Raw genomic sequence first — 57,798 nt, forward strand, 5'->3', positions numbered from 1 at the left:
AACTCCTGGGTGCTTCCTCGTTATTTTAATACCTCTGCTACCAGTGCGACTAATTTTATAGGAAAGAATAAGTAACTGTAGCTTCTTTCCATTCAATATTAAGGATTTAAAGGACAAATACAAACAAAAAACAATTTGAACCTCATACTTTATTTTGACTTATTCACAGCTCAATAACATGCATTTGGAAAGTTGTACACAAATATACAATTACTCATTAAATAATTTATTTAAAATTAACAATACATCCCGGCATCGGAAAACAGCAGAACTGAAATGTTACATTTTTTATTACAACATAATTTGTAAAATAAATTTCTGTTTTAATATTTTTATACATAAAAAGAACGAGAATGAAGTCAGGTCAGATAGTCCATAATGACCAATCCAATAGGTATTAACCACTATAGTTTCATCTCCACGTTCAAGGTTGACCTGGCAATATTACATTTCTTACAATGGGGCCACTAGTTCCCATTGCTATTAGCTACCTTTACACGGACGCTCTTTCACGCACGAATCGACTTTCTGCAGTAAATGAGCATTTCACGCCTTTTTACCTATAATAATTAATTTCATTGCAAAATGACATAAGACATAATTATAGAGTTAATAGATAATTTATAAATCTTAAAGGTGTCTTTGAAAAATAAACACTCGAATAAAAAAATAAATCTTAAAAGTGAAATGACCGGAAGACGGAATTTTCATTTAATGTTATACATAGATACCTATATAGGTACAGAATGTAAATAAATTGGTTTTAAAAAACATTGAAAGTTTCTTGCCAGTTCATTTCAATTGAATCTGTGTACTGAACTGGAAGTAAAAAATATTAATAAAAAAGAACTGAATACATGACGGTCACAACCACTCAATATTATATTCATTCAGGATTCTAAGCGATTCGCCACAAAGATAGATCCGAATAAACACTAACTAAAAGCTAGTTCTAACTAGCCGCTATAATATCCTACATGAATAAATGACTATTCATTTGATTAGACTATGAGCAAACACTTGCGAAAGAGTGAACACAAAATAGTTAATTGCAATCCCTTACGATTGCGTGAAAGAACGTGTAGTGTAAAGAAAGCTATTGTCAGCAGCAACAGCGTCACATAATGAAACAACGTACATGATTACTCGTAAATGCCAACGAGATGAAAGCCAACTGCACTTCTAACCTTCATACAAATTTAGTTTCCATAAACATGTTATGTCATTTTCAGAATATCATTTAGTACTTTCAAACACATATAATACTTTCACCAAGGAAAGTATTACAATATAATCATTCTCCATAGCTTTTACGAGTAACTCTGTATACTAAATGAGAAAGGTCCGCCGGCTTTATATAATTTTATAGTTACATAGTTGTTAGCCAACTGATTTGTCTCTATTATTATATTATTGCGCGGTCATGCGTATCTCAAAATGTTCTATATAAATAATTAAAAACCTAAAACAGTTAATTAAAAGAAAATTAAAAATCGATGATAATTATCGATAGTGTGGCAACACAAAATAAATCCTATGGATTAAAATAAAAATTGATTGAAAACCCAAGATAATTATCAGCAGTATGGCAACACAAAATAATTCTGGGTTACCATATCCATAGAACGAAATAATAAAACTTCAGCCATTTATTATACATATGATGGAGATGAACTGCGTCTTCAAGTCACGTTTCCTCCGTAAATTCAATACAGCATGTATTAATTTATTTATATACCTAACCTATATTTAAAACATTATCGAATATACTTCGTGTATACTATAGTTATATACAAAATACCTTAAACAATTGCTAAGTCCTAATAGGTTTTAAACTAAAATGGACTGTATTTTAAATACATTGCATACGTACAAAATATCGTATGCGTAAAAAAATAGCCAGAGGTAGATCTTTTACGACGTCATCTGCATGGATAACTTCTTTTCGTGCTGACAAATGGTGAATATGAAAGAATAAAGAAACACTGCCATCTTGGGGCGGAATGAGATTGTTAGTAATGTGAACTAATAAGTCCATTGCTACCATGTCATGTTGACCTCAACTCCCTTCCCCTGGAAACCATCATGATAAGTTCCTGGTGAAGTCACGATGGGCTAGCTGACCTGACCTCATGTTGATCTTATCATACTGCACTGGGTGGGCCATTCCATTATAATCAATTAAAACACTGCTATGTTGCCTTCAAGAAATCATAAAGAGGCTTGTTCATAATGTGGACTCATGACCCCATTACTAGCAATGTACCATGTCAGGTTGACTTCCACGCGGTTCCCCCTGGAAACCATCGTGATAAATTTCTGGTAAATATGTTACGATGGGCTAACTGACCTGACCTCATGTTCATCTGATCATCCTCCACTGATGCCCCGCCAGCGTAAACCGTTAGCGCAGGCGGGTGCACCATTACATTGTCATCCATAAAAAAGATTCATAAAGGGGCAGCTGTAACACCAAAGTGGTGCTAAGATGCAGTGTGTAACACACTGGTGTAAAGTATAGTCAGGAACTCCGCAGCGTGCCCGCACGCTGGATAAATTACCGTCACAACCACTCATAATGGATCCTAAGCGACTCGCAACGAAATAGGTCAGAACAAAAACGGTTGTCCATTTTAATTGAAGAACCGGTTAGGGCCTAACAGAATTTCCACAGATACTATTGATGGTCCCCGCGGATAATTAAAAACATCAACTGGTCTCATTATTGAAATATCAATCACTAAGGTAATCGTAATACACAGCACTTATGTGTGCGGATAGACTTATAGAGACCGTCCTTGATAAAAAAACGAAATAAATTTCGTACATTTTTCCAATAAAATCGACTTTTGTTGTAACAATAGCAATTATTATTACACCTGTGTAATTTTATATTTAAATCTCGCACGGCACAAACATTTGTATTCATGAGTACAATTGTTTGTGTCGGTCTGAGTGTTTTCTATGTATAATATGTATATATTTAAGAAAAAAAAATCTATGTATTTGTATCAGTTGTCTAGTACTCATAACACAAGCTTTAGCTAGCTTAACTTGGGTCTAGATGGCGCTGTGTGAATTGTCTTGAGATTATTATAGATTATAGATTATTAATATTTAAATTGTGTTAAAATTTGTAAAGAATCAATCAACATTTTAATACTTCAATAGACACTTATTTTGTTTTATTTCAAATAAACACAGAAATACCCCTGGATAGATCAAACGACGCCATCTATTGGCACTCAGAGCTTGTACTATGCGGTTGCGTATAGGGTTAGCAACCCAAAATCTAAAAAACCAGGATTTGACGTTAGAAACCAGGACAATTAAGTTTAAAAACAGTACCCAGTAATAGAGTTACAATAGTTAAATTAATATAGTATGTAGTGAGAATAGGTGAAATGAAATGCAAGTAATTAAAATACATATTTTTTAATAAAATTATATGAATTTTTATTTTATTTAAAACTGGACTGCTTATAAACTGTTCAGGACATCCCAGGAAACTACAAAAACTAAGACATGTTCTGGGAAAACAGGAAGATTACCAACTCTTTACTGTGGGTACTAAATAATAGATTTTTGGTCAATACATACATAATATGTATACACCCGTGACTAATAGTTACAAAATAAGATAGTGATGCACAGCCAGACCACTCAGATCATGAATAGTATAGTGAAAACTATAATTTGTAAACAAATATTTTATGTATCTGGAAACAATCCTGTGTTACCATACTTGAATACTACACCGTACCCTAAAGCTTCGCTGCCTTATCTCACCCTACTCTCCTACTATCGTTAGTAACAGACTTCCAAATACAATACCTCGATATGAACGCTTTAAGATATTAAAAAAATACAAAATGTAACATGATGCGAAATGCGCTTGTCATAAAAGACGGTCTCTGATCAAGTGCCTTCACACTCCTCGTAACACAGACGTTATTATACAGAATACATATATGTATATATATCACTAGCTGTCCCGGCAAACGTTGTTTTGCCTTAAAATAAAAATAAAAATTTAGGGGTGGACTACCCCTAACATTTAGCGGGATGAAAAATAGATGTTGGCCGATTCTCAGACCTGCTCAATACGCTCACAAAATTTCACGAGAATCGGTCATGCCGTTTCGGAGGAGTATGGGAACGAAAACTGTGACACGAGAATTTTATATATAAAATTACGCCAGCCTTCCATCGTAGTAGGCTAAAACAAAACTTTGAAACTCCTAATACACGACCAATTCACACACACTTTTACTTACACTACATTCATCAATATTTAATTGGAATAGCAAACAAGTTGATGGCATACCTGGTGATAACAAATGAGGGTTATAACTGCTTACAAAGGCGACGCTTTGTAAGCAGTCACCTGGCAGTAACGTTGTACCCCTCATCTGACCTAACGTTATAACACTCATTTGTTGCCAATACTGACGAATGTAATATCTAACCCTAAAGACCACGAAGTAAGCTGTTTAGTGACAGATATAGGGGAGTCAGAACTACCGTCAAAAACTACTTTACCTCTACCGGACAGACTGTATAGGGACATCTGCGTATATCATGCTTGTTTTCACCAACGTCTACTTAAGTTTAGGGGCCACTTAACGTCAGTTTAGGGGTCCACTAGTATGAAATTCGTTTTCACCAACCTTTAGGTGTCTACTAAGTCCTTAAGGGTCTTATATTTTAGGACCTCGATATTTCACTCCCTAACTGTTAGGTGACAGTTATTTAGTGATATCTAACCAAATCTTGCGTGTTAATAATCTTTTACGAATGCAGAGTTCTGTGTGGGAATATTTGGAGAGTTTGGAAGCGATTGAAAGTCTCACCTATTTCACCCTTCAAGCAGCTTGCTTCTTAAGCTATGTTTTGGTTATCGGGTCAGATTAGGAAGTGAAATTACAAGACAAGATGTTTGATACCTTTGTCCTCAGGAATGACAATTAGTGGTATCACAGGTCTCACATAATAACGTGATGTCTGTGATGCTGTTCATGTATATAGGTGACTGTTACCACTTACCATCAGGTGGGCCATTAGTATGTTTACCATTCCAATTGCATAAACAAATAGAAATAGAGGAAATAGAAATAATCTTTATCCAAATAAGCTTAATATAAGCATTTTTGAATAGTCACTTTTTATTATTCTACCACTCATTCGAAAAGCTGACTCGTCACAAGAAGATAGAGCAAGAAACTTGCGTGTTGCTCTTTTAAATAAATGTTCTTCTTGTAAATACACATTAACAAGGATTAGGCATACGACAATTAACATAGAAACCGCTACGCACTCAAACTGACCTAGACAAAACCTATTCATACAAGTTCACTAATTAGAGAAGTGTATTTCTTAATTTCCTATTTTGCTATCGTCACTTAATCTGTATTATAACGGCCACGCTATGAGTGGCGAAGGCACCAAGACAGATATTGGCCAAATATTGGCCGAAATTTTGACCTAATTGCTTAACACTTATTGCTACAACTAGTGATGTAAGAGTTACGTTCATACACCCGGAATTAGGCCAGGTTTCCTGCCGGGCCACGCTTCCTTCGCGTACTTCTTCTTCTTTGGCTCGCTCGAGGGTCCCGCATCTTCTGGAGCTGTATAACAAGATAATCTTATATATACTTTCTGTCATGAATCTTGTCTGAGATGGAGTAGACAGATATTTGTTAATTGTAGACATTGATAAGCTGTGCTGAGTATATTTGATTCAATACAACATATATAGAAGGCTGCAGTAGTCTCTCAAGTTAATTTGCTTTGGTAGCAGTGTTTTCATCGCTGATGAGTATATCAGAAATATAATATTAGATATAGATTCACGAAGCTTTTTGATGCAGGCCAGATTCGAACCCACGACATTTGGCGACTCGCGTCACTCTCTCTCTCTCTTATCTTTACTTTGATTTTTAGATACCCCTTTCCGTCCTGGTTAAACAGTCAAATTTCATAAAGATCTGTTCAGCCTTTGGAATTTATATGTATTATAAATTCCAAATACTGCAAAATTCGAAGCCAAATGATGCGATAAACTTTCATATAGAAATTACCCCTTCACAAACTCTACTAATACTAGTAACGACACTAGGGGTTAGCTCTTCAGATATATAAGTGTAACAAACAAACAAAATTACTTTCACATTATTAAGGGTTATAGTTTAATCTGTCTATAATTTTAGATGTGTTTTTATAGAGACACGGCATATATACATATTTTTTTGTTATAAATCTTACCAGAGTTCGGCAGAGGTGGATGTATACTGATATGTGGCTCTGGACCTTCCAGTTCCACGTCCGGCGCGGGATTCGGCAGCAAGAGACCCAGTCTAGTATAAATAAACATATTTACATAGTATATAACGAAATCGCCGTGGTATAGACAGTGCTGTTTGTGTATATAAACGATTTATCATTAGATGAGTCGTCAATTTCTTTATCACCTATATATCTATACATATAATTATTTATAATTGGAGATTTTTTAATATTACAGACACTCCAATTTTATAATTGGAGTGTCTGTTTGTAATATTAAAATAACCGTTTTTTACTACATGCATATTAATATAAATACGGTACATACACCAAAATAATATTTTTTACAATTTTTGTCTTTCTGTCTGTCTGTTTGTTCCGGCTAATCTCTGAAATGGCTGGACCGATTTTGAAGGTAGTTGAATTAATAAGAAGTAACTTAGGCTACTTTTATTTTAGAAAAATAAAGTTAAATTCCATGCGGACGAAGTCGCAGGAACAGCTAGTTCTAAATTCATTAAGAAAATAGTATGTTACCTTGCACCAATAAGACTGAGATGCGAACTGGGCGCTGGAAGATCAGAATACAAGTTGTTCCCCCGCGATATCTCCTGCAACCGCAGTGAGTGGTGGTGCTGACCTGAAATGAAGAAAGACTCTATTATCTATGGCGGTATGGATAGAGAAGTAGTCATCATTATTTTCCTGTCTCTTTTCGTCTCTATATCTATTAGAAACCATGTATTTTTTACTATTTCATAAATCATTACGTTTTTAGCAATATAACCATTCACGTCTATATCTACGTTATTACATCTAAGAGATAAATGAAATCAAATAAAATTAATTTTAGTCGCTTATGAACATAGAACTTTTTGTATTATAACTTTTCCCCTACTCCCTACCAACATGATATCTTTTGAAAAACATCACTAACATAATAAATTCATTTTGAGCTAACAATGTTTTTTTTTTAAATTACACTATTATTTTATACTAATTCTATACCATAGAGTATGCAGAAATTCGTGTCTTTATTTTAACTTTTATACCATTCGTAGCTTATTTTATCAACCTTGAATAAATTAGTATTTTTTAAGGACAGAAGATCCTGTCTTGTCTGTTCGTTGTTAACACGTTCTCCAGTGATTACTATTGAAAATAATTTTTTAGCTGTTATTATATGGTTAATAGCTACAACTGGCCTGACTTCTAAGTCATGCTATCGTCTTCTACCCTGCCAGTGTATATTCATAAAAAACATCTCCTACTATGTGCGGGTTCTATGGTTGATTTTAGAATTTCTAGTTCTAAGGGACCGTTCAAGTATTACGTAAGCAGATTTATTACAATTATTCACCCCCCATCCCCCTTGTCAGCAATAGTAAGCAAAGCTCTTACCCCTCCCGCCATGCTTATGTAATCATTTCTTAATTAATGTATTGTTTTTTTTAGCAAAGACAATGTGAGGGTTGCCATTCGTGTAAAAAAGTAAATTACGACCGATGACGTAATCATCATACAGACTTCCCCACCCCCATGTCATCCAAAATAAGCAAAGAAAAGAGCCCCCGCCTCCCTATAGTGCTTACGTAATACTTGAACGGCCCCTAATTGATATTAGCAGGACGGTAGGGAAAAAATATAATATAAAAAAAAATACGTTCATAAGCGGCTATAATGTCTTACATGAATAAATGATTTTTTAATTCCAATTTGGTCATGTCAAGTGTTATGTCATGGCTACTTTATTTGGGAATACAGTTGTAATATTTTTTCAACTATCTTAAAAAAAAAAGAGGTTTCAAGTCAACTATTTACTACTTTTTTATGTGTACCGATTTTGGTAATTCTTTTTGTATTTGTAAATATACTGATGCTCTACATTGTGTTTTTAGAATTTCCATATAAATTTCATCAAGATCTGAGTAGTTGTATTTGAGTTATGTTTAATAATGCGTTTGTAGACCGTTTGTTTTTTAATGGCATTATTCATTTATTTATTATATTAATAAAATAGTTAACAAGCTTTTAATATGAATAAATTCATGGCAAATAATTTGGAAACCTCTCTCAACACTTCAACTAAGTTCCACTTGCCGTGGTGTGGAGCTGACTGGAGTGTTAAAACGCCTTTTAACTATATTAATAAGTGAAGTTTAAAAATAAGTATTATCATTTATAGTTTGAGAGTTTTATTATAAGTACTTACTATCATCAGCACTCTGCAACTTGAGTTTCCTAGGTGGAGTATTAGCATTTGGCACTATGGTAGATTTGACTAGGTTCCTAAACCTGCCAATGGTAGGGTCTATGTCTTCAGGATTGATGATATCCACCTCTTCGTTGAAGGAGACATTTCTTTTCATTTTCTTTGTCATCCCGGCGGGCATTGATGCTGATCTCTTGGTGCCTGTTGGTGGCTGTAATACATGGTAGTTTATTATAGAAGCAGTTGTTTCTTAACTAATGAAGAAATTTTTTTAGGTGGACATAATTTGAGTTTGATAAATTTAAATAATGAAATGTTTCCATAACACAAAAACTCAGAATAATGTAAATCATATTATTCTGAATTCATTTATGATTGGAATATCATAAAGGATATGAAGATGTTTTTTTTTAGAGGATATTAATGTAATGCGCCCCGCCGCGCCGCCCGCGCTAACGGTTTACGCTGGCGGGGTGGCACCAGTAGTGGATGATAAGATGAACATGAAGTCAGGTCGGTTAACCCATCGTGGCAAATTTACCAGGAATTAATCATGATGATTTGATATTAAGATGTTGACATTATTGTTAGAGATGGTGAATTCTTTTCAATAAAAATAGATTTTCTTATTTTATATATAATATGGGAGTAAAAACAGTATAGTTAACATTAATAGACCAGAAATATCAATAAAATTGCATGCATTGCATGAATGGGACTACAGACACCACACTATCTTTTTATATCCATGTTATGCTACATGCATTGCCATATGGCAGGATTCGGAATCATGCCTCTTTCCTGCAATCTCACTACTATTCAACTAAAACTGCTTACAAAGCAATTGGTTTCGCAGTTGAAATAGGTGAGACTGAGGTACCAAAGCAGGCGACTTCTACAAAGTATATCTTGGTAAATAATTTTCAATTATTTATTGTTCTACCTTCATAACATCCGTGCCATCATCAGTTGATATGCCCAACATAGATATTCTTCTGTTATGTGCTGTATTAAATTCTGTTAAATTCTGAAACAGAAAAAAATAATCTTTAGTATTGTTTAATTTAAACAGACTGAACTACTTCTGAACAACTTACAGAAGCAGATCAAATAGACAAAGTGAATAGAAAATGAAGTAATATATTTCATAATAAGATGACAGCACTTACATCTAATTCAGTTTGTGTTTCAGGCAATCCTAGTAAAGCACCCTCTTGTTCTGTATTTGGTAGATCCTCCATGATGCCTCGAGAATTACCTGTTGGTCTCTCTCTGAAAATTTCATTTGTATGATTATTAACAGAGTAATACATAAAAATAATAATAACAATGTAATTTTTATAGTAACAAATATGTTTTTTTTTAGAATTACTGTCATAGAAATAGTACTACTAGGTGACTCGCGAAAGTTATCATGGGCATCACATTTTGTCTGTTTTTGTATCATTTCTTACACATTTCACACAGCGCCATCAATTCCCAAACTAGCAGAGCTTGTGTTAAGGGTACTAGAGAACAGTAACACAAGCTCTGCTTGAAATAATTTTTTTTAAATTTGTTCTTGTAAATTCTTTTGGTTTTGGGCAGGTCTATAAAGAAAAGAATTTACCTTTTATCATGCTCACATCATATCACATCACACTATGAGAGAACTGAAGATGCAAAGAAGTCTGACACACACGATCTTGCAGGTCTACCTGACCTGTTTTGTATATAAGAAAAATAAACAATTACCTAATAATATAATTTCTTGTAGAGGCTCCAAAATGAAAATTTGAATCAATTGGCAATTGTGTTGGTTTGTTTGCTTCCAACCTCATTTGACCAATATAAGTGCCATGAGCTGGAAATAAAGAATACATTATGTAATTGCAATGGAAAACATTATTGAAATTTAATCCAAAGAGAAATAGACAATAGACATTGAACATGACAGGTTAAAATATAAAAGTTACAGAAATGTAAATAATTATCATACATATATGTACCATATTTATTATATTAATAATATTATGTTTGTAACAGAGTCGAAATATGGGGTGTTCATAAACAATCTTATTATCGTAAAGATCCCCTTATAACTTTTATAATGTTTAGAGTTCTTTCTTTTTGTCAATCAGTCGATTAGCTTTAATCAGATATAAAACTGAATAAATGCTAATTGGTTTGCTTTGCTTTAGTTATCTGTCACTTTTGAGTTTACCACAACCAATAATGTTTTTTGATTACAGTTGTAGACAAACATGACAACAACTAAAGATTAAAAAAAATACTTACTGCTGCCCAAATCTACCAAAAAGGCTCTATTCAAATGTTTATGGTATACAAATGCGGCATGCACTCTTGAACAACTAGCGTGATCTATACAGAAATCATTCATTTGGGGATTGCGTCCAAAGAGGTAACATTTTTTTTCGTCTATCATTAATTTTTGTATTAATTTATCGCCCTTTAGCACGTCTAAATGGAGTCCAGTCGGTGGTTTACCCGCCCTGTAATAAAAATGTAGACATTACCTAACCAAAGCAACAAAAGCCGCTGTATTATTACTATGAATAGAATAATTTGTAAAATTCGGGACTGAACCATAAACAGTAATGAGAATGTCAAAATACGTGTAATGAATAATAATTTTACAAATAATGAAGTAAATAAATTCTAAGTATTTGAATGGTAACATAGTTCTATGAAATCAACACTATGATATTTACCAATTAGGAACCTCGTAGTGATTCGCCATTGTTGTAAACGATATATAGAAGTTTTAATTCACTATTGATAGGGAGAAGGACTGACAAATCATAGTATTTATTTATGAAAAATTATAATTCGGCAAGCGTAATAAATATCAAAGAATAACCACACCACTCAGCAAAATGAGCATTCATCATAACTTGATTGACTGACTGACTGACTGACTGACTGCAACCTGTGACATTGTAGGCTTGGACTATAATAAAGTACTCTGTGGCTTCGACTCAGCAGTCGACATTCGGCAACCTGAGAAAATAAACTTAAAGCAAAGTTACAAAACACTAACAAAAAATCTGTATAGTATATGAAGTGGTGCATTTGATTTAATAATTTATTAGAACTTATCCACTGACTCATAGATTAGATTATATTCGTAAAATAAAAATATTCTCTGTGTCTGAATAATTTATCGTAACTCCACTTGCGTTTGACTGGATGCAATAATACAAATAAAATATAATTTATGTACGATTAAACAATGGTTTCCAGCGAAGAAGAGTCCGAATTAAAAGCTAACGATGTTGTGGAATGGGATGTTGAAATGGAAATACAACTATTTTACGCAATGGCAAATCATAAACCAGTCGGTATAAACAAACATTTTCATATGGCTTGTATTTGGGAAAAGCTATCCAATTCTATCACGAAAGAGGTATCGACCAAAGATATTTGGAAACATTTAGAGTCTCTTTACGAAATTTCTCTGTTAGATGACACAGAAAGAATACCGTTCCCAAATCAAGAAGTGGCATTTAGTTTGCCTGAGAATGAATTTGGAAGTTTGATTAAGCAGAAATGCAAAGAGTCTGTGTTAACTGACGATAGTGAAGGTAATATAAACAATTTTTCAATCTTCTACTTTCCAACTGACTAATAGAATTTATGTGTTCTTTTTTTTACTACACAATGTAATGTAATGTGGTATGTTATTGTTTACCATTAGATGGTCCTTTGGTTGTTTTTTATTCAGGGGTTTCATATTTAAAATTCAATATTAAACATATATTTAAAATTGCTAGCTGGCTGGCTGACTTGATAAATGTTAAAATCAGTCATAAATTATTTAACAGATTCTAGTGAAATGACATTTCAAACACAGATAGATCATATTCTAGATGGATTATATGTATATTTTATTTCTATCTATGTACTTCCATCCATTAAATAAATTATTGTAATTTAAAACATGAATTACCTGTAAATTAAAATAAATTCACCTTATCTGGCTGTTGTGTCATAAATATTTGACAGATTGTATATTTGATACTACAATGTATGTTTAGATGGCCGCAGCCCCTCTCCAAAACTATCAACACCCAGAAGCACATCCAAAGATTCTACACCAAAAGGTATTTATGTGTTTTATATTGTTGGAAGTATAATGCTGGCCATCATAGAATTAGTTGTTTGTACATTTTTATAGAATATGTCACTTTAAAATATCTCAGGAATTTTTGTAATGTCAATATGTAAACTTTATCATTTTAATATATTTTAATATTTAACTTACTGCTGCTTTCTCTTATTTCCAAAATATATAACTCTAGAAATGTTTATTTAATGGGTGACATTGGAATGTTGCACCCACCTGCTCTAATGGTTTACACTGGCAGGCACCAGTTGGGGATAATAGGATGAGAAAGAGGTTACGTCAATTATCCCATTATGACTGTTATCCCTAGAATGGGTATCCAGAGACATTGTCAACTGCAAATGTTATAAATGCACAACTTCATTTAATATCTTTATTTCTCCAGGTATGCGAAAAGACAGTATCAGTGCACTAGCAACCAAAACTCGCAAAGAAAGTGGTAGTTCTCATGCCTCAACTGACACACCTAGCATCAAATCAGAGAAGGATTATGGTTAGTCAATATCTATTTTATAGCCTTCACATGTATGCCTTTCAAGTGTAAGTGAATCGGCTTTCATACACAAAAAAGTATACCTGTAAAGGTAGAGAAAGACAGAGACAGAGCACATGAGCGTACATGTCAATGGAAATACACACTTACACACATGCAAAAAAAGTATGAGAATAAATACTTTATGTTTTAGTCATCAGTCAGGGTTGTGTGCATGTGTTTTCCCACACTGAATCACGCACGAAAAAACGTGTATATATTGCGACACTTTTTTGGCATTTGATTTCTTAATTAATTAACAAGTAATCATTCCTAGTTGCAAATACCTCAACAACTTAACTAGAAAGCTCAAACACAATACCTGCCTATGATATTTGACGATTTCCCTTGATTATTTTGGGTTCACATTATCAGATCCCGACTTCATGATATATATATGTATGGGAATATCTTAATAACCTTACCACTAGAATACACTCGAAATCAGTTTAAAAAGTATTTAATTGGTGATTATATTTTATAATATTATAGTTACTTAATTACAGACCGAAGAAGAGACTCTAGGGATTCAAATGCATCAGGCACTCGCGACAGTTCAACTAGTAGGAAATCAACATCACAGAGAGATAAAACATCCAAGTCTAAACTTAGCTCTGTTTCAGGTAAGTGTACAAAAGAAATTATTGTACAATTTAAATTCATTCTCAGTTTAAAATAACCTCTATTTCTTACTAAATTATAATAATTAAGTGAGGACATTAATAATTTTGAATTAGGAAAAGTCCAAAATAGTATTTTCGGATATTCACTTTGTTTCTTTGTGAAATTGGTTCAGTTTCATTGGTTGGCTTGGTTACATTTTATTTTTGTGCACTAAACTTTTAATGAATTAATTATATTTTAAGAAATTTTATTCTGTTTATTTGATATATGTAATTTTATTTCATCACTTTAGAATCCCTGTAAAATATATAAATTGCCGACTTTTTTATGACGGCCTTACATTTTTATAAGAAGTCTCTAACTTTCAGCCTGAGTTAAATAAAACACTAGGCCATGACATTCCATAACAAATAACAATATAATATTTTCATTACAGTTTGGGATTCGCCTCTCATAGACGAAGATGGTGGATCTCGCCGCGGTCGCCGACGAGCTAATACCTCCACCCCGCCTGCAACGACGCCGGCGAAGCGTCGGCGCACTTGACACACGCATACCCACTCGTACCATCACTTCTTCTGACATACGCGCCCCTGGTGGGGACACCGGACCCACCCGGGACGGGGGGATAGAAGAAGTCGCGCAGTTAATGTGTTCTTCACATAGTGTACCTTTTTTGTTCTGCGCATTTGCATCATACGCTGTACCAAACAAAAATGTAGCATTATATATGTCATTCCATGAACTAAGATATCATGCCTCTCATTGTAACTGCCTAATGCTTGCACCTTACAATCGAAACATTTAAATAATAGCGTCTAAAAGCCACGTCGTCTTATCTTCATTGAATAAAAAATTATGATGAGTTGTAATGTGAAGTCACTTGTAGATTTTTTATTGTAGTTTCAATATAAACAATCACTAGTTAGTTTTCTAACAATATATAACATCGTTTGTACACATGAATAACTACGAATTGCTAACTACAAGTATATCAGGACTATAATCTTAAATTTTCATGTTTGTCATTAGATGATTAGTATGAGATTATTCTAATGTGCACTAATACATATTTTTTAAATTATTCCTTTTCCAATTCAATTTGAATGAGAAATTTTATGAGTAATAGTTTTCATACAAAAAATATAATAAAAATTAACTCATAGCTACTGGTATATGTAAGTATATGTAGATGTGTAATTCTGATGCAGTTTTGTTTTGTTGTATCCTCAAAATCAGACAAATACCTCATGTATTTGTAACATGTAAGATTTATTAAAATATACTTATACTTAAAAATTCGATGTTTTGTTTTAATTAAGAAAATATTAATAAAAATTTAAATTGTAATGTACAATTTACACGTAAAGTTCGCTATTGTTTGTTATTAAAAGAACAATTTCTTGTAGACTTATGATGAACATAAAAATAGGTATATACCATCACGACACGATGTCGTGGACGTCATGGTACACGCAATAGTAAATTAATTATAGCAAGAGCACATTTGAATATCCTATATTTTTAGAATATCAGAGTCCAAAACAACTTAGTGATTATTTACCCAATCAGAATTGAAATAAAAAATATATAAGTTACTCTGTCAAATGTCAGTCAACATCAGTTAACATGAAAGTTGTTTTTGATCAGTCACTGTCATTTCATTTCATGATAAAAACAAATATAGTTAAATTAGTATTACATATTTTTTACAATTTTGTAAATTTATTATATATTACGATTAGATGTAAAATAATTACTGTATTTTAAATAAATATGGCTCGACCGGCTGCTCAACCTGCTGAAGTACTTCGAGCGTGGCAGAAGGATGATCTATATGAAAAACAATTAGCGGAGTCATTATCAAAACTTATGCCTGCACAGCATGCTCATAAAGCTGCACCATTGTCGTCGGTATTGTACAGGTCATTCACTACCCTCAAGGATCTACAAACATTGGGAGAAGAGTATTCCGGCATAATTCAAGTCGACGAAAGTTATAACAAACTGCCTACGTTCTGCGCTCGACTAATGAGCATACTCTTATCTGCTTTTGGCGAAACATTTACAAGACAACTTATTCGTAACGCTGAGAAGAGTGTCGAGCGAAATGGATCCTTACAACCTGCCGCACAGAATGCTTTTTTAGTAGTTTTAAAAGCAGTAAATACAATGGTTCCACAAATACAAAGTATAAATAGAGCATTATGTTATATCAGAGGAGGTCCTATTCAAGTAGGAAAGACAATGACTGGCATAGATTATGTTCATATAAGGCCTGCTGCGGCGGCTTCTTACGCCCACTTGCGATTATTAGGCTTTATAACGTTATTGCATGCATTTATATCATGTGCACAGAGTGTATACCAAGCTAAGAAATATATGGATCAGTTAAGTGAAATACCAAATGAGGTGGACAGTAGTAAGTCGTGTGTGGCCTGTTTGGAGGAGATTCTGCAGCCCTGTGTCTTGCCTTGTGGTCATATATTTTGTTTCCAGTGTTGTTATGGAGCATTAGAGACCTGTGCATTATGCCGATCAACATTCACAAAGAACACTGTTGTGCCACTGATGAATTATTATCCTGGTAATTAGTAAAATAGTAATAATCAGCAAGAAATATGAGTGGTTTGCATGATATAAAATAATAGTTGCGATTGTAACTTGAACTCTAAATATAGTAAATTATAGAGATGTAATTCACATAGGATGGGAGTGGTAGTTATAATGTTCTGTGCGTTAGAAGTAATAAAATTGTTCCACTAAAGATAATGTAGGTCTTTCCATCCCAAAAAATATGTCCAGTAAACTCCAGTGTTACTATTTTTATTTACATTCATTTTAATATTTGACCTGGCAAACATTGTTCTTATAAATTATAACCTACCAAATATAAATCTTCAGTCAAAACCTTTCATGGGAATTTAATGTCAAACACTGTGATACAAAATCATGTATACATATATATTTCAAAATCTCTTCTGTGTTGAGACAATTAGAATAGATGGAGTTCTTACTCTGCTTATTATCTGTGCTAGATTCTTAACTGTATAGTACTTTTTTATATTAGTGTTAAATAATTAACTGTACTGTAATTACAGTCACCTAATTAACAGTAATTGGAAAAAATCATATAACAGCATGTATATAAGCAACAGTTGTACCTGTAAGTGTTTGCCACCAAAGGTGATCCTTACACGTTGGGGTTGAAATGTGATAACTTTATGGTTTAAGTATAAATAAGTTGTAAAAAAATGGTAAAGGGTATAAATAATGTGATATTAAATTATAAAAAATTTTTACTGAAACTATTTATTATTAATATCCATATAATAATAACACATTAGCTTTGTTGAGGAAAATAAATTATGAAATGGTTAGAAATCTTTACATCTGCTGGAAAAGAATGATTGTTAATTATGTGCAAGCAAAGTAGGTCTTTTCTCCAATACTTTTATAAAGGGTTAATGTATAAAATTTATATTGTTTTTTATTGTTCTACAGTAGAAACTTGAATTTGGACTAATTATTCTAGCGAATCGAAAACTGTGGATTGTATAATCAAGTTTCAACTGTATTATCATTACATATAAATATATTTTATTTTGAGTTATATGTGTCTCTTATTACCTATTCTCACAGAGAAGAATGAATGTTAAATCACTTGGCTCCAAATAATATTTTACTTCTAACTACATATTTTTACGGCTTTGAATTTCGAATAGAACATACAGCACCATGACCATAGACAATAGTTTTTGATTCCCTTGCAATACAGTCTACGATTAATGACCTATAATATTAGGAACACAAGTTTCCTCAGTACTAGGACACATTACATTCTTATTTTATTAAAAAAGACCACCTAAAGCAATCAAAGCAATATTAATTCATTATTGAACAAAAAGAAAATAGTTAACTTTAAAATTACTTATAATAAATTATTACATTTACATTAAATTTGACAATTTTTATAATTAATTTGTGTTTTTTTTATATTAGTGAGTTAGCTTTAAAGTAAATAATATATTTTAGATGAATAATTCATTATTAAAAATGCTTTTTTATTTTTTTAAGTATTTCCGTATCTGAGATATTTTGATTATACATAGCTTGTATTTATATTTATCAGTTCCACTATTAGTTGTACTAGTCAGACTTACAACCTTTTTCAATGGATGTGGTTTAAAATATTATATTTATTTCTTCAATAATCAGCCAGTATTATCTTGTGTCTATGATCAATTTTTTAGACCTACATTCTAGTTTCTTTGAGAAATTATATGGCTTTATTTGTCTTTTATGCCTACCTGTTAGATTCTATGTAAGTACTATATTTATTAAATTAAAACAATTAAGCTATACCTGATGTAAAAAGATTTTTGAATTTGTTAATATTCCAATACTGTTTTAGATTTAAATTTGTCAATAATCAAGAAACAAACCAAACTTGAATCAAATAAGATTGACGAAAAGTTATAACAATTAATTAATTAATTAAATTAAACACTTTAACTGCTGAGAACTTGCGGTGAGTTAAGATAGTTTTCTTATTTTGCACATATTATATCACATCACAACTAGTATATACTTATGTGGATAGCTACCTGCTTGGCTGTGTTGTAAGAACATGTTAGTACAATTGTGAGTACATACATACAGTCTTAGCTATGGGCGTAGCAGGCCATGGGACCAGGGTGGGGCAACAGTTTAAAATGTTATGTAACTAGCAAACTATACCCACAGTCATACCCCGGTTAATGTTTTTATACAATATGGTTACACCCTATAGCACCCTGTATTTGTATGTTTTTTTTCTCAACTTTCGAGTACAAACTTTGTTACTGATATTTAGTATTATAGTTCTTAGATAATTTAATTTTTTAGATTTGGTTAGGTACCTTACAGGTCATAGCCAAGGTGGGGTGCATGTTCCACCCTGCCTCACCATGCTACACCCATAGTCTTAGCACAGTCAGCCTTTTTACAAAATCACTCAGCAGTTAAAGTGACCCTATGAGATTGAATGTATAATACATAAATAAAACAATACACACATGGCAAGACAATAACAATATAAACTATTCAACACGCAACAGTTCCACATCAAAAATTAAAGTAGCATTAGGTGGAATGACACCGGGATGGCCTCTGGAGCCATAAGCAAAGTCTGGTGTGCAAGTAAGTCTAGCTCTCTCTCCAACTGACATCTGCAATAGAAGAATAGTTTATTGATTACAGCTACTGTACATCAATATTTAACCACTAAGATCTTACTGTTCACAAATAAAAGCTAAAAAGAAAAAAATAGTTCATTTTTTTGTCTCTATAGACTAGACTAGAATTCTCTAACAATAAGTTAACAAGGGATGTAACATGATGAAAAAGAAAGAGCCCTTCCTTCAATGGAAGTAGGTTTTGTTAACAATTTTATACTGAGTCTCAATATAATTATCATATGAAATTCACAGATTTGTTCATATAAAAAAAAAATAGTAGACTTGTAGTATCTGACATACTAAAACTTTTAAAAATGAAATTGTTATTAAACTACTTGTGTCTTCATTCGCATGGTAATCAAAAACAATAACAATACATTTTTTATGGGTAACTTAAACTGTTTAATTTTCCCTGTTTTTGCAACATTTTCCACTTCATTGATGCTTCACTTCTATTTGTCGTAGCATAATGTTATATAGCTTAAACCCTTCGTCGAAAACTGGACAATCCAACACAAAAAGGTTTTTTCAATTCGAATCAAAAGTTCCTCAGATTAAAATATCTATTATAATTTAGATATAATATAGCTTTTTAATGACAAGAATTTTACTTACTTTCGCCAATCCCTGGTCCCATCCTTTTATAACATCACCTTTGCCTAAGGTGAATTTGAATGGTTGTCCACGATCACGGGATGAGTCAAACTTTTTACCGTTTTGTAAAGTTCCTGTATAATGGACTACTACTGTCTGGCCAGGTTTGGGGTAAGTGGAGCCTAAAAATAATTAAACATTCAATAATTTATATTCACAAGGGATATCCCAAAAGAGTCATTCAGAGGCTTTATCAATTATCGATGTCATGGTGACACTTGCTTACACTTCATTCGGTATTTTGAAATCTATCGGAGCAATTATTTGTTAACGGTGTTTACATAGCCGGTGAGTTAGTGTACTATATAAATTGTCACTAAGTTTTTTGTGTGCGCTTATGCAAATAGATTCTCGTTTGAATGATGTTTTAATCCTCGCGAATTAATTACTACTAGATTTAGTATTTTTATAACTTTTGAACATAATTAACTAGATTATATATGTCCTACAAAAAATATAAGAACAGTCCACCAAACTATTTGTAGGTTATACGAAAACGAAAAAAATAAAAGACTTACCATTTCCTGGAGAGAGCGTTTCTATATCTACACCCATGATGAAATATATAGTTTGTTGACAAAAAAAATATTTTAATTTTAATATGAATAAATAAGCAAAAATTAAATGAACTGGGTAAAAATGTTAGTAGTTGACGTCACAGCACAGATTAAAAACTATATAAATCACTGTTTTTATCTATTGACATTTACCACAGATAGCGGTTTGATACTATTACAAAACTATTGGTTTTTCATTTTTCCATATTACATAATGTTAGTATTTTGTCGATTAGCATTAAAAATATAAGTTTATTTCTTTTTTATATCGTACATATTCATTTGTACTTTAATCTCGCATGATAGCGGCAAATAAAATAAGCAGCGGGAAACCGTAACTAGGCAACAGTGTTGCTGTAACTAAATTCGTCTCTGGTCTGGAGGTTATAAAATTGACCAATCACAATACAGATTTTGATAAACAAACACGCCGAAATGTCAAATTATAAAAAAAAATAAAACCAAACCAATAACAGTTGAATTCATTTGAAACTTTTCTAGTCTGCTTTTGGATGTGACATTTTTTTGTAAATATTTTGAAGTAGAGAATTGGCACACATGATTTTAACTATATTTTTTGTAATTAATTAATAACTGTACTTTAATCAGTGAAGACTTTTAATAAATCTCTTGAAAATGGAAGTGGACGGCGCCGAATATTGCAATAGTAACTATTCGGATGCTGGAAAATTTGCAAACTTAAAGGCCTTTGTGACTGCTGCTCGTGAATTTGAAACTACTCATAGTGAATCTGCTGTGAATTTGATGACTCGATATTTGGGAGTGTGTACCCAATAATTTCTTTTATATACGTATAATTAGTAAAAATCAGGCAATCTTACCACCTTTTATTTATATTGAGTTCTCGATATTTTATAGAGTATAAAGTATAAAACTAAAGATCTGTTTCCTTCTAAAAAACATTTTTATCCAATTCTTGACTTGGATAAAAATATTTATTAGAAGTGTATTGTATGATAATAAATATTACACTACGAACTTTAGAAACCATTCTGTTTAGTTAGTGGTAAACTTGCCACAACTGACTGGACTGCTTCCTTACCCTGTCATCTTCCTGGATCCTCGCATTCATATATCATTAGCACAGGTGCGCCATTTCAGGGCATACTTAAGTTTATTCAGGCTAATTGATGTGTGATGTATAATTTCAGCTTGTAGCTTCGTCTTGTGATTTAACAATATTCTCCCCGGGCCGGTCCGAGGTTTGTGCCTTCTTCAGCTCATTATGGCGTGTGATGTGCGACGGTCGAGGTCCACACTGGGCTGGTGTTGCTGTACTGGCACGTGCTGCCATCGAACCCAGCGCAAGACATGCTCTGACACATACATATAAGTAAATATGCTATTTTGATTGTTTACTTATAAAAAACTCACATAAATATTACACTAGCTGTAAAAAAAATTGCAGGACAAATTCATTAACAAATTCTCCAGGGTGTAAGCAAGTATTTACATATTATGTGTAACTCAGAAGTTGTAGTTTTAAAACTTATAGTGTCATAGAAGAGGGGCTGTTCAAGCTAGAGCTTGTGTTAAGCAGATTTATCACAATATACCCCTCATTTTTTTTTGTAAATAGCATATTATATATAGAAAACCCCTCCCCCCATGCTTACGTAAACAATCTCTCAATTAATGTATTGTTTTTTTAACAAAGACAATGTGAGGGTTGCCATCTGTTAAATTATGACCGATGCTAATCATCATACAGACTCCCCCACCCCCAGGTCCTCCAAAATAAGCAAAGAAAAGAACTCAGAAGTTGTAGTTTTAAAACTTATAGTGTCATAGAAGAGACTACAATCTATACTAATATTAAAAAGTTGAAAAGTTTGTTTGAACATGCTAATCTCAGGAACTACAAATGGAACTGTTCGAATCGAAAAATATTATTGTGTTGGATAGTCCATTTGCCGACGAAGGCTATAAGCTATATAACATTATGCTATGATCAATAGGAGTGCAGCTGCAATGAAAAATATTGCAAAAGCTGGGGAAATGGAATGTAAATGAAATTACATGGGTCAGCTAGTATGGTGATAACGGCACCATGAACATTACTTATTGTTATATTGTCTTATACTTGTATGTTATGTATTTGTATGTTCTTTTAATTTGGAACCCTTCTGACTATTGTGTGAGGGTGAGCTGACATTATCGGTTCGGCCTCGTCAATTAGTACACTTCCAAAGAGGGTGGGGTGTGTAAAACGAGATTCCAAATTGGTGGGTTAAACCTGATAATGTTAGCCCATTTTATAATGTATTCTTTTTTAACATGATTGTATTATTATTATTTCAGATTCATGCCAATCCTTACACGATTGCTATCTGACACAATATCCAATGACAAAAAAATTAAAGTTCTTTCTGTAATGCAGGTCAGTATTGCAAAACTATAATATAGAATACTATGGTTCATCTGAACTGAACCTAAACTGAATAATGTGAACCCAATCTTAGACAGTCAGTAGAGAACAGAGTTTTGGATTTTTTATTAATTGGATTGAAGTGCAATTACCTTTCTGAACCACTGGTTTAACTCTAAATAACCATATGTTATGTTTACATGTATAATTATTTTCATACCTTTTCAGGAAATATCATATGGCATAAAAATTAGTTGGCAAGAATCATATCTCTCTGGTCTAATGAAACAGTTAACTGATTGGATCTTACAACCAATGATGGAGCCTCAATACAAGATCATAGGCCATAAGTCACTGACTGTGCTTGTGAATATGTGCTATGGAAACTTGCCGGCAATATATGCCTTGATGAGGATAGTTGACACAAAGGATTTTGTGGTGCATCTCATTAGCCTTAAGGTATATTATTAAATTTACAATTTTCAAGATGAGGTTGTTTACAATGCTGACAGATCTTAATGATTTATCCTTATCAAACATCTAAACTCACATACGTTATAATATTAGTAGAGATATCCCAGATGGGGTTAGACACTTTGTAAGCTTTGTTTTGGTTGGGTGAGATATGGCAGTTAAATTACAGGTTACAGAGGCATGGCATCTCAGTCCTATGGAATGGAAACGCATGGAGGGTAGGGGCATCATATGATGATGTCCATGGCACACGCAATTTCAAAATACATACACATAATATCTATCAGCCGGGGCGAAGGAGATTGTTATTAATGTGGATTCAAAACTAACAATGTACCATGTCAGGTTGACCTCCACGCGGTTCCCTCTGGAAACCATCGTGATAAATTTCCGGTGAATTTGTCACGATGGGCTGACTGACCTGACCTCATGCTCATCTTATCATCTTCCACTGGTGCCCCGCCAGCGTAAACCGTTAGCGCAGGCGGTGCACCATTACATTATCATCCTTAAAAAAAAAATTATCAGCCAGGGGAAGGAGATAGTTAGTAATGTGTATTCATAACCCCATAACTAACAATGTACCATGTCAGGTTGACCTCCACGCGGTTTCCTCTGGAAACCATCGTGATAAATTCCTGATGAATTTGTCAGTTGACCTGACCTCATGTTCATCTTATCTCATCTTCATCCTCCAATGAGGCCCTGCCAGCGCAGCTAGCGCAGGCGGGTGCTCCATTCCATTATCATCCATAAAAAAAAGATCTATGTGCCTCTTGTGCACATCATATTTTTCTCACTGTCCAGTTTAGTTAACTTTTTCAGTCGATAAGAACTGGTAATAAAACTAACTTTTTTATATTATTATTGCTGTTATTATACCGATAATCGATGTCGATCGAACGACGGAATGTTTGCTGAGAAATAATAAAAAATTACAGGACGGTGGTTACGGCGGCGTGGCGACGTGCCGATTGCTGCTGTGCTTGTCGGGCGCGAGTCGCGGCGCGGCTGCCGTCCGCCAGCAAGACGTCCACAGCTACCTCTGCTGCACGCTGCGCACATTCAACAAGGCCATCGCGTTAGTATCACACTACATAATTTGTAATAGTCATCATAACCTAGTTACACTTTGTACAAAGTCATCCAGCTTAGATACCGCTGTATACCATACCGCTGGATACCATATTACAGCCGTACAGCTTAGTAAGTTGTGTTTCTTTTTTTTTTTTAATAATAATATCTCAGGAAAATTTACACAATGCCATCTAGTTGCAATTTAAGCAGAGGTTGTGTTATGGGTACAAAACAAGACAATTGATTGTCTTGTTATGTATAGCACAAGCTCTGCGACTACAATTGTCTTTTTGTCTGTCAATCTGTTTGTTCCGGCTAATCTCTGAAATGGCTGAATGGGCTATGGACAGATTTTAATGGGACTTTTATTGACAGGTAGCTGATGTAATAAGGAGTAACTTAGGCTACTTTTATTTTAGAGAAAATATTTCATTTTACAAAGATAAAGTTAAATTCCACGCGTACGAATTCGCGGGTGCAACTAGTTAAGATAATATATATCGAATTATCGTTTTCAGTGAAAGAGACGCGACGCAGTTGCTCCATGCGTATACATTCATCAATGATCTATGTACGGATAGTAATCTGAAAACATACGTACTCACATATCCAAATTTCACGGCCGCACTAAAAGAAGCTTTGAAGGTATGTCATAACAATTTATTACAGGTAGAATTTTATTTAATTTCATTTCAAAAAGGATATTTCGACTTTAGATATCTATTACTTTAGATATATGTACCAAGTTTAATTATGAATACGTGCAAAAGTTTCTTTAATATGTGTACAAACATCTTATCCACATTCAAATAGTTTCTCAAACATATAAACATTTGTGTTTATATGTTTTATGTGGGTATTACCTACTCACCTAATGTTGATAAATGGCAAACGTTGCCTTTAGTTTGTGAGTATATGTTTGTTACTCTTTCACGCAAAAACTACTGAACGGATTTTAATGTACAGTAATATAGCTTATACATTGGAATAACACATAGACAGGTTATAATTTAAAAAGATATATAAATTGAGCAAAATATTAAGCAGATAGCACGTTGCACGGGTAAGCTAGTCCGATATATATAATCGAAACAGCATACAATGCAAGCTTCTTGGCGGCTGAAACAGAGTATAAATGGACAACCACAGACGACTTTTAACAAAGTCCACACCAATCATATACATCCTTTCAATATCACGTTTGTATAATAAGTACTTACTTTGTACTTGATTAATATTTTGGCCTGCTATCGTTAGATACCAATCGTATATTGACTACTAATAAATGGCTTAAGTTTGTAAATTAAAAAAAAAAAGACCGGGAAACGCCAAAGAGGGTTTCCTAAGGCTACAACAATCATAATATACATTATTATCAACTGGAATATTAGTATTTCTATGTAATATAATAACAATCCAAACCTGAAGAAATTTCACGAAGAAATTAAGTGGAGAATCTGATAAACTATTTGTCATTTCATACGAAATTGATCACGATACCGCGCTGGATGTATGTAGATTTTAAAAATTAATTCTCTCTCTACTTCTCTGATAAAATTGATCAGTTTCATTACTATTTGATTTATCACTAACTTTGTATAATATATTTTTCTTTTATTTAAACTTCAGGACCTCGATAACTTGTGCAAGGTGGCATCTGATGATAGTGAAGAACCTGAACAAGCGCATAGCTGTCTCCAAAATGCACTCAAGTTCCTTACCGTTGTAGTAAACTTAGGTAGGTAAATATTTAATAGTAACCCGCACCGCAGAGGTCCAGTTGTTGTAGCAATCTCTATTTCTTTAATATAAGATGATTATAGCATAATGTTTAGCTCCGACGGCCCTTGCCGACGACTCTTTGACTTTCCAAAGAAGGTGCAATGTATATACCACCAATATATACATTGCACCAGATACGAAGAGACGGAAGAAGAACGGCGTCGGAGTTGTTCTTTGTTAATTGAATGGCAAATAAGCAGATGGGCCACCTGACGCTAAATTGTAATTGTCGCCTATACAAATATTATGAAGAGGTAAAATTTGTAAGAATATTAGGGTAATCAGTGGATTTACTTTAAAAATTCTGATGTATGTATTATATTTTATTATTTTCTACATATGTAAGTCTTTAAGGTATATATAATATAGGCCAATATTGTTATACAATAATGTTGCCAGAAATAAATAAATAAAATTAACCCAAAAATTTTCGAATGATTGGGATTTTCAAAGTAAGTTGAAGGAAAAACGGTGGAAAAAAAAATCTGATGAACGCTATGTTAACGATGAAAGATACATATATGATTGAGTTTTAGAGAAAAAGAATATTTATACAAACTTATCTATATTTTAATTTAACTTATTAAGGGTAAAATGATTAACTTTGAATGTCATATTATTTATTTATTTATAATTAATCAACAGCATAAATATAGTTTCAAGCTTCTAGCTTCCATACAACCATTCACCTCCCCTATCAACCTCTTACAATATATGACATATAGTCATAGAGTAGACCAAGATTAACACTTACCATCAATTATATAAAAAATATTTACATTTTCCAGATCTGTATTCATTGCGGTGTCATCACATCCAGTTGGTTTGTCTGTGTATGAAAGCTAATCAAGTCTGCCTCCCGGAGTCCCTCGAGTTGTTTGCCGCTATTGTGTTACAGTACAAAGGTAAAACAAAATGTTTTATTCATCTTTTATCCCACTATTTGAGGTCGGTGGGGAGGATGACATACTGTCGTCTGTCATACTGATATCAGCCGTCAAATATAGATAATAAAACAAGTTTCTTATGTTCTTATGAAAAAGAGGTTCCTAAACGAATATGATACGGGTATTTCGTATTGTCTCCTCTCCTTTTCAAAGGAGAAGAGGACCGTACAGAATGATACGTGATATCAAACACCGTACAGAATGATACGTGATACAGATGGATAGGTGATATCAAAGTGGTGGCAGGTGGTACTTGGACCAGAACTGCTAACAATAGAGACATTTGGAGGAAGCCTATGTGTTGATGACTCGTAAATAAAATGCGTAGTGGACTGTAAATTAATATATTTAATACGAGGAGTTATAATAGTACAAGGAACATTATCTAATTAATAAGGTACGCGTGCGGTGACGTCGTAGGCGCAAGACAAAGTGATAGGTGTCCCGGCCTAGCGGCTGTCAATAACTCATGTTCGATAGCGCTCGAACACTATGCTTGTTAGCAAACAGATATAGATATATGTATAGATGTTAGGAAATGTAAAATGTAAATAATTAATATCTGAATAAATAAGATAAATGTTATTATTTATTATTTCTTATTAAAGTTATAGTTTATCATTTCGATTCGAGTTTACTTATTTTTTAAATAAATTGTTTATCTTATTTTAATTTTATATCAGTTAAAATTTATTTTATCCATAGATGAAGGTCGTTTGCCCCAAGATCTGATATCTGTTATAAGTGACGGCCTGCCCAGTCTATTAGTGCCGCCAGCGCTGGAGCCAGGCAAAGCAGGGTTGCAATGGGTAAGTACACAAATATCCACTATTTTTGTTAGGTCTATGATGCATAATTAAAAAAATCACATCCCGGTTTTGATAGAGACATTTAGTGGATTGTATACAGCAGCAAATATAATTTATTCTCGATCTGATTCAGTTGCACGTTACATATCAACTGTTACTTAGCAACTGCAATACTTATTTTAATGATATATTATACTTTTTCTTCTTAAATCAATGTGCCTAATCGGCAAGTTTGAGAGATACTGTCAGAAAAATATTTGTCTGCTTTTATATCTTCACACCAGAGGAGTGTCTGTTTATCTCTGAGACATAATTAGCTTTGCGTATGTTGCTAGTTTCTTTTACGATCCTTATATAGTGTTGTGCCACTATCGGAAATTAATGTTAAATACCGATTTTTATGGGTTACTGTCTCAGTACTGATAACAAATTAGTTTCAAATTTTGCGTTAAACTCGTAAGAACTAGTTACTATTTGTAGTCAAACTAGGAGTTATACATATAAATAAAATTGGGTTGTCTGTTTGTAATATTTAAATAACAGTTATTTACTATATGCATATTAATATAAATACGGTAGGTACATACACCAAAATAACATTTTTTATAATATTTTTCTGTCTGTCTGTCTATTTGTTCCGGCTAATCTCTGAAATGGCGGGACCGATTTTGACGGGACCTTTTTTGGCAGGTAGCTAATGTAATAGGAATAACGTAGACTCCTTTTATATATTTTAGAAAAATAAATTTAAATTCCACGCGGACGAAGTCGCGTGTAGAGTTATAAATAAAAATACTAACTTATTTGCACGTTATATCGGAAATTGTACAAACGATGCCTAAGTTATTTGACTATGAGTATATAGATAAAATACAAATAAACATTATTACACATTAGAATTGTTATCAGAAAATAACAACAGCAGAATAAATCTGGTAGGACTGAGGACATTGAAATATATGTTTAAAATTGTTAAAAAAATGATACGTTCGTTTCAGTTACAAGTAGTGGGTGCTTTGTGCGAGACGAGCGAGACACAAGAACGGGTACTCAACGAAGTGACACCAGACACATTTGAGGACACGCTGTATAGTGTACTGCAGTATACATCCGAAGTAAGCAGCAATCTTTAATTGAATAATTGTTCAGATATGTATGAAGAACATAACTGAAAAGTTAATTGTGAATATTGTTGTTTTTATGTATTTTTTAATCACTTTTCCTCTTTATGCTGGGGACTTTTATCACAGCTCAAGTAAATTTAATAAAGTAAATTGTATAATTATTCATATAGGGAATTTATATGTTGCTGTTCATAGAATATTAAGGCATATAAGCAAATATAAAGGACTACGTGTCCTCAAATTACAATTAAAATCATCATAATATAAATATGTGAAGTAAAACCTTTGTTTGTAACCCCTTTTATGAAACTTGTAACGGTGGAGTTTGAAATTTTGCATAATGTTTTTATTTTAAATTAAAAAAACATTACTACAATGTATTTGATACACACACGCGATGTACTCTTTTGTTTATTTATACTGTGGTCTGCAAACTTTTTATCGCACGGTTTTTGTTTCAATAAATTAAAGATTAAAAAAGATATTTTTCATTTTAATATATTTTTTAGATTATTTTATTTAAATCTCATAGAAATTGACAAAATAGGCAAATTAACAGCCTAACAGGTAGTAGTGTAGTGAATGATTTACAATAGAATTTCAATAATGTTCAAACTTATAATTAAACTCATTACGGTCGAATTTCCAAAACCAGGCGACTCCTAGTGAGTTTGACTATTCAAAAGTGCTTAAATTTAAGTTTATTTGAATAGAGAATGTTCTGTTCTTTTCTATTCAACCTGTCGTAGTATATTGCCGGCTATGGGGTGGGTCGTCAACATTGGTAACGTGGTTAATTCTGTTCCCGCTGTGGTGTAGACGGGTGCGCTGGGCGGCGCGGCCGGCCAGTCGGCGGTGGTGGTGTCGTGCCGCAGCGCACTCGCACTGTCGCCGCTGGCCGCACGCTGGCACGACGCACTCGGACGCCTGCTCGCCCACCACCAGGTAACACAACACAACATATATGATGACTAGGGCCCTCACAGGACACTAAGTTGAACGAGCATATGGCTTACCTAGGCCTATGCACGACAAAAATCTGCAGATTCTGCCAAACTGAAGAGGAAACGCCACTACACATAGGGTTGTAGCCCACTCATGCATAAACTTGAGAAATATCTCCCTTGGAAAGTTTACACTCTTTCCCGAGGAAATAAAAACCATCGCTCCTAAGACTATTCTTCAATTCTTATCCCTGACGGATCTAGGTAGCGAACTTAGAAAAAGGACGAGCACAATAGATCTATGTAGGTTGCATTGCTACAGGTTCAGATATCTGACAATAGCCCAAACAACCCAATAAAAAAAATAAAAAAAAAAACCACCAGGTACACCACACTCGTCATACCTAATACACTTGTCAAACCTACCACACTCGTCACACCTACCACACCACATCTAATATTTATTTATTGTCTATAACTGTTCTACGTCATTATAATTTGCTGCTTTTACACTACACACCATCAACATTGACATGAGCTTTTTCTCCAGTTAATTCGTGACCACGGCTAATGCAACCTAGTCGTCGAGAGAGGAAATACCTTTATTTACCATAAAATTATTCGTGTAACTCGTTTAACTATCATAATTATGAGTACTAAACGAGAAAGTTTTTAAAATAAGTACTTAGCATAAAATTTAACAATTGGATTCATTATTATATTAACGATTTTTATATGGTAGCTTATTTGTAAACCAAAGTTATCATTTCCGTCTTATAACAGTTCCTAAACACATACAAATAATTTTAAATAATAGATTTAATTTTTAAGATAAATAGAGTCCAAAAATTTAGGAAATAAAGTTAAGGGAAAATTTTCCCAGCTTTTACATGCTCGCTCGCTCGCATGTTTTTTAAAATAAAAAGAGTCCTTTATTCATTCTAATTCCTCCAAGAACATGTGTAGAAAATTTCATGATGTCCTGTTCATTAGTTTTTGCGTGAAAGCGTATCAAACATCCCTACTTTCACATTAATATTAATAATAATTTTTATTTTGCATCCAATATTTACAATTTAAATTGTTCCCTGGTAAGTACTGGTAAGTACTAAGTAGAAACTTGTATTTTAGGTACCAGTTCCCTCCTCTTACAATTCACAATGTTTGGAATTACAATTTATAAAAAACTTATCATTATTTACTTGCAAAGTGCAAAACATTCATCATTATTAAATTTAGTAAGGATTAGGAGAGTATTAGACATCAAATGTACATTTTTTTTATATTAAACAGTTTACAGGCCAGTGAGATACCACAACTTCATCTATCTAGGATGTCTCATCTAGATTTATCTGTTGTTTTAGGTGCGGAAACTGCTATGCGCCGGACTCACAGGCGGCAACGGCTCACGTCGTAGACAAATATTGCAATTGGTCAAGCATCATTACTTTCCTTCCGATCAGATGAATCAGGTATGAACTTGCTATATGCTGTATAACTTTTTCCTTATCTTAATGTAATCTGTATAACTTTTTTAACTTTTCTAATCTATACATATAAATAAAATTGAAGTGTCTGTTTGTGATATTGAAATAACCGCTGGTTACATGTTTATGAATACAAATACGGTACATACACTAAATAACATTTTTTACGATTTTTGTCTGTCTGTTTATCTGTTTGTTCTGGCTAATCTCTTAAATGGCTGGACCGATTTGACGGGACTTTTTTGTCAGGTAGCTGATGTAATAAGGAGTAACTTATGCTACTTTTATTTTAGAAAATTAAATTAAATTTCCACGCGGACAAAGTCGCGGGAACAGCTAGTTATAATAATAAGTTTACAAAATGAATTAAACTAAGTTTTTATATCCCGTAGGTATCTGTATAATGCAAGTAATTTTTATAAACTATTTAACGCCAAGTCCAGTACAGTCGTGTCTAAACTAGGTAAATCCTGTATCTCAAACACCATTGCCCTCCTAACTTTCTCGTAATTTAATTTCCTTGGTACTTTTTTTGTAATTGATAAGTATTTTAGATGACTAAGATATCATATTCTGTGATTTCACTGCCTAATAGCACCTTACAATTGAAACAAATCTTACAAAATTTGCTACTTGGCGACTGAAATATGTCCGACGGTCCAAGCAGACGACTTTGTACTGTCTACCTCTGGTAACTTTGTTTAGTGTACGGAAAATATATATAAAAGGTTTAAAATTGAGGTTATTGGCTATTAAACAGACGACTATTAGGAGTCGAGCATAATGAATTCAGACAATGAACGCTACGCACTAAGAGATAATAGTGCGTGCTCGCCCTTTCTTCTAAATCATAATGCAAACAAAATTACGAGGCACTACTAGTGTATAAGACTATCTTACATCCTTGTCAATATTTTATCAGATATTCGGCGAGAGTCTGCAAGGCATATCGGATATAAGCAGCGAGTGTGGAACACCTCGCGAGATGGAAGCTGCGGGCGAGTGTTGCACGCAGAGACTTGCGCCGGCGCAGGAGCACGCTATAGACGCGCTCGTCACGCAACTAGCGGACGCGTTACACGGCGGGAAGGTTACTATTAGATAGATAGATAGATAAAAGGCCTTATTTTTCCATATTTAATAATAAATAAATAATTAAATAGCCCTGGACAATTCACACAGTGCCATCTAATTCCAAGCTAAGCAGAGCCTGTGTAATGGGCACTAGACAACTGATATTAATAGATAGATTTTTTTTTTGTAAATACAAACCTAATATACATAGAAAATACCCAGATCAATACTAATAATAGTATAACTATTAATTTTTTTATAATAAGTATTCTGAATATAAAAATGTTGTATAAAGGAGATCTTGTTAATGTAAGAGAAAGTTAATGGATAAAAATCACCCCTAAAAAGTTACAACTGGTCGTAAATCTATTTCCAAAAAAAGTATTTCTATTAGTTGTCTAATATCCAGAGGTCTATTTATTTTCGGACTAGATGGCGCTGTGTGAATTGTCCCCGGTATGTAAGTAATCTAAATTCCTATCCTGACATCGTCTGGTGCCCCGCCAGCGTATAAACTTAGCATATGAGGGTGGGACAATAAATGTAAATAATGGTTCAATTTATAATAAAAAACGAACGTTTTTGATTGATATTGTTTCAATTTATAATCGAAAACGAAAGAACGAAAAAAAATTGTTCAATTTATAACCGAAACTGAACGAAACGAAAAAAAATGGTTCAATTTATAATCGAAAACCTTTGTTTAGATAACGGACATTGCTACATCCAGTGTTATGGAGCTGTACGGGTACAAGATGACATGTTTGGAGCAGAGGTTACATTCGCAATCGGTAGCGTTGCAGGTAAATCATATTATTTATAAATAACTAAAATATAGTCCTTTTATAACTTTGCGTTATTAATATACTGCATTATTAATATTGTTAATCGGAGCTTAACATTATTGAAATCTTACTGATATTATAAACGTAAAAGTTTGTGAGTACGGATGGATGTTTGTTACTCTTTCACGCAAAAACTACTGAACGGATTTTGATGAAACTTTACAGTAATAAAGATTATACAGCAGAATAACACATAGGCTATAATTTATTATGATAATATGTGAATTGCGCGAAATATAATGATACATGTCAAGTAAGTGTCATGCAGAGGAAGTGGCGCGGGTCAGCTAGTCTTTACATAAATAGTACAAAACAAAGTCCCCGCTGTTGTTTGATCCCTAAAATATATTTTAATCACACAACAGATTATAAAGCAGTCTTCAGCAAAAGATAAAGTGATTCAAAAGGAGTATATATATGTACTAGCTGTGCCGGCAAACGTTGTTTTGCCTTAAAATAAAAAAAAAAATTAGGGGTGGACTACCCCTAACATTTAGGGGGATGAAAAATAGATGTACCCCGATTCTCAGACCTACCGCTCACAAAATTTCATGAGAATCGGTCAAGCCGTTTCGGAGGAGTATGGGAACGAAAACTGTGACACGAGAATTTTATATGTAAGATTATACATGCGTGTTATACTATAGAACAAGCCGAGAAATTAAAATATTTGTAATGCACCCGTGCAAAGCTGGGATGAGTCGCTAATGTGTAATGCAATACATTTTGTATAGTATACAGTGCTATATCAAGCAAGTTAAAGAAAAAGTTGGAGTCGTGTCGTATCAACAGCTAAAAGGACTGATGGAAGATCGTGGAAGGTGGCGGGAGCTCCACCGACAAGAGCACAGCTCTTAAATTATGAATGAATGAACAGTACTAGATGGGACGCCATTAAATGATAGATTTTTGGTAGTTTATTCTCAGTCATATTGAAATACATATTTCAGCACATATATGTATAAATTTCTTAGTTAATTAATTATATAAATATTACTTAGCTTGGAACTAAATCATGCTCAGTGATCAATTTTATCTTATTTATTTACTAGCTTTTACCCACAACTTCATCTGTTTTTTTTTATATAATAGCCTTAATCCTTATAAAATCTTAACATTAAATTTCTTTACGGTTATTGCACCCGTTTAGTCATAAAAAAAAGGTAACAAACAGACAGTATTACGAACTGACGGTACCACGCGAATAGATGAAGGATATCTTTAAAACAGACGAAGTCGCGAGAAAGAGTTAGTATTGGTATGAATTTATTAAAATTGAATTTATTGATTGATTTGTGTACCAGGGCGCCAGCGAGCACATGGCGTCATTACAACACGCACTCGCTATGTTACAAGCGACGAATACCTCACAACAGGACGTGCTTTACACCACGCAGATGCAAAATGAAAAGTATGTATACAATGATAATAATAAGCAATTACGGAAATCTAGCTAAAGTAAGATTATTAATTCCAGTCAGTAAAATGACAAGTGCAACTGTCACTGATACAAAAAAGGGTGACCCGCTACAATAGTGATATCCGGCAATCAATAGACTTAAACAATATTTAGAAATACAATTGTGTAAACAAGTTATGTAAGCCCCTACATGTCATCAATAAAAATAACTATATGTTATGAAATTGTGAAATAATAATAATAGTGGAATCCAACCTACGACCATCGGACGGCTGTGTGCTAAACCGTTAGACCAGCTAGGTCATCAAATAGTCTACGACTAATATGAAGCTTAGTAATAAACTCGAAAATCATAAAAATGAATCATTTCACTAAGAAACAAAGTATATAATTTTAAAATCTATATATGAACTGTGATAGTGAGCAATACTAAATTTCTCATTATCACAGTTCATATGATGGTTATAGAAATTATATAGAATTATATACTTTGTTTCTTAGTGAAATGATTCAATTTTATTATTTGCGAGTTTATTACTAAGCCTGCAGAATATATTTTGTTGACTATTATTTGTTCATATTGGTACTCAGTATCTATACACCTACTTTTAGTAAATAAAAGTCTCCCATATGTTATAATGTACGTAATTCATATATTGTTATATAAATCTACTTTCACTTACAATGTGGTCTATAAATTCACTAATCAGTCATGAGCATCGGTGGTTCAGTGGTAGAATGCTCGCCTGCCACGCGGGCGGCCCGGGTTCGATTCCCGGCCGATGCAATCTCTTTTTGTGTTTGTATATTTTGTTTTTTTTTGTATTTTACACATCTATTTATTCAAATTAATTGTATATGTACTTTTAATGAATTTATTTTATTTTTAGTTTTGTTTTTTTTTTTTAACTTTTGGCAATGATTTCCATTAAGGTTATATAATAAATAGGAAATAAAGATAATATCATAAAAAACAAAAAATATTTTTTCCTTCTTTTTCTAACTCTGATACAAAAATTATATTTTATTTTATTTTAATTATATGTGTTCATTCTTTTTTTATCAAAATATTTTAGTTTAATTTTATTTCTGTAGATATTAAAAAGTTCCTTCCTTTCTTGTATTATTTATAATTATAATATTTCCTGGTACAATAAATGAAATTATTATATTTACTCAATCCTAAATGTAAGCATTCAACTGCTATATCTTAATCACGTGAATTGACGTCTATGCAAAACAACTGTATAAACATAATGATTACTTGCTCGCTGGCATAAACAAAAAAAGTTTTTTTTTTATTTAGACATAAAAAAACAATAGAGGAGCTACACAAACAGTTGGAGGATGCGGAAATAACGCTGCGAGGGTTCCGCGCCAAGTTAGCGGCCGAGAAGTTGGACAAAGAGAATCAAAAGGAGAATTTGCAGAAGGACTTCAAGCTGCAGCTAAGTGTTAGTGTATTTTTTATATTTATTCATATCGCTATGTCCCGTCTTACTATAGCTACTCGCCCCGGCTTCGCACGGCTGTATCTATACATATAAATAAAATTGGAGTGTCTGTTTGTAATATTGAAATAACCGTTTTTTACTACACGCATATGAATATAAATACGGTACATACACTAAAATAGATTTTTTTACAATTTTTGTCTGTCTGTCTGTTTGTTCCGGCTAATCTCTGGAATGGCTGGACCATTTTGACCTTCCTCTAGAATCACTATATCTATTATAAAAACCGCTTCAAAATCTGTTTCGTAGTTTCAAAGATTTAAGCATACATAGGGACAGACAGCGACAGCGACTTTATACTATGTAATGATATACGGACCGGAAGACGCAGCGTGGGAAGGCCTCCAGCAAGGTGGACCGACGATCTGCTCAAGATCACTGGAAGGCATTGGATGCGAGCAGCGCAGGACCGATCATCGTGGAGATTTTTGAGGGAGGCCTATGTCCAGCAGTGGACGTCTTCCGAGCTGAGATGATGATGTTTCTGAATGATATACTATAATATAATATAGTAATATTACTTTTATTAATAACAGAGATAACTTTAAAAAACTTGTCCACGTGGGTACCTCAGACTCAGTTACTTCAGCCGATAAGCATTGCTTTGTAAACTATGTTTCGGTTGTAGGGTGTAAATAAGGTAATAAAATTACAGGTTAAGAGGCATGACGTATTAGTTCTCTGGAATGACAACGCAAGAGTGATATTGCGCATGATAACGTGATGTCGGTAATGTTTTTCGTGTATATATATATGAGGGGTGCCACTTACCATCAGGTGGAATGTTAGCTTAATTGTCATTCCAAGTCGACTTTTCTCTTATATATATATTCTTTTTGGACAATTCACACAGCGCCATCTAGATCCAGCTAAGCTAGCTAAAGCTTGTGTTATGGGTACTAGATAACTGATACAAATACATAGATTTTTTTTGTATATACATACATATTATACATAGAAAACATCCAGACAGATACAATCATACATGAATCATGAATACAAATGTTTGTGCTGTGCGAGGAATCGAACCCGCGACCATCGGTTGTAAAGCAGTGTGCTAGACCGCTAGACCACCGAGGTCGTCCTATATTATTATTATTATTTATTATTATATAACATAATTGTGTTCGTGAAAATTTGTATATTTATTTAGATATTTGTTACTCAATTTACTAAACGTATTTGAATTGAATGTATGCAAAAGTATTAAAGATAAAGTTTCCTTTTTTTGTTACAGAATATAGAGAATGAGATGAAAGTTAGAGAAAGAGAGGCGGAAGACAAAGTACGGCAGGCAGACGCCGAGAATAAAGCCTTACAAAAGAAATTGGAACAACAGGTAATAAAACTATAATGAAGTTATTTTCTTCTTAAATGATTTTTTTAATATGTAGTTATTTATTTTATTCAAGCGTGTTTTGATGACTAATCCTTACACAAGAATAATATTCTGAGCTTTTGTTATTAATAAAATTGCAAAGATATTATTATGTCTGTGCTAACGAAAGGAAGATATAAGGATCATGAAGTCAGAAAATTGTGAGTAAATCACCAAGAATTAACCAGGACAAAAACTATACGTATAAATATTAGTTGACTTTGACATATACATTAATATCATTATTAAAAAATAGGGGTTGATAATAGAAGGGTGAAATTTATGGTTGCGTGTATATTTAAATTTTTAATACCAAAACATAAAAAACTTATAATTGAAGATTTCTAAAAAAAAAAAGTGTGTGGACTACCCTTATCATTTAGGGATATGAAAAATAGTTTACGTCCCATTCTCATACCTACTGAATATACACACAAAATTTTGTAAGAATCGTTTCGCAGGCGTTTTGTTACAACCATTTTATGTCTTATAATAATAGAACTCTTTATTGTGCATAAATATAATTTTAAAATCACTAGTATCCTGACGACTTAGGCGTAATGCCGGTTAGTCAGGGAGAGAAACACCTCAATGCCTACAATATTCACAATTACCTATCTCTTATTTGTTTTTATAATAATATCAACACTTTCGCTCCAAAACTCCCGCTGCCTACGTTCAATTATCCGTCATCCACTTGTCAATGTTACATAGATTACTTTGGTTCTGGCCTCTGACGTTCCGTTTCAGGTTACATGATTATTGACTTTACCATTTTTAATTAATGGTGCGTCACACGATAGTTAACAATAAGAACAAATAATTACAAAAAAAGAAAAATATGCAAACAATAGGCAGCCTCATCGCTCAAAGCAATCTCTTACAGACAACCTGGGATATAGAAGAATTGGGTAGGGGAAGGGAGGTGGTCTAGATACTGAATGACCCATAACCTTAGGGATACAGGCTGTAGTACCATTGATATAGTAGATGGTTACCAATGAGCCTGTAACTCCCCTTTACTTAGCACCCACCACCTCCGCAGATTTACCCTCATCATCATCATCTGCTTCATCCTTATCCCATTTATTTGGGGTCGGCGTAATATATTTTTCGTTTCCATTCATCCCTGTTCGCAGTCATCGCGTTATTTACTTCCTTTCTTACCATATCATCTTTCACACAGTCCATCCATCTCTTTTTTCTATACTGCCCTTATAACCATCCACATTCATTTGTAACATCTTTCTTAAAATATATTTGTCCTACGTTACAGACAAACAAAAACAGCTCTCTGACACCGGGCGTCCTCCTCTAATGTATTCATTCTTTATCTTATCCATTCTTGTCACACCACACATCCACCTCAACATTCTCATTTCAGTTGCATGCAGTCGTCTTTCATCCGTCGCCTTTACGGAGATTTACCCTATACACTAACAATTTACCCCAGGCTGTAGTAATAAGACTCATCTATACTCATTACTACAAGTACACTGTTAATATATTTGTGTACGTTACAGACAAACAAAAACAGTGAGTTAGCGGGCGTCCTGATTAAGTTCGAGGAGCGTGTCAAACAGCGCGACAAACGACTGGAAGATGCAGCCGCGGCTGAAACAGCGCTGAGACGGGACCTCGAGCATAAGGACACGGTATGTATGTTAGGGGAAAGATGTACGAGATATGGACCATATTCCGAAGATATTTAATGAAATTTCAAACGTGCTCAAATATTGAGTTACTTAAAGTTTCATCATAATATTTACCTTTTTTAAAATCTCACCTATATCACATATTATATATATCATGTTGAGGAATGCTACACATTCTATTTGGTTGTAGTCCACTCTTGCCTAAACGAAATATCTCCTTTAGAAAGAACACACTATCCTGAGGAGATAAAACCATCGCGCCTAAGAATATCTTTCAACGCTCGTCTCTGACGGGCCTAGGCAGTGGCATGTGCAGATGGCACTCCACTGTGCAGATGGCACTCCAAACCCATGGAAGGACTTATGGAGCGGTCAACTCCCGCCTGACGGATACGACTTTAGTCTGAGGGTACCGCTAGGGCTTCGAACCTCGGCTCAAGCCGTACTAATTTCGATCGCTGTTTGAATTGGACGGGGGAGCGATCGGACCTCTGCGTGGGCAAGATGATCCATATGTTATTAACAAGATGATCTCTGATAGGGTTTTGCACGTATTTTGGATTAGTTTTTATTATTCAACGATTTTTGTTAATACGAAACAAAATGTAATTGTAGTTACTTAGTAAATGGTACATTTTCACAGATGATAAAACAATTGGAGAAGACCGTAGCGGAACGCGAGAACCGTCTGTATCAAGTGACGTCACAGCTGGAGGAGATGAAACGCGTCCAGGAGATGGTGGCCAAGTTGATGAGCAAGAGTGCATCCACCACCAACAGCTAACAGTTGATACAGGTAATGTTTCTGTTTGTAATAATGAAATAACCCTTTTAATGAATGTCTGTTTGTAATGTTGAAATAACCGTTTTTTACTACATGCATATGAATATAAATACGGTACATACAGCAATATAACATTTTTCACAATTTTTGTCTGCCTGTCTGTCTGTTTGTTCAGACTAATCTCTGAAATGGCTGGACCGATTTTCACGGAACTTTTTTTGGCAGGTAGCTGATGTAATAAGGAGTAACTTAGGCTACTTTTATTTTAGAAAATAAAGTTAAATTCCGCGCGGACGAACTCGTGGGAACAGCTAGTAAATTATAAATGTGAAAGTAAGTGTCTATCTATCTGTCTGTTGTGCTTTCACGCCAAAAGTACTGAACCCATTTTATTTTATTTATTTAATTCAGGCTACATGGCCCATATTATAAATACCTTACAGACTAACATACATTAAATGTACTACTATGTTCTCAGGGTCTAGACTCTATGTACCAAATGAAATTTGGCATAGAACTACATAGAAATAAAATGAAATTATATTTATTCAGTACAAGAAAAAACTAAAATACATATTAAACAAATAAACAAACAAAAATAACAAACTGCGATAATTACAAAAAAAAAACAGTACACAAATTACGTGTTCGTGCATGTGTATGTTTGTCGAAACATCTACTGAATAGGACCTTGCTCAGCATAATGCATAGGATGCTTTTTAATGCGAAAAAAGTGTTGTACCATATCTATGGAAGTCGTTATTTTTGAAGCTAGAACGATGAATGTTTTTTCTTGGATTATTGGGTTAGATTATCGAATATTTTTTCTTTATTTGGACAAGGTCATAACACGCGGACAAAATCACAGGCACAGCTAGTATCATAGAAGACTACCATGCAAGCAATTTGGTTTGTAAGATGTGTTTCTATTAAGGATGAGATAAAGCAATGTTACAGGATTAAATGCATGATATCGTTGTCATCCGGAATGGTAATACATGAGTGGTATCACGGGCTTCACATGTATAGGTGATGGTTACCATCAATTCGTTTACATTCCAATTACATGAAAAATATTGTAAAATTCTATATTTATATTATAAAACACCTGCATATGGTACAGTTGTCGACAGATATTTATAGCAATGTGTAAGTTTGTAAGTTGTTACAACAATCTCTACTTAATATATCAATTTAAAAATGTCTGAATGTTTATTTTTATTTAACAATATTGCTCATATTGTGAATATTCTAGATTCCCAATATTGACGTACAAATAATGGCTGTTTAATTATAAGAATAATAAAGTTGACATTTCTTTTGCCTGTTCCATGTCAGAAAGGACAAAATGTGTGAAACAATAAAGATTTAAACACCACATAATAGGCACATTCACATATAAGGATAAATATTCGTTTCATTCAGTTTATTTAAAGACTGAATAAAACTAAAGACAAAAAATGAATCGAAACTTAATGCAATTTGTCGTGAAGATTATCTAAAAAATAATCAGAAAGGAATGAATGATATAGTGGTTGAAATTTTGCAACAGATGAAATCGCTTCGTTATATAAAAAATCTTTTAAACTTTTACTGTGCGACGGATTTTAATGCAGTTTTAGCAATAGATAGTGAATCAAGAGGATGTTTTATATGTATAGTACGTGTACACCCGTGCGAAGTCGGAGCGGTTAGCTAGGATATTATAAAAATATGTTTAATATTGTAATTTACAGCGATCGTGACACTTCAAATGTAGAGAAACACTGTGGATGAGAGATCTCGACAAAATTATAGCAAGTGAAGAGATTTAGTCAAATATTAATTTTATACTATAAAACAGATATCAATCATGTATTTTCATATTGTTTATAAACTTCATATTGAGTATATGAATGTGTAATGTATTACCTGAATGGAATGTGTATGGAAATTATGTCTAATGTATATTTTAACAACTTGGGACCAATAAACACGAAGATTGGAACACCTACTCGTATTTTATTTTTAAGTTAAGCTTATATTTAATAAATAAAAATAAAATATTTGTTTCAATTTATATAATCATTAAGTAGTGATATTCTTCAATAAATTATCATATTTATGTTAAATCTTTTGTCCACACACTGCTGTAACTCTTTCAAATAGGGTCTGAAGTGCTTCAATGCGCAAATGGCACACAACAGAAAAATGTAGATATATCTACAATCAGACTGCAATTGTCGCCTAGTTCTACTGGCGACAATGGACTGCTACAATTTATGACACAGTTCACTTAACAATAGAGCCGATACAGTAACTTCTAGATATAGGCAGTGAATATATATTTACAAATTGATTATATTTGGGTCGAGTTTATTTTATGAATGTAGACAAAACATAATTGGAAGGTATAATAATAGGAAAGTTAATTAAATTTAAAGAACAAGAATGAATAAGTGAGCACACAAAACACAAGACACAAAGAGAAAGACTTGACTGATAAGAACTGTTTCTTGTTATAAAGACGGTTTCTGGCTCTACGAGAACATTGTTTAACATACTGTTGTATAGCCGTTAACTAAAATAATACTTATCCACTATTATAAATAGATAAATCTAAAAACAATAAACTACAAAAATAAAATTCGCCTAAATTTGAATTGTTAGATATTCTTGTCTGCTAAATGTAGACGTGAGATGGTTCCGCACCTAATATTGGAATGCGGCCTTGAACTTTGGGGAGCTGCCGCCCGCCATATTTAGCTAGCAGAGTACACGCCTCGCTAGAATAAGCACAGGTACGTACGGTCAGCAGAATAATAAAAATCATTGTTCAATTAAAAATATAGTAATTATCAGTTCATTTTTTTTAATTAACGATGTTTAAATTGTCTATCTGCTTCTGCTGTATACGCTGGAGATACTGATATATATATATATATATTTACTTGTGATGTATGTGTGTATTGTGTGGTTTTTTCGATTCGAGAATATTAGGATATATAGATCTGCTGTATAATGTAGAACTCAAATGTAAGAAAAACAATCGCATAATTATTTTGTTTAATTATAAAAAAACATTTTCATTTTGAACAAAAGCTAATTCTATAAAATAATATAATTTCAATGTAGGACATTCTTATTATATTATTGGGTTGTTCGGAAAGTAATTTTGTTTTTTTATAACAGAGGATTTAATTGTATTTTTGCACCCAACTTCACACTTAAGCAGTACAATTTTTATCTGGTTTGCGAGCTCATGTAGCAAGGCTTTTGTGTGAAAAATTCCAATTAATTCTACGCAGTAGTTTTTGGTTGGTGCCCTTTTAAATATGTATTTTCGACATATCTTACTGTAAATTTCATATGTATATATACATACTATATAGGTAATAAGAATTTCAGATAAAATAAAAACACGTTCCGAATTTTGTATTCAAGCTAATATTTACTCAATATGAAAACGAGTATAAAAAGAAACATTCCTTTTTATAATAATAATAAATAATATATACTCGTTTTAATATTGTTCATATATCAAGATATGAACTGTAGTCATTTTCTTAAAATTCTATTTTTCTTACCGTACTCCCGCATCTTAGTGACAGGCTTTTCATACTAGTATCACATCTCCTTCGGAGGGTCAAAGTCGGTTATTCTTATCCATGTGCCATGGACGCGGGCCTCGGCGGGGTGCTGTCATTGGCCCTGGGTGAAGGGGGCTGCCACTCAGGGTTGTCAACCGTACGGAATCCTCATACAAATACGAGATCTTTGGCCTTTCTACAAGGATATTTTCACCCCAATAAAAGTTTCTACGAGATTTTTACTTTGAAACTCGGTCAAAACACTTCTTTATTTTGAGAATGATAGCTGACACGTGCCTCTCGTCGTCTGCATCACACTTATTATTATATATATCCTGTAATTTACATTTCTTTTTAAATTATATCTACGTGTTTTTCTGATGTATAAGATATGATACTGAAAAATTTCATCAAAATCAATTCCTTAGGTTTTGCGCAAGAGTAACAAACATCCTTCCATATTAATAAACTTTCGCATTTATAATATTAGTAATAGAATGGTGCATCTGTCTGCGCTAACGGTTTGTACTGGTGGGGCACCAGGTGAGAATGATAAAATTAGCATGAATTCAGTTAAGTTGACACTCTTGGCAAGTGGGTATTCATCACGATGTTTTCCAAGAAGCTCGTGGAGCTCAACCTGACATGGCACATTGCTAGCTATGGGAATGGGGTTATTTGTCCACATTATAATAATCACATATATCTACCAGTCCACATTATAACAATCCACTTACCCCCCCCCCCCCCCCCCCCCCCCCCCCCCCGGTCAAAATATTATTATGTACAAGGTTAAAGAACCAAATTGAACGAATGTACGAGATTTTTTCTTTCGGGAGCCATGTATCTTAAGAGTGACAACCCTGCTGTCACTTCAGTTTAATCCATCACCTTTCTAACAAGTCTTCAGTGTCGTAATAGACGCCGAGAATAGTTTCTCGTTCAGTAGCGCGAGTCGAAGTGCAAACGTGTCTCGTACCTATTTAGGTATCCACAACCTTATAATCGACGGCTAACACACTTTATCCGCTTTTGAGCTACTAAGCTATGAGTCATTTTTATTGGTATAGCACACACATTCAGGTTTCCATATTGTATGAATGAATGAATGAATGAAACTCTTTATTGTTTCTCTCACAGAAAATACAATTACGCACGCATTTACCTATGTATAAAATGATAAAAAAACACAATAATATTCAAGACAAAGAGGTATTGTATTGCATTGGTATAAATTTTGTGTAATGCAATATACCTACTAGGAACTTGTAATGAAACCTATATGTGTGTACTTAGATAAAAATATTTTTTTTTACTATCTTTTGTTAAAATAAAAGATATCCTTGACAGTTCTCGCGGTACAATCTATGTATATTCATGTCAAAATTCATTAGGATACGTTCAGTCGTTTATTCGTAAAAAGGTAACAAACATACAGACATAAATATTTGTATGGATTCTATAGACAGCTCTTATCCGTAAATTTCTCTGATTGTTTTGAGATAAAATTACATAGACGAGCCGTTCTTACAATACAAACATACACATTAAAATACAGTCGAGTTGAGATCCATCCATCTCTAAAGTTAGTTAAAAATGAAGGCAATTATACTGTGTTAAACTAATAACGAATTTGAAATTAGCTTAATCATTAAAAGTTCGGAATATTTTGTATAATTAACGAAAGCGAGAGTTCATTAAAAATTCTAAATGATTCTTAAGTTAATTTATATAATTAGATTGTTCAGAGCGTATTTTGTTATCCTCGGTAGTTATATATAGGCAATGTGTGAGAAAAGGCTATAACCGGCAGCGGCAGGATATTTTCATGATGGCATGATAACGTGATATATGCGATGCTGTTACAACGTACTATCAGTTGTACTGTTAGCTTGTTTGTCATTCCAATTCTCTCTCTCTCTCTCTTCCTAGCTGTATATCTCACATGATGGTGGAGTTAGCTGTCCCTGTTTTTGTCCGCCATTTTTTCCTGTCCCGGACATCGTCTTCAGAGAAGTCGTCCTTTATCAAGTCCCAACATTATTGTTTGCAATCCTAATTATAAATATATTATAAAAAGAAAGATTTGGGTTAAAAAAAAAGTCATGTATTCTTATTGTAATCTATTTATTGATCTCATAATGCAATAGATTAAGTCTCGATGAAGTGAGTGAAGTTACTATTAACTCGATAACAGTAGGTAAATAAAATTTATAGCAATAACAGCGCACTTATATAGTAAATAGATAGTAAAGGACGATGGTTCTGTTTAAGAAACTATATCTTTACTTAATAAATATATAAATAAAACATTAAAATTGTAATAAAACCTGAAAAAAGTAGAATTAAAAATAAACATTAATTTAATTCGTGAAACAAAATCGATCATTCATTCATTCAATCGAATGGGGTTATATTATTACTGGATTTAATATTTTGTTTATCCAAATTTAAAGTCTATATTTCAACAATAATGAAGATGAATATTGTATTCTAAATCACAGATTAGATACGTATATAAGGATAAGAAACGAGAATCATGCTCTCATTATTATTCAATAACGGAAATATTCTAACAAACTTTATCGTAAATCTTCTAAAACCAAACATTGACGATGCATACTAAATTCCGAGCACACTCTGTTATACACATAACAACATATTATATTTGTACATTCTTTACTTCGATTAGTAAGCCTTGAAGTTAGTGACATGTGAAATTCATGAACTTCAAGGTACGTTTCATCCTCCATCTGGACGGCGTCCGGTTGGATGTATCGTCAATGTTAGCTTCAATATTTACCACCATAACTTGTTCATGGTCTATATTAAACCATCGTCCTTTATTTCTTAAAGCTAGTGAAAGTTTGATTTGATCAAATTTGTAACAATTTTATTTTTAAATTCATGAATACTACAGCGCTAAAGTAACTTTGGCATCATTTTGTTTCGTAGAATCGTATTTACAAAGCTACTAATATTTGTACTAAACTTAATAGAGACACTTCAATTACAATCACAAATGCTTTAGTAAACTAAAAACATTTAGGACCGACCGACCCCGCTCTACGTAACGATAGAGGCATCAAAATTAGTCGATAGTCAGCAACGCGTGTCGATAATGATCGTTTTTGATAATTTCAAACAATTTAAACTTATTTTCATCTAGAACACACGTCGGGTAGTGTAGGGCGGGAGAGTGCGGTTTTACAAATTGTAGATATAGCTGTATGGCTATTTTCTTCATTATTTATTATACTCAATATAAGCGTAACTTACATCGCGAAACTAGTGAAATAAAATCAGAATATTAACTTAATCAATAATTTCACACTTAAAACTTCTATTTTCGTAGTACATGCATATATGTAAATAAATTTGATTACTGAAAGATGAAACATGAAAATGTAGGCTAACTTTTGATGGTATCAAATAGTATTTCTGTATAAAGTCAACTACACTCGTATATGTCATTTATTTGATTAAATTTCGATTTGATCCCTCTCAAAAGCCAGCAAACGGTTTTGATTTCTAGAAAATAATTTAAAAATATACGATTAAAGAAGTCTGAGCATATCTGTGTTGGTGTCAAATCAGCTATAATTAATTATATGAATAAAACTAAATTATTTATTAAAAATTGAAATATTTTTACTGAATCAAGTAAACTACGTGTTTATATTTTCTGTAAATACTAAATTCGAATTATAAAGGATTCAAAAGCTTAGCGTAAATAAACAGGTTTTTAACTCGCTTGCAAGTTGTAAGTTTGTTTTTGTGTCTTATTTTTTGCTTATTATATATATGTATTTACTTTTTTGGGCGGGTTATTCATATATCGCACTCTTAATATAATATTGGTGTAACGCATAAATATTATTTTTGCGAAATAGACTAGTAAAATTTCTTGAATTTAATGATAGTAATTAAGTCTGGTTTTAATTAAGCGTGCGATATATCGCAAATCGATTTTATAGAATATAAAAATTATTGTTCTATGTTTAAAATATACACAAGAACTCTTTAACGTGTAGGTGTAGGTGTAGGTGTAGGTGTAACTTTAGGTATGTACGTAACTTCTTTGTAAATAAAATAAATATTGTAATATACCTACTAGGTAGGTCAGTACCTACTATTAACCAAGTATAAATAAAGACGTACACAATTCAATTAACTATTGGCATTTCATTAGGTAATACATAAATATAATTCATTGAGATTTTATTTCGATATGTGGCCATCTATAAATTATGTCACACGTCAAAAGGGACTAGGCAAAGTTGGCAAAGTGTGACATTGTGATAAAGGTTCTAAAGTTCGTAACGTCCCATTTTAAAATCCATTATATCTCAGTAATAAAACATGAAATATGAACTATTAATGCAAACAATTCAACTTTCAAGATACGTGACGTAACACGAGGTAGAAGGAGCTTCAAAACGTGACCAATTGTGACAAAAAAGAGGCGTCAAAAAATCACAAAGAGCGTGTATGTAATTTATAGATGGCAACATTTTAAAAACACACAATCAACGCAATAACATCGAAACATCGATAAGGCAATAATCACAAGTCTGTGTAATTGGTGAGTTTATAGCGAGACGACGAAGCCAGAATTGTAACTTTATATTTACGACAGTTAATGTTTTTAAGTTAAATAAAACAGCAAACATTAAAAATTCAACTTACTGTTGTATTGAAATAGAAATAAACTCTATTCAAATAAACTTAATATTTGACTTTCGAATAGTGATAAGTTTTTATTCTACAACTCATTCGGAACATAGACTAGAAGAAGAATGAGTAAAATCTTAATGCTGTTTAGTATTGCATTTTAAGATTCCGTGTGAATACAAACTGTGGAAATCAAATAGCAAAGTTGCCATAAGCTGACGGCCTACCTGTTAGTAAATGGTAACAGTCGCCTATATACATATAAATATATATGAACAGCACTACAGACATCACGTTAACGTGTGATGCCCGTGATATCATTAATTCATTGCTATTTTGGGAAAAAAGATTCCATGCCTCTTATCCTGTAAGTTCACTGCCTAATCTGCACCTTATAAGAGAAACACAGCTTAAAAAGCAAGCTGTTTGTGAGCTGATGTGAGACTGAAGTACCCACGTAGACGACTTACATAATCGCTACAAGTATGTTGGTAGGATAAAGACATCATTTATACATTCTTATATAATGCTCAGAAAACACTTATACAAAGTGATAAAAACAGCCATGCTCACCGACCATTTGATAGCAGCATAATATTGTTTTATTTGGCCTAGATTTATGCGGTAAAACTAATTAATTACTTGTGGACTGTCTTAATGGATTACACTATCGGGACTCGACCGTTTTATGAACTTACTCGGTAATCTCTTATAAACACTGTTTAAAATATAAGTATTTTTAATGCTGAAGCTTTGTGAAATAAATAGTGTTGGTTACATAAATAAAATAATAATAATATATACTTTCACGACTACTATCCCAGATGGGGTAGTCAGTTTGAGAGGTAAGTATATAGAATAGAATCCAGCATGACAGGGGATAAGCCTACCTATCTCTCGGATTAATTTTTGTTAAGAAAATGTAAAGAAAAATTGACACTGTGTTTTGGTGTCGGCTAGATTTGAACTCACGTCTTTTAGGTCAATGTCGGGTGGTAGCTACCTATATTTATATATGTATAAGCGACTAACTGGCTTGCTGAACAAATTCAACTTGTACACGGTTAAAATTAGAGTTGAAAATTGTGAATGCACTGAAAATGTCCCCAATCTGAGCGTTCTAACACTGACTGACACTGCCTTAGTATTTTGGTCAAGTACCGAGTAATCTAATAATTAAACTTGTCTGGCTGTCTTCAGAGTATTAAAATACTTATGTAGCTTCTACCGGCTGATTTTTTTCTTTTCCTCATCGTTTCAAGCAACATACATAATATCTTTTAGCCACGAAATTTTCTACCTCTAAATTAGTGGTAACATCACCTTAACCTCAAGAAAATGACCCTAATATCAAGATATAAGAAAAAGTTATCGTCACAACGAAACCGACAGAAATTATTTCAATATTAATAAAAAAAATATGAACAAAAAAAACCATTCGAGTAATATCCAGTAAGTATACTCGCTACAACTATTAAATTTTTCGCTACTCGACTAAAATACTTGGGTAGTTTCCGAAATGACCGGTCAAACTAGCTAAGTATAATTTCAACAGCGGATTTAATACAAATTTAACATCGTTATTCATTGTAGTTTGTACCGCAAAGCGCAGGTGCGGATCGTGAATTTGTGGGGCCCTGGGTTAAGTCTACTTAGGGACCTACCTAATTACTACTCAACAAAAAAAATACCGACCATAAACAAGTGGCTAGAAATTCCCCGTTTCATTCCATTTCATAGACACGCACTTGCATGGGTTGATTGATCTGAGGTTTGCCAACCTTATGATAGGTTTTTTAACATTCTATTACAGATCTTTTTTATATTCTAAATATAGTTTCAATGGGGAATGGGGGCCCTTAGTATTCTCGGGGCCCTGGGCTGCAGCCCAAAAAGCCCTTAGGTAGATCCGCCCCTGGCAAAGCGAATGGATTATCCTCAAGACAGGTTCAACGGATTAGGCTATCGGGATCTGGTAGCCACAATTTCGCAAACTTGCTACTATTTCCTTTCAGAGACTATGCATAACTATTGGCTATTGAAAGCTTATCGCAATAGTATCCAGTGACTTCGATGTAACTCGGTCTTATAAGTTTGCTATTGAACTTCTTGTTATAGGTATATACTCCGGAAAACGCTTTATACCATTCCTACCTAATATTACCTGCATGCTGTTTGACTAAAGTTAGTAATTCGTTTTACAGTAATTGCGTAAGGTTTTACAACGAACTACCAGAGTCTGTTCTAAATCTGTCTAAAAATAGATTAAAATGCCTTATAAAACACATTTATAAAAAAGCTTATTATAAAATTGAAGAGTTTGTAAAAGATAATAAATAATGTATTTGTAGAATAAAAAAATTCATAGCGCTAACAATATTATCTGATTGCATTAAGAATGAGTGCGTAGCGGTTTCTATGTTGATTATCGCATGCCTCTTACCTGTTACTGTGTAATTATTTATTTCAAGTTTCAGTAACTATAGCAATATCTATTCAAAAGAGCAACACACAAGTTTCTTGCTCATTCTTCTTGTCCAGTCTGCATTCCGAATGAATGGTAGAATAAAAAACAAAAAAATATAACTATTCAATTCTATTTATATTTCGGAGGAGTTGAGACTTATGTCTACTGAAATAACTACTGTATATTATTATCAAAAAATCTCTCTACTTTGAAGCCTCAGCTACGTTATAGCAAAATTTTTACTTCAATTGTATACAATTAGACTTACAAAGTGTCCTAGTTATGTCGATTGAGGCCAATAGATATACCAGAAAGAATTATATTCTTAATCAATTATCAAAAAATATTACAGTCTTAACTTAACATTTATTTTAAACAACAGTTCTATATAAGAACAGTTTTATTAAAGGTAAGATATTTTTACCTTCAACCTAATAAAAAAATTACAACCTATTTTTTTGTGTTGGGAAGTATACCTACTACTGGTTGCTTAAAAAATTATCAAATGAAATACTCAGTTACTGTTCTGGCTTCTTCCTCCTTCATTTATATCAACGCTAAACCTAATAATAAGTTTATTTTCGTAATTAAAATCATTTGTAGTATTTTTATATTTATTATATCTACTGGTTTTGAAAGTAAATGACAAAAGATTCGAAGATTTATAATGTGTTTGTCTTACTTTGGCAAAAGCGTTTATATCTATCTATAGATAAATGCGTAAAACGAAATGGTTTATATTATTGCCGCCCTAATAAGTAAAAGATCCATATGTTGATCGCCATAAAGTCTAAAATCGGTCCCTATTTCTTTATCATTCTAACTAGTTCTTCTCATTTCTATATATCCATATAATATGCTAAGACATGTACAATAAACGCCATTATGTTTTTTTAACTAGAAATTTTTTTCATATCGGTACTATTTATCTAAAGAAAAAAGGTGAAACCTGATGATCCGTTTCGTTTTACGCTTTCATTTCGATTTTTAAACCATTCATTTATTTAAAGATTAAAAATTAATACATAGTGCTTAATTTTTTAAATTGTTCCATAGACAAGAAATTTCGATGACAAAATATTTGAGGATGTTTTAATGAACGCTCAATTATCTAATATATTTACATAGGTATAAATTACTTATACAGAAACGTTTACAAGATTTAACGACGCATTTGGCACTTAGGTCTTTCTTTCATCTCGAGCATTTATACGGTACGACGTTTTGTTTTTTTCTTTCTAAACATATTATGTAATCGACATAATATGCTGCCATTACAATATAATATACAAATACAATTATATTTTTATAATTAAAATAATATTTGTGTAATTTTATATAAATAAATAAACATACTGAACTTTTTATATACATAAAATTAAATACAGTAGATATAGACAAGGGAGACGACTCATACACACCTATGTACATTCAAGTATTAAACAATTAAAAAACAATAAAATTACAAGTTAACTAACAATTTGTTAATATTTTTCATAATTACAATTAATTAAATATTACAATTTTTGATAAGGTATAGATTGAAAATTGAAAAGATTCATATAGAATTCATATACCATTCAATAAGTTCTTGAGTAAAAATCATTAATTAGGAGACAGTCGTAGTTATTTGGCATTAGTTATTCAAGCACAGTATTTTCAATATATTGAGCAGATTTCGCAGTTAAATATATGAAAATAGTCTATACACAAAAACACTTCTGACTGTTTATCGTGAATTTTTGACTTTGAAGTCGAGCCAAAATATAAATATATGTAGGTACATTACAAAATTAGTAACATAAATAGATGATAATTAAAACACGTTAGTACATTTTGTAATGGCAGCATTAATAACATTTTAATGCTTTCGTACGTTTTATATACAATCTTTAAAATTATTTTCAGTTTTCACGCGTGCTTCATTGGAAGAGTGCTTAGATATTAAGACGTTAAATTTAACTATAAATTTATTGCTATCTTTATTTTGAGTTTAATTTAAAAAGTTACAACTTTAAATGAATCTAAGTAATTAACACGCTAAATCTTACTAAATTCAAAATTTAATCTAATTACTTTAAAATCCTTATTAATTTTAGTAAAATATTTTTTTTAACACACTATTGGTCTTTAATAGAAATTTGTTTAATATACTATTTAATGCTTAAATGAAGTGATTAGATGCAAACTTTTAAGATGAGAATGAGCAATTATTGTTTATGATTGAATAAATGTAACTATGCAAGATTTCATACCTTACAAAACGATATTAAATAATGAACTTCTATATTTAAAATACAATAAAATTATATATAATAATATATACGATATTATCTAAGTCAGAAATATTATAACTGTACATTTAAATTTTCATTTAGAAATTACACTTTACCATTTTTCGTCTAACGCAATTAAATTACGTTCCCTGTTATACATAGTACGCTGTCACAGAACACAAAATTAGTAGAAATTATACCTGTATAAATATAAAATTCACATGTTCATTATTATTTATTTATTAATCAATGCGGAAATTGTACAAATAGTTAATTTAACGCTCGATGTAATTCTCAACCAGTTTACAGTCGCTGGACAGAGTGTAAAGGCTTTATCATTAAATATAATGATTAAATAATGGTTCTTCATTACAGTCTGTTAAACATTATTAAATATATTCGTTGCCTAGTTTCGTATGGTACTGTGTGTGCAGTTAATTATAAAGTGTAATATTTCAAACCAGTATGTTAGTAATGCAATCACACGTAGCATATAAAATCACCACACTGATGAAAACTTAACGATGAAATAACTGCTCTGAGTTTTAATAATAATAATAAATAATTAAATTTAATATATATAATAATAATCAATAATAAAATATGTTTTTATTAAGCCACAATCGTATACAGGTGTTAAATTGTTTATATAAACAATTTGTGATTGTATGAGCCTGGGAACTGAACTAGGTACGAAGCCTGTATCTCAGTAGACCAGAACTCACCTATCCTCTTGAACTGTGTCTAGCCAGCATGTGTCATTAGTAATAAGTATAATTTCTACTATTTTTTGTTCTGTGGTAACAGACAACAGTATATTTCCTATAAGAGACTCGATACTACCACAATCCTTTACGAAGAATCACAACATTGAGATATCCTATAACGTAGTTTTAACCGACAGTAAATTAAGTGTTTTCTCTATGCAAGAAGTAAAGAAGTTGTTTAATTTAAAAAGTTTAATAAGTTAAATTTATTTAAGTACTAGCTGTAAAGTAAAGTAATAGTAGCCCAAGTTACTCATTACATCAGCTTTCTGTCCAATAAGTCCCGTCAGAATCGGTCCAGTCATTTCAGAGATTAGCCGGAACAAACAAATAAACAAACAGACAGACAAAAATTGTGAAAAATGTAATTTTGGTGTATGTACTTTATTTATATTCATATGCATGTAGTAAAAATGGTTATTTCAATATTATAAACAGACACTCCAATTTTATTTATATATATATAGATAACGACCTCGGCAGTCTACCGGATTACCACACTGCCTTACTTCCGATGGTCGCATTCCTCGCACGTTACAAACATTTGTATTCATGAGTATGATTGTTTGTATCGGTCTAGCTGTTTTCTATGTATGTATTTAATAAAAAAATATATATCTATGTATTTGTATCAGTTGTCTAGTACCCATACTACAAGCTCTAGTTAGCTTAACTTGGGTCTAGATGGCGCTGTGTGAATTGTTTTATTAGTAGTATTCCCACTACCAGTGATGTAACAATTGCATCTGGGGCTTATGTAATGTTGTTATTATTCTGAATTGTAACAATAAAATAACCCGTTTTCAATTTTTTATGAACTTGAGCGTTGCAGTCGCTATTACCACTGAGAAATCGTCAGTAGGTAATTGCAAAATTGTACTTTTTAAAAATGAATCCCTATTTACGTTGGTAAGACCATAACTTGAAAATGTCTTAGCTGATTTCGTACAATGCAGAAGATTCTTAACGATTAACGATTTCAGAAACTAACATATTTTAACGTTTAAAAGTTTCGCATTTAGTGACAGATTGCGTATTCACGCTAGAACAACGTCTAGGTCTTTCTCTCATCTTGTTGAATCATGTGATCTTCTAGAAATGAGAGGGTATTTTGCCTTTTCTGTCCTCCCATTAGTACGCAATATTTCTATACGTAATATTTTTTAATATCTCAACTTTATACGTCTCTTGTGCATTTTTATTTTATTTATTAAACAAAACTTTGTTGGCTAATATTAATTATATTTGAAATAACTATAGAGAGAACCGTATAGGATAGCCCATTCTTGTGATTCTTAGCAACATGATAATTCCTTAAGCATATTTTGACATTTTATAAGTTAGTGAGAATAGTTGATACGATTCATTATTCAGTGCATGAACAAGTATCGAGATTACACTTACTAAAAAAACAGTATATTTCTTGCATGAAAGTACCTATCTCGTTTTTTTTATGTCAAATACTTAAACAATTGTAAGTTGTAACCACAGATATTTATTTATGAAAAAATAATAAATTTGCTTGCGTTTTTTTGGAAAAGCAGCTGTAAAAGAGCCTAATTAAGAGAAAGCTTTTTTTAATAAAATTTTAACATTATAAATAGTACAAAATTATGGCACACTCAATTTTCATTAGATTATTGTTGTCAAATTTCATTAGGTCATTCCTAATTTATATCTGTGGTTTTAATGATTCAAATATCCATATATAATAATCCTTAATAAAAAATATATTACGACAAAAAATGTATAGGTACTCTACTTTAATGTTGAACCCTAAAAATCGAAAATATTAAACTATGTTTTTATTAATTAACTCAGTAAATTATTAAGCATGCAATGCGTAAATGAACGTTATGTATAGACATTAAACAGCCTACACACGACTCATAAAGGGGGTAATATCAGATAAGTATTTAGTGGGAAATGCTTCTCAGATCGCAGTGTAGCGAAATCAGGGCTGCCTATAATATATCGATCTTATCCCCAGCACTATTTCTCAGGTACTACCCCTGATTTTAGTGTAGGCACTAAAACAGCTGATATGATGTCAATGATTATTAATCGCAACCGAGTTTTCCCCAACGTCATGCAATGATGATTCTAAGATAAGGTAACTCTATTCAACATACTACTAAGATCACAAAACCATTGACTAAAGAACTACTTATCAATTCCTTTATTTGTTACTAAGTGAAGTATTGCGTTGTACCTAGCTCCGTTCATGCGTTTTGTGAGGATATAGAAAAAGACCCTAATATTTTAGAAAAACGTTTCTAAATTTGGTAAAATTACTATTTGCGAAGATTATGAAACTTAAATGAAGAATATGACAATTCAATATATTCAGTAACATGTAAAATTACATTTTTAATTTTGTTAAAGTAAATAAAATAAAACTAAAAAAGCTCGTCCACATGTTCGCTAGAATTTTTCATTACCTACTTACTAGGAGTATAAAATAACAAATCTATTAAATATAACGTTTGATACTTAAGTAATAAGGACTTATTCATAGTGATAATCGGTTTAAGTAAAGTTATCTACTTACAGAGGTAGAACGAGTAGGTTCAAATAATTACATTGTAATTGAAGATTCTAGTCTGCCACGTGGACAAGCCTTTAGCTCAGATAAAATGTTGACATAACGCCTTGTAAGGATCGATACATACGAAGCTTATAGATATTTTTTTTTATATTGTAAGTCTATAGTATAATCTTGGAAGTTGAGTATAAAAAAATCAGATGAATTAGGTAACCAGGAAAAAAAATATTATTTAGCACCAATGTAAAATAAATATTTAGTACTTAGTTGTGTACTAATTAATATTGTTATATTACTTTCCCTGATAAACTTAGGTTACGCGTTTTTTAATAAATTATATATAAAAAACTGCGTCCGTATGTATAGCGCCTTACATTAGCTTACACAGTATATTAATTAATTAAAAAATATATTTCGTTTATATATTTTCATAATTCTTTTCACAGATTAACTTAAATTTTAATATTAATATAATATCCTTATTGTTGAATTTAAAGGTAGGTATATAAATAAATTTATATCAGCAGTTATTGGGTACAATTATTTTTAAAAACACGGAGCAACTTTTTATATTACTACAAAAGCGATAATTAGTAAAAAATCATGTTACATGTATTGACGAGAAAAGGCTATTCAATGTTAATGAAATATATATTCAAAGGGTAAATCAGAAAGCTTCACCAACCCGAAACCTAATAATAATACTCATTTAGAAATATAGACAAAATATGAAAATAATTTATGAAAATTTCATACAAAAACGAATAACTGCCTAAAAATTATATATATTCATTTAACGGTTTCAAATTAGTACACGTTTTCTAACTAAGCCTATACAACTGTAATATTTAGTAATGTTATCTGAGAGTAGTATTTCGCGTGTCATTCTGAAACATGTATATGAAAAGATATTTCTGTAATTCTAGAATATTCTGCAGCAACAAATTCCGGGGGTGTCAGCTTGTCATTTCAATAATAAATTTATATTTTTAAAGAACATCGCTAATATAAACGATAATAATTCTTAAAAATCTAGACTTAGGAAAAAAAATTGAAGGCATCAATGTGCACACAACCTTAATAGATACACAATCTATCCGTGAACACAGACAATGAAATTTAAATCCAACAATTAGGCATTTTCTATTTTTTCTTTACATCTCACCTTTGTTCAAATAGTGTTACCGGTCTAAAAAATATTCAACTACTTTTTATTGTACCTACTACTAATTTCATCATACAACATAATTTTAATAAGATTAGTAATAAGATACGATGGGATTGGCATTATCATATTATGATAAAAGTTCCTAAATAAATCTAACATAAAAAAACCGTAATTTTAGCTCTATTAGTGTCATGTAAGTAATTAGAACACCGTCAAAAATGAAATTTGATTATATTTTAATTGTAACACTACTTGAAAGAAAGTGCGATATTTACAAAAATAAATAGAATATAGTAAATAATGATAAATAAATGTATTATTATTAAAATAATCCACTCTCAAGAGTAATCCGCATAGGTATATACAGGCGCGCACTTCAAAAGTTCAACGTATAACAAGTTTCAACACAACTCATAG

The 57,798-nt window shown here is 32.4% G+C and overlaps 5 protein-coding genes and 1 non-coding gene across 6 annotated transcripts; 4 read left to right on the forward strand and 2 right to left on the reverse strand.

Annotated features, from left to right (window-relative positions):
* Positions 1–4,580: 4,580 nt before the first annotated feature.
* On the reverse strand, positions 4,581–11,368 carry LOC131849588 (nuclear inhibitor of protein phosphatase 1). Its single transcript, XM_059199687.1, has 9 exons — positions 11,212–11,368; positions 10,778–10,992; positions 10,235–10,343; positions 9,670–9,772; positions 9,444–9,527; positions 8,501–8,711; positions 6,826–6,928; positions 6,268–6,359; positions 4,581–5,630 (listed from the first exon to the last, which is right to left on the reverse strand). Exons 1-9 carry the CDS (start codon positions 11,238–11,240, stop codon positions 5,533–5,535), a joined length of 1,044 nt encoding a protein of 347 aa, XP_059055670.1. The 5' UTR covers positions 11,241–11,368; the 3' UTR covers positions 4,581–5,532.
* Positions 11,369–11,477: 109 nt separating this feature from the next.
* LOC131849777 (MRG/MORF4L-binding protein) lies at positions 11,478–14,921 on the forward strand. The gene is made up of 5 exons (XM_059199895.1): positions 11,478–12,084; positions 12,538–12,603; positions 13,012–13,119; positions 13,665–13,781; positions 14,219–14,921. The coding sequence occupies exons 1-5, from the start codon at positions 11,733–11,735 to the stop codon at positions 14,326–14,328; spliced, it is 753 nt and encodes a 250-aa protein (XP_059055878.1). The 5' UTR covers positions 11,478–11,732; the 3' UTR covers positions 14,329–14,921.
* A 522-nt stretch (positions 14,922–15,443) lies between these two features.
* LOC131849805 (peroxisome biogenesis factor 10) lies at positions 15,444–16,671 on the forward strand. The gene has a single exon (XM_059199924.1). The coding sequence runs from the start codon at positions 15,559–15,561 to the stop codon at positions 16,375–16,377; it is 819 nt and encodes a 272-aa protein (XP_059055907.1). The 5' UTR covers positions 15,444–15,558; the 3' UTR covers positions 16,378–16,671.
* A 2,161-nt stretch (positions 16,672–18,832) lies between these two features.
* On the reverse strand, positions 18,833–20,337 carry LOC131849728 (peptidyl-prolyl cis-trans isomerase FKBP1B-like). The gene is made up of 3 exons (XM_059199843.1): positions 20,174–20,337; positions 19,617–19,777; positions 18,833–18,992 (listed from the first exon to the last, which is right to left on the reverse strand). The coding sequence occupies exons 1-3, from the start codon at positions 20,208–20,210 to the stop codon at positions 18,864–18,866; spliced, it is 327 nt and encodes a 108-aa protein (XP_059055826.1). The 5' UTR covers positions 20,211–20,337; the 3' UTR covers positions 18,833–18,863.
* Positions 20,338–20,668: 331 nt separating this feature from the next.
* LOC131849651 (uncharacterized) lies at positions 20,669–41,900 on the forward strand. Its single transcript, XM_059199763.1, has 20 exons — positions 20,669–20,995; positions 21,385–21,566; positions 22,535–22,613; positions 22,830–23,060; positions 24,017–24,156; positions 24,671–24,797; positions 25,782–25,890; positions 26,723–26,839; positions 27,587–27,690; positions 28,689–28,805; positions 29,634–29,759; positions 31,123–31,230; positions 32,168–32,335; positions 33,027–33,122; positions 34,469–34,575; positions 35,891–36,038; positions 37,336–37,437; positions 39,000–39,131; positions 39,775–39,927; positions 41,652–41,900. Exons 1-19 carry the CDS (start codon positions 20,849–20,851, stop codon positions 39,913–39,915), a joined length of 2,481 nt encoding a protein of 826 aa, XP_059055746.1. The 5' UTR covers positions 20,669–20,848; the 3' UTR covers positions 39,916–39,927; positions 41,652–41,900.
* Trnag-gcc (transfer RNA glycine (anticodon GCC)) lies at positions 35,301–35,371 on the forward strand. The gene has a single exon. It is a non-coding gene; the product is annotated as a tRNA-Gly (tRNA).
* Positions 41,901–57,798: the final 15,898 nt, after the last annotated feature.

The sequence above is a fragment of the Achroia grisella genome, unplaced genomic scaffold (assembly GCF_030625045.1).
Source record: "Achroia grisella isolate CSIRO2021 unplaced genomic scaffold, CSIRO_AGI_Agris_v1 utg660, whole genome shotgun sequence".
Lineage (NCBI taxonomy): Eukaryota > Metazoa > Arthropoda > Insecta > Lepidoptera > Pyralidae > Achroia > Achroia grisella.

Coding starts and splice junctions, on each gene's coding strand:
- LOC131849651 (XM_059199763.1), top strand. CDS start 20,849: ATGGAAGTGGACGGCGCCGAATATTGCAATAGTAACTATTCGGATGCT. Junction 24,798..25,781: donor CACTAAAAGAAGCTTTGAAG/GTATGTCATAAC, acceptor TTTAAACTTCAG/GACCTCGATAACTTGTGCAA. Junction 37,438..38,999: donor AAAAGAAATTGGAACAACAG/GTAATAAAACTA, acceptor TGTACGTTACAG/ACAAACAAAAACAGTGAGTT.
- LOC131849805 (XM_059199924.1), top strand. CDS start 15,559: ATGGCTCGACCGGCTGCTCAACCTGCTGAAGTACTTCGAGCGTGGCAG.
- LOC131849728 (XM_059199843.1), bottom strand. CDS start 20,210: ATGGGTGTAGATATAGAAACGCTCTCTCCAGGAAATG. Junction 19,778..20,173: donor AACGCTCTCTCCAGGAAATG/GTAAGTCTTTTA, acceptor AATTATTTTTAG/GCTCCACTTACCCCAAACCT. Junction 18,993..19,616: donor GGGACCAGGGATTGGCGAAA/GTAAGTAAAATT, acceptor CTTCTATTGCAG/ATGTCAGTTGGAGAGAGAGC.
- LOC131849588 (XM_059199687.1), bottom strand. CDS start 11,240: ATGGCGAATCACTACGAGGTTCCTAATTG. Junction 9,528..9,669: donor AAACACAAACTGAATTAGAT/GTAAGTGCTGTC, acceptor TTTCTGTTTCAG/AATTTAACAGAATTTAATAC. Junction 6,929..8,500: donor GTTGCAGAGTGCTGATGATA/GTAAGTACTTAT, acceptor TCTTCATTTCAG/GTCAGCACCACCACTCACTG.
- LOC131849777 (XM_059199895.1), top strand. CDS start 11,733: ATGGTTTCCAGCGAAGAAGAGTCCGAATTAAAAGCTAACGATGTTGTG. Junction 12,085..12,537: donor GTTAACTGACGATAGTGAAG/GTAATATAAACA, acceptor ATGTATGTTTAG/ATGGCCGCAGCCCCTCTCCA. Junction 13,120..13,664: donor CAAATCAGAGAAGGATTATG/GTTAGTCAATAT, acceptor ACTTAATTACAG/ACCGAAGAAGAGACTCTAGG.